Source organism: Molossus molossus, unplaced genomic scaffold, assembly GCF_014108415.1.
Source record: "Molossus molossus isolate mMolMol1 unplaced genomic scaffold, mMolMol1.p scaffold_m16_p_10, whole genome shotgun sequence".
Lineage (NCBI taxonomy): Eukaryota > Metazoa > Chordata > Mammalia > Chiroptera > Molossidae > Molossus > Molossus molossus.
In genome coordinates, this window is record NW_023425345.1 from 25,356,633 (window position 1) to 25,428,721 (window position 72,089).

General features: G+C 40.6%; 2 protein-coding genes across 4 annotated transcripts; one reads left to right on the top strand and one right to left on the bottom strand.

Annotated features, from left to right (window-relative positions):
• The first annotated feature begins 2,229 nt into the window (after positions 1–2,229).
• CREBL2 (cAMP responsive element binding protein like 2) lies at positions 2,230–52,439 on the top strand. Of its 3 annotated transcripts, XM_036251986.1 has the most exons (11): positions 2,381–2,693; positions 15,026–15,223; positions 16,722–16,866; positions 19,894–21,440; positions 24,961–25,210; positions 25,873–25,960; positions 45,825–45,956; positions 46,565–46,705; positions 50,036–50,133; positions 51,726–51,825; positions 52,390–52,439. In XM_036251986.1, the coding sequence occupies exons 1-4, from the start codon at positions 2,679–2,681 to the stop codon at positions 19,896–19,898; spliced, it is 363 nt and encodes a 120-aa protein (XP_036107879.1). In that variant the 5' UTR covers positions 2,381–2,678; the 3' UTR covers positions 19,899–21,440; positions 24,961–25,210; positions 25,873–25,960; positions 45,825–45,956; positions 46,565–46,705; positions 50,036–50,133; positions 51,726–51,825; positions 52,390–52,439. The 3 variants fall into 3 exon arrangements, with proteins under 3 accessions (XP_036107877.1, XP_036107878.1, XP_036107879.1); XM_036251984.1 differs by lacking the exons at positions 2,381–2,693; positions 46,565–46,705; positions 50,036–50,133; positions 51,726–51,825; positions 52,390–52,439 and adding exons at positions 2,230–2,293; positions 46,361–46,534; XM_036251985.1 differs by lacking the exons at positions 2,381–2,693; positions 24,961–25,210; positions 25,873–25,960; ... (3 more) ...; positions 51,726–51,825; positions 52,390–52,439 and adding an exon at positions 2,230–2,293 and having other exon boundaries at positions 19,894–21,956.
• Positions 29,040–46,185, bottom strand: GPR19 (G protein-coupled receptor 19). The gene is made up of 2 exons (XM_036251983.1): positions 46,015–46,185; positions 29,040–30,587 (listed from the first exon to the last, which is right to left on the bottom strand). Exon 2 carries the CDS (start codon positions 30,569–30,571, stop codon positions 29,318–29,320), a length of 1,254 nt encoding a protein of 417 aa, XP_036107876.1. The 5' UTR covers positions 30,572–30,587; positions 46,015–46,185; the 3' UTR covers positions 29,040–29,317.
• Positions 52,440–72,089: the final 19,650 nt, after the last annotated feature.

A 72,089-nucleotide genomic window follows, 5' to 3' on the forward strand; every position in this document is an offset into this window, starting at 1 on the left:
TGCACAATTCTATAATACATCATCTGTATACTGTATTGTGTGTTCACCACCCCAAGTCAAATCTCCTTCCATCACCATTTATCCCCTCTATACCCTCTTCTACCTCCCCCAATACCCTTTTCCTCTGTGTCTATGAGGGTGTTTTGTTTTGTTTTTGCTTAATCCCTTTACCTTTTTCACCCAACCCTCCACCCAACAGCTGTCAGTCTGTTCTCTGTGAGTCTGTTTCTATTTTGTGTGTTAGTTTATTTTGTTCATTAGATTCCACATGCATGTGATTCCACATACGCGTGAAATCATATGGTACTTGTCTCTGACTGGCTTATCTCACTTAGCATAACGCTCTCTAGGTCCATCCATGTGCACTTTTGTCAAAGAAGAAAGAGTGGCAGAGCACTAACCCAGGAGAAAAACAGTTCACCCTGAAGAACAGGGCTTAGCAGTGGAAAAGGCACACCTGAGGAAGCTAGGAGGTGGAAAGGGACTCTTGGAGGTGTTGAACCAAAGGGATATTAGGCCTGGCCTGGTGTGGCTCAGTGGTTGAGTGTCAACCCATGCATGCACCAAGAGGTGGTTTGATGCTCGGTCAGGGCACATGCACAAGTTGTGGGCCTGATCCCCAGAGGGGAGCATGCAAGAGGTGGCCAATCGATATTCTCTCTCATCGATGTTTCTATCTCCCTCTCCCTTCCTTTCTCTAACATCAATAAAAAACAAACAAACTTTTTTTTTTTTTAAACAAAACGCCAAAGGGGTATTATTAGGTGAGAAGAGGAAAAGACCCTGCACTAGCACAGACTTTTGCCCCCCTGCTCCTCAGATAGGATGTGGCTAGGCAACTCTCAGACTGTCAAGTGTGCAGTCTGGGGCTGAGGGCACACCCCTGGCTGGGCCCAATAGCCACAACCCCAGCATGCCAGACCCATTACCAACCTCATGACCTGCCTAGGCTGCATTTACATTTCTTTATAGTGCCTCTGAAGGGTTATATAAATTCTGGGTATAACAGAGACTATTCAACTTGCCTATTACTACTCTTCCTCAATTTGGAGTTGCCAGATAAAATAGAAGACACCCAACTGATTTTCATTTTCAGAGACAGAACAAATACTTTTAAAAATAAGAGCATGTCTCAAATATTGCATGAGATGTACTTATACTACAAGATATTTATCAGAAATTCTACTGTAAGTCAATGTCCTGTATACTTATTGCTGAACCTGGGAACTCCACCTCAACTGAATTTTGAAAGGTCAAAAGGCTCTGCGGAATTACATTAATGAACACACAACCTTTGTCAAGTTCTCAATGGCCTAACATCGGCTAAAACAACAAGCTCACTGACTTTACTAAATCAGGAGGACACAAAGACACTTATTTTTTTAATGGCTTTATTGAGATATAATTCACATACCATCAAATTTACTCATTTAAAATGTACAATTAAGTGAGTTTTAGTATATTCACAGAGCTGTGCAGCCATCACCAAGTCAATTTGAGAACATTTCATCACCTTGAAAAGAAACCCAGTACAGCACCCATTAACGATCATTCCCCATTCCCAACTCCCCTCTGTCCCTGTTGCTCCCCAATCCTTGCCCCTGCCAACCATACATTAACTTTGTTTCTTTAAACTTACCTATTCTGGACATTTCTTTATAAATGGAATCTACAATATGTGGCTTTCCTGTCTGGCTTCTTTCGTTTAGCATGTTTTCCAGGCGTATCCACATTGTAGCATATATCAGTAATTCATTCCTTCTTATGGTCTAATAATATTCCTAATAACATATCACAATTGGCCTATTCATTCATCCATTGAAGGACATTTGGGTTGTTTCCACTTTCTGACTATTATGAATAAAGCTTCTAGGCCAAAACAGCCGTGTGCAAGTTTTCATGTGGACATATGTTCCCATTTCTCGTGGAATTGCTGGCCACATGGTAACTCTATGTCTAACATCAGGAGGAACCGCCAAATTGTTTCCCAAAGCAGCTGCACCTTTCAATAAGAAATCTTCAGAGTATCCTCGGTGTCCCTGAGGAGGGCCTGCTCCCAGGATCCCTACCTCAAGGCTGCCTTCGCGGGGCCCCAGAAGCCCTCCTCCAGGTGCCCAAGCCGCTGGAACCCAGGGGCCAAAACCTCCCAGGGAGGCTCTGTGGGAAACGTAGTCTTGGCCTCTCGCCTGGCCCCGCCCCCGCAGCGCTTGCGGCGAGAGGAGGAAAACAGACGCTTTGCTGGGGCTCTATGGACATTGTAGTTTTCTCCCTAGTCAGCCGCGTACAGACTTCGGTAAGAAAAACTACAGTCCCCAGAGCACCGCGGTGCTACGGGAGCCGAAGAGGCCATACCGCGTGCAGCACTCCCGCCCACCCTCCTGTCCCGGCCGCTTTCCAGGGCGTCCGTAAACACACCCAGACTGTCATGGAGAGGGAGGAGGGGGCGGTGGCGGCGAAGGGAGGCGTTTTGGGCCGCCTCCAGGGTCCGCTCTGCCATTCCTGAACTGGTCCCTCGTCCCCGTGACTGTGGCATCAGGGAAGCGAACTGTTAGGCGAGAGGAGGCAGCCAGAACCATATCCCCTTCTTCCCCCGGGGCGGGGGCCGGGCCGGGCCAGGCCGGCGGAGCCGGGGAGGGCAAGGGGAGGGAGCGCCTGGCCAGGCTGGCCTGCCTGCCGAGATGGATGACAGTAAGGTAAGTCCTGTGGTTTGCACGCGCAGCTGCCGCCTCCGCCGCCTGCTTCTCGCTAAGTGCTGGTCCCGCCGCTGAGCCTCAGCTCTGTAGTCCATGCCAACAGCCAAGAAACACCTGCCTTAGACATCCCCGCGCCTACAGTTATTACCCCAGGGTACCCAGCCAGGAATTCAGGGAACAGCGGGCTGCGTTGTTCCAAAAAGGGCCCTCTCCTCTGGGAAATGTTCAGTCCCAGGGCAAGCCTGTTTGTCAGCTTTTCCAGGTAGTGCCAACCCTAGTCCTTGACTTGCCTACCAAGATAGTGAAGGAATTACTTTGCTTTCCCTTTTTACCTTCCCTTGCTCCCTCCCCGCCTTTCTCTAGTTTGGAGATCTTAACTAGGGCACCCTGAACCAGCCCTGTTTCCCTTGACTGTTCCCCTTTCTTCTCTCCTGCTCCCTTACTCAATGCCCCATTCATATAATCAGTTCACTCCCCCTCTGAGCTATTTTCCTGTGGTTGGTTGGAACACTCTGCTAAGCTCCCGTTGCTATTCGTCCAGAGTCTGGAATCTAACCTCCTCTGGAAAGCCTTCTTAAGAAAAGTGGTGAATTATTTCTTGTTAATCTATCTTAATAACCCATCACCACCACCTCCTTTCTCTATCTAAATCACTTATCCTTATGATTATAAGATAGCAGACAATGTTCACTATTGGTAATTCATATGTATAACCTGTTTTTATGTCAGTCCACATTAGTGTTGTCTAGTTTTATTTCATGAAGATAGGGATGGTCAGCTTATTGACTATCAGACTTCCAGAATTTGCCAATTTTTTGAAGTGGAAATTGTCCTCCCCTATGCTACCCAGAGGTCTTATTTTCCACAATCTCCAGCATGCTGCTGGAGATAGCTATTTTCCTTGTTTGGATGCCCTTTTCCCCCACCACGTAACCAGTAACATTTTGTTGCTGTCCAGTTTTTGTTTCACCTATCATCAGAGAGACTGAAAAGATTTCCAGCTTCTCTGTACTGCTTGTGTTATTCTACATTATCTCCTCTTCCTGTTCCTGCAGAAGGCTCTGAAAAAAGTGATAGACAGAAGGGAAAGCCCAACTCAGTACTCTGGAATTGGGACTCACCTAGAAAACCAGTCTACTTGGGAAGCAGCAAACCCCTCCTAATAGGAAATAGTTCCAAGACACAAAGGGAGAATTCTGAAAGTTTTCTAGAAAAATCAGAAAATAACTTTTTGAAAAAGTTTTTGCTAGCTTGATCTTTCGGTGTTAATTTTGAAATTAAGTCTGATTATTGTATCCATTATATTTCCCAGAAAGTAGTGTTATGGCTGCTTAAGAAAGCCAAAATAACATATTGTTCTTTAATTTTTTAAAATTTGAGACTCTCGCAGAATATTCTTCATAATTTTCAGTTGTTTCCTTTTCACACCTTTGAAACATTTAATAACTTTCTCAAAGTCTTCAATAATTTCAAATAAGTCCAAGAAAAGTACATAAGATTTTGAGTTGTTTTACTTTCCTATAAAATCACATAGTAATTATTTCTAAAACTAGCAAACTATTGGTGGGTATAAAATTATATTGTTTTGCCTAAAAGAGTGAAGTTAAATTTGGGGGGTAGACTATTCATAGCTTACTTCCTATAGGGTCCACAATTACACAAAATAAATTCAGTTTTTAATCTTTATTAATTCATTGTTGTTATGAAAGAATTAGAAATCAGCAGTCTCTTAAATCTTTAATGATTATGGAAAATAAAATCCATTTCAAATGTCTATGGATGAATAGTGCCTCTGTGAATACATTACTTTCACTTTGATTACATGTCATAGTTTTGGGTGAATAATATTTAAAGCCATGTACAGCAAGACTGGGCTGCTTTCAGCAGTCAGGCTGTGTGAAACAGCCCTTAAACTGGGACTCCGCAGCTCCCCGTCCTGCCTTTCTCTGTGCTGCAGTTGTTACAGTCCTGCAAAATTGTATTGTCCTCCTAGTACATACATATAAACTCACAAAACACACTTCTCCCCTCACATTATGTACAGGCGATGGAGTCTCAGGTTCCATTTCCCCCTGTATAAGAGAAGGTGAGAGTTGGGGCTTGGAAGTATGGCCACTGTGCTGGTGAGAGCACAATGGATGACAAACACTGACAGCTAGGCCCGGGCAACAGGAAGAGGATGAAGTGGGCAGGAGCAGCAGTGATAGAGAGGCAGAATTTGAATGAGCAGGTCAAGAAACAAGATGATGATAATGTGAGGACCTCCCTTTAAAAGATTCTGTATCCTTGGTTCTTTTCATCAGTGGCGATGAATGAGTTTGCCAAGAGCTCTCCACACTCTACCATCTAGCTTCCTCGAGTAAGAACAGGACAGACTTGAATGTGGGTGCAGCTTTGCCTCCCTAGTGTCTAGGATTGTGCCGGAAACAGCATAGAGTACTAGTTGTTAATAGGGATCAAATTTAATTGGAACAGTGGCATTATGGAGAATGCCCTGATATACCTGGGCTTTATTAATCACTGTGCTTCACTGAGCCAACTAGCCAGAGTATACAGATGATAGCAAGTGAGAAAAATAAAGCAAGAGCTATATTGGATCTAACAGTAAGGGTTTGGGAAAGTGCTAAGTAGCAGAGTTCAAATACTAACTGAGTAGATCTCTGCTAGGTTAGTTGGGAAAGAACAAATCTTGGCTAAGTTATCGAACCTTTCTGAATTTCCATCCTATCTGTTCAGTACCTTCTTTACAGGCTTTGTTGAAGATTAAAGATAATACATTGAGTAGAGTCTAACACATAGTAGGCATCCAAAAAATGTTATTATTATATTACCTAGCATTTGGTCCTTAGCACAGTGTTCATTTTACCAATTTTTACATGTGTCGTTTGCAGCTCTGTTTACTCCTACACTACCACCCTTTGCTCCTAACTATGCCCCAAAGTGGGACAGTGGCAATGGGATGGGACATCAACTTAAACTGTGCCCTAAACTGTCAGATTATGTGGGAAAGGTAGTCTGCTGAGCCCACCTGCATGTTCACCTCTAGGAAAAAGTGCTTGTTCTTATGAAAGCCTTTTCTCCCTGACCTGCTGCATTCAGTTACAGAGAAAATGGAAATGTGTTATTTTTAGAGGCTTTGATCATAGACAGAAGGATCTTATTTTATATTTGACTTTTATGTTTATTGAATGAATGAATGAGTAAATTGAAATATCCTAGACCAGATGTGTTCCTGCTGCAGACTATAAATTGATAAAAGACCACCATACTTTATTGCCCAGCCTGACAGTTTAGGGCATCAAGTTCCAGTTCAGGGACTGATGAGAGAGTGGCCAGCTGCTGGTCACAATATGTTTCTATGGGCTGCTATTCTCCTTACTTCCTTTCTACTTGCATGACACACAGTTATCTGAAAATGAGGTTTCTTATACCTTCCTTAGGTAAGAAGACAGGTTCTTCTGTTCCATTCAGTTGTTCTGAGTAATGCTGGTTCTCAAAAAATTTTTAGGTTGGCCCAAAAAATCTCTTTGACATTCTCAAACCTATCCTTTGGCCCCTGAAGCCCCTCCTGTTAGCCCCTTAGTCATCCTTTGCTGCAGCTGGAGCTACTCTGCTTGGGCAGTCCCACAAAGCTCAGACATTTTCTGCTTTTTCTGTCCTTCTACTCCATCAATACTTTCCACAAGACTAAGGCAGAAGATCCAGCTCATACACTAAATAAATTTCTGACAGTAGATATTAATATGTTAATGTGCCTTCCTTTCCAATCTAGGTTACATGCACATTTTAACTAGGGTGCCTCTACAGATAGTTTAACCCCAAGGGGTAATTTTAATCCTAGAAAAACCAATTGAAATTGAACTTTAAATAATGTTTTGCTCTTTGTTTTCAGAAAAGTTTGTTAATTCAAACATCTGTTGGACACTTAATATGTATCAGGCATTGTGCTAGATAGTAGAGATACAAAAATAAATAAGAGTTTATAACTATTCTCAGGAGCTTACATTTCAGTGGACTAGGCAGACATATAGGAAAATATTTATAATATAGTGAGGTAAAAATGAGGGCAATAGAAGCAAAGTGGTTTGGGGAACACTAGAATGGATGCCTAGCTGTCTGGGTATGTTGGACATGGGTTCACACAGTAGGAATGAATCTGAAATGAAGAATAGGCGTCCCCTAGAAAATTGGGAAGAGGGAATACCCTGTACTAAACCACATTGCACTGGCAAATAAGTATTTTGTTACAGGCTAGAGCAGGATTGACAAATTTTCTATAAAGGGCCAGACAGTATTTGTTGACCATGTGATCTCTGTTGCAATTACTCTGCCATTGTAGCATGAAAGCAACCATAGTCAGAATGTAATGAGTGGATGTGGCTGTGTTTCAATAAAACTTTATTTACCAGAACTAGCAACAAGCTGGTTTGGGTTTGCCAGCAGGGCTATTGTTCACTGAATCCTGAGCATAAGGCACAAGTAAAGGTGTGGGCAGAGACATGAAAGAAAGATAACCAAGGGCTGGGTCGTGATATACCTGGCAAGTTAAGGTAAGAAATTTGGTTTAGTAGTTTTCAAAGTGTGGAATAAAGAAGACATTGGCTGAATCAGACTCTCTGGGAATTTGAATTTTAATAGGCTCCCAGTTGAGTGGCTCACTGAAGTTTGTGTGAAGTTTCATATGCTTACTGAAGTTTGAAAACAAAGGCCATAGATATTGGGGAGCCATTGAAGGATTTTATCTATCTATCTATCTATCTATCTATCTATCTATCTATCTATCCATCCATCCTCACCCAAGGATATTTCTCCATTTCAGATAGAGTGGGAGGGAGGGAGGCAAGGAGGGAGAGAGAGAAAAAGAAACAGATGTAAGAGACACATTGACTGGCTGCCTCCCTCATGACCCTGACCAGGACCAAGGATGAACCGCAACCGAGGTACAAGCCCTTGACCAGAATCGAACCTGTGACTCATTGGTCCGTAGGCTAATGCTCTAACCACTGAGAAAAACTGGCTAGGGCCCATTGAAGGATTTTAAAGCAGAAGTGACAATATCAGATTTGTGTTTTCAAAGAAAAATCTTAGTAGTTATATGGAAAATGGATTAAGGAGGGTAAAGATGTAGGAACTGGGATAGATGATCCATTTAGGAAAGAACATGGATTTTGGCGTATAACCAAAGTTCAGATCTCATTTATACCACTTTCAAGCTGCAGTATTATGCTTTTAGAGAAATTATTTCATCTCTGCAGAACTGAATTACTTCATCTATAAATAGGGTGTGTTAATAACAGTGTAATGAGTTATTATGAAAATTAAATGTACTATATATATAAACCATATCAGAAGAACTTAGTACATAATGGGTTCTCAGTAAATGCTAGTCTTTTCTGGCTCCTCACTAGCTTGGTTAGACTGCCCAGAAGGAAGGCCTGAACTGAAGACCATATTAGAGCCTATTATAATCAATGGAGGCTGTGGTTGATGGCAGCATGCATAAACTCCTTCAAGGGTGAAGAATGTGGACAGAAGAGAGCTAGAGAGACAGAATCCTGGAAAACTCTAAAATGATCAGAAAAGGCTGAGGAATTAGGGCTCAGCAAAATAAACTGAAAAGGAAAGGTTAGCGATATAGAAGAACCAGAAAAGAAAAGGGGTTGTCTTGCCATCTATCTAAGGGAGAAGAGCATTTTAAGGAGGAGACGTAGTCTACAACATGAGATGCTACATAAAAGTTCAAGTGAAGTAAGTAGTGAGGAAAGTATCCATTGGACTTGGAAAAGAGGAGATTGTTTATGAACCTAGCAAGAGAAGTTTCAGGGGACTGATAGGGCAGAAGCCAAAATGTAGCAGTTGAGAAAGAGATGAGTGGGAAAGAAGCAAAGACAGTTAAGTACAAACCACTCTCACAGAGTCAGTTCTTAACAGTGTCAGGCATTGCTAAATATATGTAGTATTTAGCTTCAAACAATAATAGCTGGAAGGGGCAGAGGCATAGGGATTGGGAGAGGCAGGAGTTAACTCTCCTTTCAGAGATGCGTAGTTCATCTGGTTTATTCTGCTGACTAGAAAAACTGGTAGAAAGGTTAGCAGCAGGAAGATATTAGACTTTCTCTCTTTCTGAAGATCTGATAAACAGGAGAAAAAAAAATCTAACCCGCAGCTGTGAAGGAAGTTATGGCTAACACCAAATGAAAATGCAGCTACTTGTTTTTCTCTTTAAAGTGGTAAAGAGCAGTGGCTGGGACACATTCATATCTATCTTATTTTTCTTTAATCAACTGGAGATAACTTTTTACTTTATGTTTTTAAAAGAAAAGTGAAACAAGCCCTCCTGCTGTTTTCCTTTTTAGCTGTGGCTGATATAAATGCACCAATTCTCTTAGACTTAACAACTTGAAACTTATACGAGTTGTCTTAAGAATTAGAGCATTAGGATGAAAATAAATACAAAAAAGGTGGTAAATAATAAAAGTCCTTAACTGGTTTCTCAGATTTTATATTCCTCATGAAAGAGATTTTTAAGTTGTTGGTAGTGATAGCAATTTAAATCAATTTTAAATTATTGCTAATTTTTCTTTGTATTTATTCATTCAATTATCAGTCTTTTAATAAATGGTAGTTCTGCGCCAAATACAATGGGGTTTACAGAAGTAGTAGAAAACACAGCTTCTGTGCCCGAGGAGCTCACACTATTGGAAGAGATAGAACTTAAATATGTGAGGACACTAAAAAAATTCAGTGTGATATTAACTATATGTTCCAGAAATTTGGAAAAGAAATTAATGAGCAGAGGGTGCTCCAAAGAAAGAGGGCTAGAGCTTGTCCTAACCAAAGACGGAAAAATATTTGCCATTTTGGAAGGTGGGGCGATGGAGAAGGAACATTTAGAGAAATGTTGAGAAATAGGTAGAAATGCATGGTGGGGTGTCTAAAGAGACTGGCATGACTTGATATGGGGGCTGCCTGTTGGGAATAATGAAAGAAGATTGGCTTGGTGAGAGGAAACCTGGGTGTTGCAGGCTGAATAGTGGCCCCTAAAAACATATCCAACATATCCATGTCTTAATCGCTGGAACCTGTGAATATCACTTTATATGGTAAAAGTGAATATTACCTCATATGGCAAAATACTGTGATTACATTAAGGGTTTTGAGAGGAAAAATTTCTTGGGATTATCTGGGTGGGCCCTAAATCCAATGACGTGTCCTCATAAGAGAAGGGCAGAGGGAGAGTTGACAGATTTGACAGGCAGCGGGAGATTTGACAGTGTGACTACAGAGGCAGAAATTGGACTAATGTGGCCACAGATTAAAGAATGCTGACAGCCCCAAAACCTGGACGCAGTGAAGGATGGATTCCCGCCTAGGGCCTCCAGAGGGAGTGCAGCCCTGCCACACTTCTGGCCTCCAGAACAGAAAGTACAAACTTCTGTTGTTTTAAGCCACCAAGTTTGTGGTCATTGTTACAGCAGCCACAGGAAGCTCATATACTGGATATGGTGACCTAGTAAGCAGTCCCGAGCCAAAGGGCCATTAAAGTGCCTCCCTTCTATACTGTTCAGGTATTACTTTTGTTTACAATGAAGAAAAATACACTAAAGTAAAAATATGACAGTAATAAGCTGAAAAGAAAGGGTCATTTGCAAGCTCTTTGCAAGACGGATTAACTAGGGGAGTGAGGGTAGAAAAGGAGAGATGGTAGGGAGACCCATTGGGAACCTATTGTAATAATCTGTGAGTAGGGCCCTGACTAATGTAGGCAGTAGGAATAGAGAGGAGGAACTAAATCAGAGATTTTATAAAGGAATAAATTGGCATGACTTCAGTGTGGTGGGTGTGGAGAGTCACAGTAATAGACAAACATTTCAAGTAAGCTTAAAATGAAAAAGTTTGTTACTTAACCTCACCACTGCCTTCCCAAGTGCCTCGTTCCCCAGTGAGTTGGATTAAATGAATGACTATATAGCATTAATATAGCAGTGCATATAAAACACCTGTCAGTTTTAGGTAGAGCTTTTTCAGGGAATTACAAGTTCAAGTTAAAGAGTATCACCTAGGAACCAGGAGGGGAATAGTCATGCTTGATGACAGTGAGTTACCTTGTGACCGGTTGCTATATTGCAGATCAGGGGACTTGGGTCTAGACCCTTCTCTAACATTGAAAATATCTGGACTAAAATTTTGTTATCTATGAAATAAAGAGGTGAGTATGCATATCTCTCTGTGTGTGTCTACTTCCAGTACTCCTATATATATATATATATATATATATATATATATATATATATAATCCTGCCCTTTATAATGTTACTGTTTATTTCATGTCTGCTGTGTTTCACATATAAATACATGAAAAGTAAGAACCCTGTCTTGTATTAATATTCCTGGAGTTTTACAGTATTTGGGGCATAGTGGGTATTCAATAAATGGTTGTTGAATAAAGGAGTTAACTTTCCCCCTTTACCTGAAAAAAATGAGGATAATAGAGTTTGCCTCAGCTAAAGTGTGAAATAATATGAGAACATGTAAAGTGCCGAACTCAAGGCCTTTCCATTGTGAGTGTTCCCTCCCTGCACACCCTATTTAGCCCTGAATTTAAGTTGTTCGTCGTCCCTAAGGTGATTCAAGAACCTTTGGAATAGGATTTAATCTGGACACTGGAGACTTTCTCATTTTAATAAGCCCCTAAAGAGTATGCAACTACAATCGTGTCTCCTCTTTCTGCGGAAGTTAAACCTGTTGACTGGGAAGCCTGAGCCCTCCACAGTCAGGCCTTTGCAGACTGTTCTTTCTCTATAATGGTTAAACTTAGAATTATCAGGAACTATTTCATAGCTGAATCCAGCAGTATGATCTTAATTCTCAGCCTTTAAACACATAAAATAGAAACATTTAAAAATCATAAAAAATACAGATAAGAAAAAAGAGCTTCCTCATAGAAGAAATAGGAGAAAGTGAGGGGACAATGTGGTTATCACCGAGTTTGTGAAAATTTTATGAAACATAGGTACGAATGATTTTTGACCCAGAGATATTTAAGGAATTTGTGAGGTTGATTTCAGTTTTAGTTTCTGGTTCCTAGTTTCTATTAACTTCCCCTATTCATTCTCCAATCTTTATGGCTTATGAAATATTTAAAGTTTAGTTAACTACTATAATTGGCAACTAGTATAGTAACCTACATTTGTATACCTTTTTCTTTACAAAGTGCTGTCACCCATTATTATGCTTAACATTTACAATAATCCTGGGATGTACTTGACTCTTTTGAAAACTGGTACACTTAACAGATTTTAGCTGGCACCAAAAGCCAAAAATTTGCCATGTTCCTGAGGAAAAGTTGAACTAGAGAGATGGTGTTTTGTGGCTTTAAATGTAATTTTACAGGAGATGGCATAAAATACAGGAACCCTGGATTTACTTCTATGCCTTTCTAATTTAAAAAAGGAATAAAATAGTTCCAATTTAAATATGTTGCCACCATGAAAACTAAACAAAGAGTTATAACTTTTGTCTGATTTTTATGACTGTGCTAGGTTTGTTTAGAAAATCAGTGGAAATCTGTGAAGTACTCTGTGTTCTCTTGTTGGCTTCTCAAAAGCAGCCACTTCTGCATTAATTGAAAAGCAATATAGATAGTGTTGTGTGATGACTCATTTTGCTACATAAAGAATAGAGGTGATTACTGTTTATTTCACTACAGACTTGCGTTTATGCTGTAAATGTATTGCTTTCTAAAAACTGTAGCAAAGCAAGTACACTGTGTTTTAATGTAGGGTGATTGATTTCAAAATATTTTATAAAATTGTGCAATTGATGTGATATAAACATAATTTAAAATTTAGCCCATAGTAATATTTGGATCAACTTAGTCATCCTGGAATTGCTAATCAAATATTTAACTCTGAGGGAAATTTTCCTGAGACATATATTATTATGTTGGAATGAGGACATGATGACGCAGAATAGAAAGGCTTTAAAAGACCAGTGTTTGAAAAGTTGAAACTAATTTGGGAGCAGTTGGCTTTTAAGATGGGAGTGGGAAGGAAAAAATTTTTTCCCTTGGAGTATTCAGTTTCATTTCAGAGCCATCCCATAAAATGCTAGATGTAGTGGTTAGCCATCATGTTATGACACCCTGTCTGGTCAATGTAGCCGATCCACATTTAAAGTGTGGTTTTCTTGACCTAACCATTATACTTAGTAATGATCTGATCTTTATAGGGTACTGGGCATAGTTGGTGTATGATATTATTAATGATTTCAAACAAACAAATCAGAGTTTTTATAGCCAAATGAATATTGATCCTTTGAGTTTTGTTACCTTGGTAGGTTTCTTCATGTATTCTAATGATCTGCCAGTGTTTGATCTGCACCTTCTCTTTTAGAATGGCCTTTAAAGCCTCTGCTATATTTCTTTCACAATATTGAAGCTATAGCATTTTTATTCACTGAGGGTAATTTTCAGAAAGAACTGGATGTCATTCAAAACCTCGTCAAATAAACAAAGTAGATAATCCAGTTGTTTGGGAATTTAAAGAAAAATGTGTTGCTCTAAAATAACGTAGACTGTAAAGGCATATTGTATTGTGGCTTGTCAGAAATTGGCTCCTAAAGTACTTTCCCAAAAAATTTGTTCATTGGAATAAATGCCCCTCCCCCCTTAAAGGTGACTACTTTAAAGAAAAGCTATTTGATCTGTAAGTTCAGGTTCATGAATGTAAAAGTTCATATTTACCTCATAGTTAGTTACATCTTGTATAAGAACTTGGGGAGGTTCCATAGCTAAACAATGAAGAAGATTAAGTTACTTTGCCAGTCACCAAAAAATTGTGCCTATGCAGGTAAATAAATAACAGGAAGAACTCTCCTGAAACAGTCTAGGGTTATAATTATAGGCTTCTAAAGGTAGAATAGCCCTGGCCGATTTGGTTCAGCAGTGAGTGTTGGCCTGCGGTCCACAGAGTCCGGGTTCGGTTCCCGCTAAGGGCATGTACCTTGTTTGCAGTTTGTCCCCGGCCCTGGTTGGGTCATGCGGGTGGCAACCACTCGATGTGTCCCTTTCACATCGATATTTCTCTCTCTCTCCACCCCCCTCCCACTCTATCTGAACAAAAAATGGAAAAATGTACTCGGGGGAGGATAAATAAATAAATAAATATAAATAAAGGCAGAAGAGAAGTATCCCGAAGATTTCAGGGACTTCTGTGTGTTCCTTTGAGCTCAACAAATTTGAAGAGGGAATTTATAACCAAATTACTTAGGATACGTATTTGTTTTTATATATACATAATTTTACATACAAATTTTATAATTTTTCTAATTATAAACATTTAAAAATCATTAAAAAAAAATACAGGTGGCCCTGGTTAGTTTGGTTCAGTGGTTAAAGCGTCGGCCTGCGGTCCAGAGAAACCCGGGTTTGGTTCCTGCTAAGGGCATGTACCTCGGTTGCAGTTTGTCCCTGGCCCTGGTTGGGCCCTGTGAGAGACAGCCACTCGATGTGTCCCTTTCACATTGATGTTTCTCTCTCTCTCTTCCTCTCTCTCCTTCCCACTCTATCTGAACAAAAAATGGAAAAATGTCCTCGGGTGAGGATAAAAAAAAAAATACAGGTGAACTCTGGCCAGTTTGGCTCAGCGGTTAGAGCATTGGCCTGTGGACCAGAGTCACAGGTTCAATTCTGGTCAAGGGCATGTACCTCGGTTGTGGCTCATCCTGGCCCTGGTCATGGTCATGCCAGAGACAGCCAGTCAATGTGTCCCTCTCATGTTGATGTTTCTCTCTCTCTCCCTCCCACTGTATCTGAAGATAAATAGAAAAATATCCTCAGGTGAGGATTTAAAAAAAAAAAAATGCAGGTGAGAAAAAGCTGACTATAATCACACTTATCAGAGAAATCCCCATTGACCTTTTATTAACATCCTTTTCTTCTCTGTTGTTTTATAACATTGAGATCATACTGAATTTACAATTTTGAATATTGATTTTTTTTTCTTATTTCTCAAGTCAATAAAAATTTGGCACTTTTTTAGTTTTTATTATCCAGCTACCTATAGTTTACTGTCAAACTATTTAAAGTTTGTTATTGAAGAAATAACGAAAACGTGTTTCTTCTCTCACATTCGTTGTATCAAAAATACCAGGAAAAAAAAAATGAAGCAAAGCCTCATAAGGCATTTGATGGGATTATGCTTTTTGAGTTCCATAAGCTTCATTAATTTATTATTTGTAAATGTTTTCTTTGCTAATATGCAGCCACAGTCACCTTACTGTGACACAAAACTAAGATAAAAAGACATTATTTCTTCTCTGTCTTGCTGAAGGTGGTTGGAGGCAAAGTAAAGAAGCCCGGCAAACGTGGTCGGAAGCCAGCCAAAATAGACTTGAAGGCAAAACTTGAGAGGAGCCGGCAGAGTGCAAGAGAATGCCGGGCCAGAAAGAAACTGAGATATCAGTATTTGGAAGAGTTGGTATCCAGTCGGGAAAGAGCCATATGTGCCCTCAGAGAGGAACTGGAAATGGTAAGAAAGTTTGTCAGTAGTGAATAGATGAAAAAAATCAACCTAAGCTTCACAGTCAAAGAAATATATATTAAAACATGAAGAAAAAAACCAATTTTCACCTGTCTATCCAGTTGACAAACATGGGTAAGAACATTCATTGGTCAGCCAGGATGTGGGCAAATAAGCATTTTCATACGCTACTGGTAGGAGTGGAATGCATATTATTTCACCGAAGGATTGTTTATGATACAAAAAAAATGGAAAATAATCTAAAAGTACAACAATAGGGGATTGGTTAAATTACACTACACTCATATATTGGACTACTTTGCACGCAATAAAAATCACAATGCACCTATATATTTATTGATGTAGAAAAACATTCACAATATATTGCTAAGTGAAAAAAGCAGTATAGCAATATGTAACAATATAAATAGTATGATACCATTTGTTTAAACATTTATTTATTTGGCATGTTTCATTCTTTCATTTATTCATTCAGATTTTGGGTGGTGGCTGTAGAAATGTAAAAGAGAATAGGTAAAAGAGAATTGAAACCCCATTACTATGAGCTCAAGGGAGGAGGTAACAGGTTGGAGAGGAGAGTGATACTACCATGATCATTACAAAACTAGGACAGGCTACATCCGCTTGTTAGGAGGTAAGAAAATAAGACAGGCATAAAGAGAGTTCAGATGTCCACTATTCATTAGATTTCTTTTTCTTTTTAGTATATTGAATTTGACTTCTATAAATTATTTCTCACCTTTTGCAATGTAAGCTACTTTAGGGCATAATCTTTGGCATAATTAATTTTTGTATACCCCAAAGTTTATGGTACATACTCCGGCAGTCTGGAAGAAAGTAGATATTTATTGATTGTTTATGAAAGAGAGAAAGGAATTACAAAAATGTCTGTTTGAGGAGTAGAAATAATGTGGCCATTAACCAAAAGAGATGAATTCTAATTAGTAGCACACTGTGGGGAGACGTTCTTTTAACCAGAGGGGACTTTTTTTTTTATCCTCACCTGAGGACATTTTTCCGTTTTTTGTTCAGATAGAGTGGGAGGGAGAGAGAGGAAGAGAGAGAGAGAGAAACATCGACATGAAAGGGACACATCGAGTGGCCACCACCCACACGACCCAACCAGGGCCAGGGACAAACTGCAACCGAGGAACATGCCCTTAGTGGGAACCGAACCCGGGTGTCTCTAGACCACAGGCCAATAATCTAACTGCTGAGCCAAACCGGCCAGGGCCAGAGGGGACTTTTTAATCTGAGCAGTACTTCAGTATATCACCAGAAGATTCAATAGCAGTTTTACCCTCTTGTGCAAAATGGCAGGCCTCATCCATGTCCTAAGTTAGAAATAGGAAACAGAGTGGAGGATGGGAGTCCCGGCATCCAGTTGGACCTCCCAACATGGGAGTTCTTGTGTCTAGCATTTCTACCAGTGGTTCCTGAACTCTGACTAGTAAAATTTTACTTAAATATATTTTACATATTTCAGTACAAGCAGTGGTGTATGGCAATGGACCAAGGAAAAATCCCTTCTGAAATAAAGGCCCTACTCACTGGAGAAGAGCAGAACAAATCTCAGCAGAATTCAAGCAGGCACATGAAAGCTGGGAAAACAGACGCTAACAGCAATTCCTGTGAGTACAATAACATGGAGAGTTTATATATATATGTGTAGAGGAGTGTCTTAAGGTAGGATTTCTATTTACCACTTTCTTCTATATGACTTTTTTTCCTCTGTATGTCTTTAAAAATTTTTTTTATTAAGGTAAAATTCACATAACATAAAATTAAACATTCTAAAGTAACAATTCAGAGGCATTTACTACATTTAAAATGTTGTACAACTACCACCTCTATGTAATTGCAAAACATTTCATCACCCCAAAAGAAAACCCTAAACTCATTATAGCAGTTACTCACTATTACCCCCTCTCTCCAGCCCCTGGCAACTGTGAATCTGCTTTGTGTTTCTATGGATTTACCTAATCTGGATATTATATAAATGGATTCTATAGTATGTGACCTTTTTTGTCTGACTTCTTTCACTTAGCATAATGTTTTCAAGGTTTAGTCACATTGTAGCATGTACCAGTACTTCATTACATTTTATGGCTGCATAATATCCCATTGTCTGTGGATACCACAACTTGATTACCTATTCATTGGTTGTTGGATTTTTGTTTCTACCTTTTCTTTTTTGGCTGTTGTGAATAGGGCTGCTATGAACATGCATGTACAAGTGCGTGTTTGAGTAACTTTTCAGTTCTTTAGGGTATATACCTATAAATGGAATTGCTGGGACACATGTTAATTCTATATTTAATTTTTACAGGAACCACAAACATTTCCACAGTGGCTAAAGTATTTTACACTCCCACCAGCTTCCCATTTCTGTACATCTTTTCAACACTTTTTCTTTTCCATTTTTTAAAACAATAGCTTTCCCAGTGGGTGTGAAATGGTGTGGTGTCTGATTGTGGTTTTGATTTGCATTTCCCAAATGACCAGTGATGTTGAGCATCTCTTCATGTGCTTGTTGGCCATGTGTATATCTTCTTTGAAGAAATGTCTGTTTTAAGTCCCTTGCCCATGTTTTAATGGAGTTCTTTTTCATTTTGTTGTTCAGTTGTAAGAGTTCTTTATATATTCTGGATTCTAGACCTTTTTCAAATATATGATTTTTTAGATATTGCTCCCATATTGTAAGTTGTCTTTTCTCTTTCTCGATAGTATCCTTTGGTGTAAAGAAGATTTTAATTTGGAAGAAGTCCAGTTTATCTATTTTTCTTCTGTTGTTCATGCCTTGTATGTCATATCTAAATCCATTGCCAAATCCAGGGTCATGCAGATTTATCCTTATGTTTTTTTCTAAGAGATTTTTAGTCTTAGCTCTTATATTTAGGTCATTGATCCATTTTGAATTAATTTTTCTATATGGTATGAGGTAGGGGTCCAGATTAATTCTTTTGCATGTAAATATCCAGTTGTGCCAGCACCATTTGTTAAGGAGACTATACAGATTTTAGAATGAAGATGTCGCCCTGGCCAGTTTGGCTCAGCGGTTAGAGTGTCCGCCTGCGGTCCAGAGAGACCCGGGTTTGGTTCCCGCTAAGGGCACGTACTTCGGTTGCAGTTTGTCCCCGGCCCTGGTTGGTCGTACGGGTGGCAGCCACTCGATGTGTCCCTTTCACGCCGATGTTTCTCTCTCTCTCTCTTCCTCTCTCTCCCTCCCACTCTATCTGTACAAAAAGATGGAAAAATGTCCTCGGGTGAGGATTAAAAAAAAAAAAATTTTTTTTTGAATGAAGATGTCATGTCATTGATTTCTTCATCGTTATGATTGCTTCGGGAGCACTTGAAATAGTTGTAATAAAATGTTACAAACTTTTAATCTCTTTAAATTCTTTTTCTTTATTGATTTGAGAGAGAGAGGAAGGGAGAGAGAGAGATAGAAACATCAATGAGAGAGAACATCGATTGGCCTCCTCCTGCGTGTCCCCCACTGGGGATTTAGCCCATAACCTGGGCATGTGCCCTGACTGGGGATTGAGCCAGCAACCTCTTGGTTTATAGGTCAGTGCTCAACCACTGAGGCACTCTGGCTGGGCAACTTTGCATCTTTTTTTTTTTTTTTTTTATTAATATTGCTTTCTAAATTCAGCACTACTTTATTTATTTAAAAAAAAATTTTTTTTTTTCTTATCCTCACCCGAGGACATTTTTCCATTTTTTGTTCAGATAGAGTGGGAGGGAGAGAGAGGAAGAGAAAGAGAGAAACATCGACGTGAAGGGGACGCATCGAGTGGCTGCCACCCGCATGACCCAACCAGGGCCAGGGACAAACTGCAACCTATTAAAATACGTGCCCTTGGCGGGAACCAAACCTGGGTCTCTCTGGACCACAGGCCAACGCTCTAACTGCTGAGCCAAACTGGCCAGGGCTATTTAAAAAAATTTTTAATTGATTGATTTCAGAGAGAGGAAGGGAGAGGGAGAGAGAGAAACATCAACAAGAGAGAAACATTGATTGGTTGGCTCCTGTACGCCCCCTACTGGGGATCGAGCCCACAACCTGGGCAAGTGCTCTGACCAGGAATCAAACTGGTGACCTCTTGGTGCATGGGATGACTCTCGATCAAATGAGCCACAGTGTCTGGGTATAAACTTTGCAAATTTTTAAAAAAAATTATAAAACTGAAGGATTGGCTTGTTGATAACTTTTATTAGATGAGGTAACATTTGCTTAATCTAAATTGAGTGAAAAAAATAAAAAGGCAAATCAGCTCAGTTTGCTTTCAGTCTGTATTTTAAAATAGCCTTCTTGTAGATACCAAACTTTAAAAATATTTTTATTAATTTTTTTAGAGGGGGAAGAAGGGAGATAGAAAGAGAGAAACATTGATGCGAGAGACACATTAGTCAGTTGCCTCCCATACATTCCCGACCAGGGATTGAACCCACAACCCAGGCATGTGGCCTGACTGGGAACCGAACCCATGACCTTCCAGTGCATAGGACAACGCTCCAACCAACTGAGCTACATCGGCCAGGGCTAGATACCAAACTTTTAAAAAAATTTTCCATGTATTTTAAGACAGATTAACTAAATTTTATTGACCTTAAAAACATTCTTACATTGGTAACTTTGATTTATTTTTCAGGGTGAAGATCATGTAAAATGATAAGTCAGTGATTGAAGTCAATATCCTGATTCCTATGAAGGAAGAATGGGCAAGATTATACTTTTTGGCTTCATTTACTACCTACTGCTCCATAGTCATCTCTGTAAATCTGCAGTTTCTACCAAATGTGTGATCATAGATCTCAAAGGATTTTGCTTTAACTTTTAACACTTAGAAAATTTACAAACATTCAGACCTGTTCTGGTTGGTATTGCCATCCTTGGCATTTAACATGTCGCAGTGCTTGAAAACACAGGAGTAGAGAACAATGGGTAAAGATTGTATTTTTGCACCTTAACTCCACAATGCTTTATTGGTTAATTTATATTCTTTCCATGTAGTTGTATGTGTATGTGTGTTTAGGTGTCACCTCCTTTCATGTTTTTGATTGCCCTGTAAAGAGAAACCAAATGGGCTGATTACTGACTAAGTTCTTAGCCTTTATGGACCTAATTTTATTTCTTTATATGCACTTGAGTAACGTCTATTTTCTGCATGAACCATGATTTCTCCTGTGAGCCATTCCAGCATAAGCTGTGAATATGTATTAACAAATATATACATTTCTATTTTTATAATCCATAATATGCCTGTTTTAAATAATGTACATGTTAACTACATCCATCAGGAAAGCCCTCAAGACAGTCTCTATTTAAAACTTTTGTCACTGTCTTCTCAAACTTCATAATAATTTGCAAGAACCTAATCCATACTTGGAGAATAATTAGTCAGATTTTATTTTTAAGCAAGAAATAACCTTTTAGGCATTTCAGCCACATACATCGCCTTGATAACCCAGAGTATATATATATGTGTTTCTATTGTATGTCTATATGTGCATGTGGGGAGGGCAGGAATGAATGTTCACACACATTTCCTTGTGTAGTCAACTAACTTGGAAACTTTTTCTAAAGAGAATAGACTAAAATTAGCTGCTGAGATTGAGTTTCTGCCTCAAGAGATCTGGAACAAAATGAGGGACAAATTGCTGGTAGATCTAACAGTTGTAGCCACAACCAAAACACTTAGTTTCTTCTCTGACATGAGTTTCCTATGAATGTGTTCTGAGCCAGGAAGAAACACACTGTAGGTGTGCGTCTGGTTCAGCCCCAGCTATGCCTCCCTCTGGAGTGAAACACTGGAGCTCGAGTACGCACAGCACCCAGCTAGGAGGTGCAGAGGGCGGAGTGTCCTTTCCAGTGCCCATCGCAGTGACATTTACAGTCTTCCTGACCACCAAATGGAGTGATGGTTGAGGAATCCAGCTCATAGTACGATACACTCAAGTAGATCTAGGAATCTTTTGATTTCCCCATTGAGACCCTCTCTCTTCTTTCCCAGAGTTAAATCAGGAGTTGTGTTCCCTGTTGCTGCTAACTTGTCATTGTCCTTGGCTCTAATGAAGCAAATATTTGACTTCCAAACAAAATATGTTTTGTTATGAAGAGGTAGTTGAAGAGGAGGCATCATATTCTACATTGTCTGTGAGGTGGAACAGAGATGGGCCCCATAGTTTCAGATAACAGGTACTTCCCCCACCGCTTCCCTTAGGCTATGCATTTGAATAAAGTGCCTCCCCTTAGCCTGAGTTCCTAAAGATCTCTTGTGCTTAGGTTGCAAACTCAGATCTCTAGTCCTGTGTGACTACTGATATACCACTAGCCCAGACTGTTGGGTCTCTTTGTGTTTTGGTTGGGTGGGGGTTTAAGAGTATTTAATGTCTTTTTAGGATCACAAATATAGATAAAGGATTGTTAATATTCAGTCCTTCAGGATTTAAGTGTTTTAAGTATAGTGTTCAGGTTGTAATGGGTCTGTTTTGCCATCTGGTCTACTCAAATGTATATTTTCTGTTTTGCAAAACAACCCAAGATGTACTCTTTGTTACTTTGTTCAGTACCTTTTAAATTCCCCAGAAGAGTTGTTTTCAAAGCAAACATTCCAAAATGAATGTAGCTCTTCAATGCAATGTCTCCATTGTGCTTGAAGTATTTCTTCTCTGGTTGTAATTTTAAATTACAGGGTCATTTATCTGAGCTATACCCCTGCCCCCCCCCCCCCCCCCCCCCCCCAGTATCTTTATAAGAGCAGTGACTTTGTCCTCAGGTCAGGTAGAAGATGTATAATTTTGGATGAAAGTAATTACAATTTATTTGAGTTTATTCCTAAACCTACCTATTTGGTATTTTGGAGTAGATCAAAACCAAGAGAAGGTTCCCTGATTTTAAAAAGGAATGTTTTGATTGCTTTGGGTATTGTGCTCCCTGCACGCTTTGGCCACTTGAAGCATGTTAATAAATGTCACTGATTAAAACAGCTGGAGCATTTCTTTCCCCATTTCAGTTAGGGAGCAGCACACTGAAATCTAGCATCTCTCACTGATCTGTAAGGACAGGCTGAGAGGGAACAGGAGGGTGAGAAGTCAGTGAGCCCGGTCCCTCTGGATCAGTGAGGTTCTTGCTGAGTCACAAAGCAATATTTTCTTCTTTTTTCCCCAAAGAAAAAGGAAGGTAAAGGGGTTGGGGAGGTGGAGATATGTTTGTAAATTTAGACCAGTCATAATCTATCATTAATTTAGCATAAACCTACCATATATTAGAGTGACTGAATAGAATATGGAATAAGTTTGACCAGGTCAAGTTTTAGAATATGGTTGAAATTCTTAAATTTTTTTCTATTTTATCTAAAATCTTTGCATTGTATTTAAATCAGAATCTATCTTATTACAGTAAATTCATATCATAGTTTACTAGCTAATTGGCAATATTTATCAGCTTCGTCATTTGGCACTTTCTTTTATCATCTTTGAATTATGATAGACATGATTTGGCTTATTACAAAAGTATAGGTTTAAACTGGACTTGCCTTCAGTTAAAATAAAGGGAAACATAAATGCTGCATTTCACAAGAAATCAGTTGCTTATTATCAATTACATATTTAGTTTTAAGGGAAAGAAAGGTTACTGTTAAACCACATGGTATTTTGGGGCATTGAAGGGATTTTTCTTTCTCTGAAGAATATTGTACAATTATATTTTTATGAAAAATAAAATATCTTCACCAGAGATATCTCAAATGGTCTGTTTCACAATACCGGAATATGTCTGTATAAAAGTAAAGTAGTAAAAAGAGTGTGAGATTTAGGTAGAAAACTGGTCTTGGATCCATTTTCTAAGTCACCTTAAATTATTTAATCTTTCAACCTGACTCCTCATCTATAAAAAAAGAGGGACAATAACTTTCATAGAGTAAGTCATTGGTAAGCTAAATATGAATTATGAGACACTGCTTTTTACATAGTCAAGAATTACATTAAGTTTCAAATATTCACATATGCCTGGGTTTGACAAATTGTTAGACTTTAAATCACTAACAATAAACATTTACTTAATGAGCTGGAATCTAAATATGAAGTGTTGCCCTAGCTGGTTTGTCTCTGTGGTTAGAGCGTCAGCCTCCGGACCAAAGGATCTCAGGTTCGATTCCTGGTCAAGGGCATGTACCTGGGTTGCAAGTTTGATCCCTGACCCGTCCGGGTCATGTGGGAGGCAACCAATCGATGTGTCTCTCTCCTATCATTGGTTCTGTCTCTCACTTTCCCTCTCTCTCCACTCTATCTAATTAAAAAAAAAAAAAAAAAATCAATGGAAAATATCCTTGGGTGAGGATTAACAAAAAAATAAAAGTAAGTATGTAATGTTGTAGTTATTATATTTCTGAATATGCCTACTATATCTAGCTATATCATGCCTACTCCTAGAATGGTATATAGTTGGAGGCTCTTTTTAAAGCAATACAGTAGTTCCCCTTTACCCATGTTTTCACTTTCCAAAGTTTCAGTTACCCTCTTGGTTAACCACAGTCAGAAAATATTAAAAGGAAATTTTCAGAAATAAACAATTCACAAGTTTTCAATTGCCCACCAATCTGAGAAGCTTGATAATGTCCACGCCATCCTGCTCCATCTCGCCCCTTAATCACTTAGTGAATTGTCCCTTTACCAGCATTTCCACCTGTATACACTTCCTGCCTGTTAGTTACTTTAGCAGCCATCTAAGCTGTCTGATGGACTGTTATGGTATCGCAGTGCTTGTGTTTGAGTCACCTTATTTTACTTAATATTGACCTCTAGCGCAAGAGTAGTGATACTGGCAATTCAGATACGCCCAAGAGAAGCTGTGAAGTGTCTCTGTTAAGTGAAAGATGAAAGTGCTCCACTTGAAAGAGAAAAATCCATATGCTCAGAAAAAACAAATCTTCTCTCTGTGAAATTGTAAAAAGGGGGGCGGGGGGGAAATCATGCAAGTTTTGCTGTGGCACCTCATGGGTGCATGAGATACCAGGGAAGCAGAATAGAGACCCATTCAAAATCCCCTAAAGGCGTTTTCATCTCTTCTGTCTAGCTGTTGTGGGCGAACAGCTGGAACGGCCTTGTTGACTGCCTGCTAAAAACCAGATTATGTTTTCAAACTTCCAGACCTGTGTCCTAATCCTGAAACTGGGTACACATGGCTCATCACTGCAGAGCCCAGCACCTGTGTGTGGGGGTCATTTTGCTGTGGAACTAAAATCACACTTTCTACAAATTATAGGTGAACCCTAACTGTATAGGGTTGATAGAGAGTTTTTAAAGCAATACATATTTTAAAGAGGCTTCTTTTGAGAAAGAATACAGAGCTTTTGAACAGAAGTGTTAAGTTGAGCAAAAACTTTATAATGGTTCAAATTGTAGGGGCTGAAAAAATTAAAGAAGGTTTGAGTAAATGAAACGGACCGAACATAAATTTAGGTCCAGGAGCATAGGAACATTGACTCTTAGGGAAGGTCTAGATTACACTGCTATGATAGGTCCAGGAATTCTCAAGGTCAAATGATAAGAGGAGCAGAGGCCCTTGTAAGTGTGGGTGAGACTACTGCTCGTTTTGGTGGTCTGATTTTTTTTTTAATGATATCATTCGTATAAAATGGGTTTAAAATAATATTTTGACTAGTGACTTCACATCTGTAAAAGGTATTAATTATTTTGGAATTTCCTCCAATGTTTAGATGCTTCGTGTTTTGAACACACTGATTGATTAGTTCATCTACAGCTGCTCTGGGTGCTCAGCAATTTTCACTGTCTTGTTGCTATGAGACGAGTACTTCTCTGAAATCGCCAATGAGACCGTCGTCCGAAGAGGTGGTGGGCTCTGCCTACTAGCCACAGTGCCATCAAGCGGTCACTCTGCAGAATAGTTTGACAAAGTCGGCTTGCATTTCCACTCATTAGAGCACCGTAAAGCCGGCTCTGTTCCAGGTAAATTAGCAGTTTAACTGAACGGTGGGGAATTGTTTATACTCTTCTGCACACAGTGAGGATTTTTTTCTCCAATAAATGAGTCATGCCACGACAAACAGAATGGCGAAAAGGATATTGGACTGGTAGTAGAAGTCATTTTAGTTTACCCTTAAGTTGACCCCTGTTTGTCTTAATTTCTCTTCTAAACCATGAGGGGCTTGTGCTGGAGTCTCCCAACATCCCTTCTACTAGAAGAATCTTTGATGCTTTCTTGCTTCTTTTACATGTGGTTCTTACAGAGGGGTGGAACCTCCAGCAGATCTTGGTTATGTTGACCTGAATTGGTGAATTTGAGCAGGTAGCAGTAAGGCTGGAGAGGTAAAGGGAAGGACTGTGCCCCCCAGGAGAGGCAAAGGTGCCAACCTGTCTGGCAGGTGACTGCTCCCAAGGCTTAGTGGATAGAATTGTTCTTCCTGAGCAAGAACCCTGGCCCAGGGAGTCGGCTGCAGGCATCCTGGGTAAACCTGTGAGGGAAAGTCTGCAGGCAAGCACATCTGAGCAGGAAGTACAGGCTGGTTACACTAATGCTGTGTGTGTGTGTGTGTGTGTGTGTGTGTGTGTGTGTTGGGGGGGATCAGAGGAGTTTTTATAATCTTTAAAGAATACACTAATGCTTTCAGTGAAGATTAGAAGAAAGGGAGACATTCAAACTCCACCTCAAAGGATGCATCCCTACTCCTTCCTGAGTCTGTGGGAACCTGGATCCAGGTAGGAGAACTGCCTCTACTCTGATCCCTACCCCCGGCCCCCTGTCACTTTCTTGAGCTCCTGTTTGGAGGCCATGTGAATACAGATTCGTGGTGCACATCGTCGTGTGCCTGGTAAGGAGACTGGAGCAGTTTTCTTGTTCTCTGTAAAAGCCTGCCTCCCTGTGACTTAACCCTAGTTCTTGCCAGGTAAGTGGGAGGTCTGCTGAAGATTGTGGTGCTGAGACGTGTGCAGATACTCATCAGTCTGGGCATTACATCTGACTGTCTCCAGTTTCAGGGTCAAGTGAGACAATAGGGTTGTTACATAGTAAACTAAACTAAACTAAAGTATAGTGAATTGCCAATAACCTGAGAGAGTATAGATGAGTTTTCATAGGTTGTGAGATTTGGAGGCTCTCTCAGTTATAATTTGATTAACACTTTAATTTGTCATTATTTGGGAGAGTTTAAAAAAAACTAGTAAGTTCTATAATAAATTTATCCCAATAAGTTCAATTTCCACTTACTGGGATAAACTCATAGAACATTAAAGACAGGATACAGCTTAGTAATCTGGTTTCTTTTTGTTTAAACTGAGACCGAAAGTATACATAAAAATAAATTTAAATGAATTAACTTTAGCTTTTTACAACCTAACTTTAAAAAATAACATTCAATTTAAAAGGGCAGAAAATAGCCCTGGCCAGTTTTGCTCAGTGGTTAGAGTGTGGACCTGCGGTCCAGAGAGACCCGGGTTTGGTTCCCACTAAGGGCATGTACCTCGGTTGCAGTTTGTCCCCGGCCCAGGTTGGTTGTGCAGGTGGCAGCCACTCGATGTGTCCCTTTCACGTGGATGTTTCTCTCTCTCTCTCTCTCTCTCTTTCTCTCTTTCTCTCCCTCCCTCCCACTCTATCTGAACAAAAAATGGAAAAAAATGTCCTCGGGTGAGGATAAAATAAATAAAAGGGCAGAAAATAAAATCACTTTAATTTTTTAAAATAAGTTTGAACCATAAAATTCAAGGGCCAAGGTAGATGAACATTGGGCTTATTTTGTCGTTTTTAGAGTGCCTTTTGCTCATGGGATGAGTACGAATATGAAGAGAAAGAAAAGGAAGAAAAATACAAGCTATTATGTTTATTTTTTGAATGTGTTCAAGGAAGCGCCTCCACTTAAAAACACCAGCTCTGCCCTGGCCAGTTTGGCTCAGCGGTTAGACCGTCATCGGCCTGTGGTCCAGAGAGACCTGGATTCGGTTGCTGCTAAGGGCGTGTACCTCGGTTGCAGTTTGTCCCCGGCCCTGGTTGGTCGTGCGGGTGGCAGCCACTTGATGTGTCCCTTTCACGTCGATGTTTTTCTCTCTTTCTCTCTCTCTCTCTTCCTCCCACTCTATCTGAACAAAAAATGGAAAAATGTCCTCAGGTGAGGACAAAAACAAAAAACAAAAAACAAAAAAACACCAGCTCTGTAGATGTTTTGCAGATGAATTGCTTTATTGTTTTTCCTTGACCCAAATATCAAACCCAGTCTTGTCTTGTTTCCCTGTGTCTGTGAGGTGGGAATACACAGGGTTCTTTCTGTCAGAAGTTTAGCACTAAAGTCCAAGAACCTATCATGGCCAAGGAAAAGGTGAGAACCAGCTCATTAAGTTTCATCTAGATTGTCCTTTTAAGAATGGCCAGGTTTGCCCTGGCCGGTTTGACTGAGTGGTTGGAGCATTGGCCCGCACAGCAAAGGGTCTCGGGTTCATTTCTGGTCAAGGGTACGTACCTAGGTTGCGGTTCATTACCAGCCCTGGTTAGGGTCCTGCGGGAAGCAACCAATCGATGTGTCTCTCTCACATCGATGTTTCTCTCTCTCTTTCTCTCTCTCCATCCCTCCCACTCTATCTGAAGTTAAATGGAACGTATCCTCGGGTGAGGATTAAAAAAAAGAATGGCCAGGTTCTCTTAGACCTTAGACTACCACCAAAGCGGCAGCCAGGAAGCCTGTCGAGGCCTGGATGGGTTTGGCCACTCATGCTCTCTAGAGACACTTCTGTAATGTCAGGGAAAGAGAAGCAGACCTGTAGTTAGAGGGCCTGTGTGTGACTACCAGCTCTGTCCCACTCTGACTTGGACATGTCACATAACTTTGAGTTCCACTGTCCTCAGCAGTAAAGCAGAGATGATAATAAGTATATCACAGCATTCTTGAGAGGACCAAATGAGATAATGCAACTTCGATGATTATTTGCAGCTCTTGGTAACGAGGGTGTGAAAATGCATGCCAGTCTTGTCTGTAAGCCCTTTATTGTTTTAATAAGAACACTTTAAAATTGTGCTGGTCCTAGATTTGAAATAACGGAGACCTGGCAACCAGAGAAGAAAATTCTGAGTTATCACAGCCAAAGAAGAGTTGAGTTTGGCGAGGGAATGATGATGTGTCCTGGAGAGATGTGGGGAGGAGGCACTGGCTGGAGAAATGGCCTCGTGTCTGAGCCTGTGGGAAGAAGAAGAAAGTATTCCTTGCCCTTGCAACCCTAGTGGATAGAGTTTGGGCCAGGCAGCCAAAAGGCAGAGCACAGAGAAATGCCATCTGTCATTTTTACTTTTGGCATTTTCTGGGCTTGCCTAGCAAGGGCACCTGCCCATTTGCTTGAGTTTAACTCAGAGAAGGAAAGTGTCCTAGACACAGCTGAGTTAAGACACAGGTAGGAGAAAAACATCCCATTGACTTGAAATTTTTCAGGGCATCACCAGCTACTTAAGTTAAGGGAAAATGAAAAGAGAGAGATTAGGCAACTCTATAAGCTTTCTTTCCCAAAGAATCCTGATTAAGATTCAATCACAGAAGACTGTCCAGCAGTTCCAGTATATTTCCAGTACTGTATAGGCAGTGCTTTCTGGACCATGATTACTTAGAAGAAGGTAATGTAAAATCATATACAATATTAATACTTCCTAAATGTTTCTTAATGAAAGAAATACACGTCTCTGAAATGTGTGACAGAGAGGATTCCATTTAAAACAGAAGCCCACAGATACAGCATTTCAGTAGGAATGAGAAGAAGGAAACAATAGAACTAGGTTGATTCGTTAATCAAAGACTATGTGTGTGGTTTATGCTTTTTAAACCTAATGGTAAATTAAAAGTAGGAATGCATTATCTTTTTTGTGTATGTAACTAATATAGTAAAAGGAACTCATGGTGAATGCTTCCCCTAAAACAAAAAGCAACTAAAATTAAAACTATAATTGATAAGTGACTACAGTTTACAAAAGAAAACACTTCCCTCAGAAAGTTGATTGAAAAAAATATATAAATAGCTTCTGTTTTTATAGTTAAAGCTTTTTAATCTCTGGTGCATAACAATAATCGAAAGAATTCTGAGATTTTAGACAAAAGTGTTTGGTGGATTTGAGTTAATGGGCCAAGCAAGCTTTTTTTCCTTGGCTTCTCTGTCAAATGAATCATAGACTGAGTCTTTGGTTGTAGTTTTGGCCATGGGAGGGATTTCTGAAATGCCAACATAGTTTTTTTTGGCCATCCTTGAACTGGTTGTGATAGTGTAGGCATTGCTTCGGTAACATTTCATCGAGGACATGCAAAAAGTCTCTTTCATTCCTCTCCTAAAACTGGCATTATAAATTGAATACAGAGTAGGTTTAGAGGCTGAAGAACTAAAGGATATCCATGTGATCGCTGTGAACACAAGGGAACTTTTCTTATAGTCTCGTTCGTGGGGGTGCCACAGCTGAGCCACATGAAAAGGCAGCCAGGAGAGCAAAAACAATAGGTTTAAAATGAGGAACATCTTGACAGTTTTCACTTTTGTCCTTGGGACAATGTTCATTGTCCTCCTCACAGTTCGGCCATCAGTGCCTATTCTCCAAATATATTTTATGACCTTCTGGTAAAATAAGATAATGAGGACAGATGGAATCACAAAGCCCACCAAGAAATGGATGACAGTATAGGCAGTTCCCTCCCAAGAGGAAGGGAGGAAATAGTTACAGTGATGGTCCCAGTTGGAGCCGTAGAAAAAGAACACAGGGGTCACAAAGGCTGCGTCAAAGATCCAGGATGCTGCAATCATTTTCTTGGCTTTTTCTCTGGACACCTTGAAGCTCAGAGGATAGACAATGGTATAGAACCGGTCTATGCAGATGGAGAGGAGAACGTAGATCTGGACGCCTGGGGTGAGATACTGAAAATATCGCACAACCTTGCACATTGCACTGCCCAGTGTCCACCTTCCAGTGGTGAACTGCAGCAGGACGAAAGGCGAGCTGGCGATGCTGACAAGAAGATCAGCACACGCCATGGAGACCACAAAGTAGTTGGTGGTCGACTGAGTCCTCCTACTCCTATGGATGACCAAACAAACCAGGGAATTGCCAAAGACAGAAAACAACCACAGGGTCCCAAAGAGGATGCTGGCTGTGGCCACTTCCCCAGGTTTCAGTCCATATTGCAAGTCTGTTCCGTTGCTCATCCAGCCGTGCTCCTGGTATAATTCCGCCAGATCACGGCTTGGCAGAGTTGTGGCTGTGTCAGGGCAGCTGTGGTTTTGGAGGGGCACCAGAAGTGTCGGAATAACCAAAGGCGGCTTGCTGTTCTCCATCCTGTGAGCAAAAACCATATTCATTTTTTTTCTCTTAGTTCTGGATAAGAAAAGAAGAATGAAGCCTCCTGTTAAAATGGTGGCACAGAGATTAATTCCTAAGGCTAACAATCTTATTTGACACTTAGATTGGTCATCATTTGTCAAGGAGTAGGACTTGTGCTTTGGCAGGAAGACATGACTACTACCCAAATAAGACTCTGGCCTATTTCTCTTTCATTTAGGAGCTGTTTTAGCAGATCCCAGAGCAGGCTCTCTTTGGCCTCACCCTCTCTTGATCCTTAGTCAAATGTGGTAAAACTCATACCAAGTTCCACTCCGAAACATATCCTTGTTCCCTTCCCTCATCGGGGATAACAGAGGGTTAGAGAGCTCACAGTAAGGGTGTTACCTGCAACTGAAGAGCTAGCTGTTGGAATTCTGGGCAAGTGGGAAGTTCCTCAATGTTGTAACACTAAGGTAACGAGGCTGTAAGAGAGGAGAACACAGGCTGATGGAAACACTCATGTCAGCGGTGGAAACAGCTAGCAGGAATCTATAAATACAGACTGGCCAGCTACTGGGAAGGACCCTGTCCTTATTGCAGAATTTCCATTACAGACACATTATGGAAGCCCATGGAGCAACCATAACACTTCTGCGTGAGCCAGAAGAAGCTCCTAATTTAATGACATCTGAAAATAGCCTGCTTTTTCCAAAAGGTGATGTGGCTTACATACTAATAGCCTGCCACCTATCCATGGCATTTGTTGATGCTATTCTCTACTTATTGTTTCATAAAATGACAGTGACTGAAGAAGGAACATACACAATCTCTTCTAAAGAATGTAACTAGGTTACTAGAAACATGATGGCATTCAGATAATTAAAAATAACAAATATAGCCCTGGCCAGTTTGGCTCAGCGGTTAGAGCGTCGGCCTGCGGTCCGGAGAGACCCGGGTTCGGTTCCCGCTAAGGGCACGTACTTCGGTTGCAGTTTGTCCCCGGCCCTGGTTGGTCGTGCGGGTGGCAGCCACTCGATGTGTCCCTTCACATCGATGTTTCTTTCTCTCTCTCCCTCCCACTCTATCTGTACAAAAAATGGAAAAATATCCTCGGGTGAGGATAAGAAAAAAAAAACAAACAAATATAACTGTTACTTAGCAACTTTTTAAAAGCTTATGATCTTTAGATATAAAAGAATATCTTAAAGTTTAGCACTCTTTTTTGTACTATTCAGTGTAAAAAAAAAAAAAAACTACATTTTTAGCATAGCTGGTGTGGCTCAGTGGACTGAGCGGCATCCCATGGACTGAGAGGTCCCAGTTTGATTCCCGGTCTAGGCACATGCCCAGGTTGCAGGCTTGACCCCCAGTAGGGGGCATGCAGGAGCAGCTGATTGATGTTTCTATCTCTCTCTAAAAAAAATCAGTAAAAAGATATATTTTTAAAGTTACCTTTTTTTTTATCCTCACCCGAGGACATTTTTCATTTTCTGTTCAGATAGAGTGGGAGAGAGAGAGAGGAAGAGAGAGAGAGAGAGAAACATGGATGTGAAAGGGACACATCGAGTGGCTGCCACTCACACGACCCAACCAGGGCCGGGGACAAACTGCAACCGAGGTACACGCCCTTAGCAGGAACCGAACCCGGTTCTCTCCAGACTGCAGGCTGATGCTCTAACCTCTGAGCCAAACCAGCCAGGGCTAAAGTTACCTTTTTTAATAAGTAAAATGATTGTGTAATTGTGGACCATTTGTTAAAACTAGGTGACTTTGTTTGCAGCAGGATCATTAATGTTTAATTTGATCTGAACCCATTAAACAGAAAGAGAAAGCATAGGCAGTTGAGTCCATAAGAACAAGAGCAACTCCATCTGGCCTGTGGCACAGGGCAGGGCAGGGCATTCCAGCAACAGGCTAGTGCCCCTCTTTGGGGGGGGGGGGCTCCTGTGACTACACCTCACAAAGAAATGTTTCTCAAGTTCTAGAGGTGGGATTGAAAAACAGTCCTTAATGACCCATTTTTCCTTGAAGGATTTTTGCACTAATTTGTGGTGGGGAGAGGAGTGTTCATATATATTGTCTTCACCAAGAAACCACATTCAACAAAAACCTGGGGCTCAGGGCAATGTACTAAGTGCCAGTTCCATGTTATCTTCAGGCTTTTCTTTGGTCCATGAGGCACCCTACTTAACTTCTCAAAGAGAAATGTAAGATAATTAGACATCTCGACTACGAAAAGACCTTTAAGCACGGCTGGCCAGTTGATAGTCGGTTGTAAGAATAGCAACCATACTTTCCATATAAAAAAATCAGGATACACAGTCTAAAAACAGAACATAAGATCTAAAATTAGCACTGTCCTAGAAAATTTAGAATGCATGACCCTCCTACTTATAAAATGGAAACAATCTTTTAACCTTTCTATGTGTAAAACCTATAAGATGCCAAAAAAAAAAAGAAAAGAAAGAAAGAGAAACAATTTTTAAAATATTTCAAGTTTAAAAATAAAACAGACGAGCAATTTTTCAGACAGAAGGAGCTGTTTCAGACTGTCTGGGGATGCCTGTGGCCTAAATGAAACAGGGATCAGTGGCAAGGGTACTTCTCCATGGTCAATATACTCACTTAAAACTGGTGAACTTCCTTTTGTTTCTCTCAAAGCAAAACTCTGCTGTGAGAGATGAAACTCTAGCTCACCCCTACAACCACAGTTCTTCGAGGCCGTCTTCCACATTTCCTCCAGTGATTCTACACCACCGAGTGTGTCTGCCGATTTTTGCAGCCCCACCACTTGGATGCTCTGAAATGGGACAAGGGTACCTGGGGAGTTCCTGGGTCTAGGTCACCCCTGACGACGGCACGACTTTCCTACTCGACCTAAAATTGCTACAGCTCTGTTTACTCAGTCAAAGAATCAAGAAACTGTGCTGGGTACTAAGGAAACAGAGATAAGCGAGGCCCATAAAAGGGCAAATGTATAAATAAACTGCCTGCCATATTATAACTGAATTCTATAATGGTTATAATTAACTGCTGAAAACAGATGAGGAACTAAGTGCCAGAGAAGAACGGGGCCCCGATTTTGCTTGGGCTAGGACACAGAAAAGGAAAAGCTTCACAAAGGACTTGAGCTCTGAAGTGGGGGCTTCGAGAATCAATAGGACTTCTTCAGGAAGACAAGAGAGTTCAAGAACAAAAAAACAAAAAAGCGATTTCAAGGGAGCGAGAGAGCATGTGGAATGAATTTTGGGGTCATCTTTCCGGGTTGATCTTTTTTGGGCCCTTTTCTCCTTAGAGACATAGTTTCCTGCAGTCTGTACCTCCCAGAGTACATAGTTTCTAAATGCCCTACAATCAAACTGACCTACATTTTCCCCATGGTTACAATGAAAGGCTATATTTTCCGCATTCGTGGGCTGCAATGTGGTCAGACAGTGGATAGCAGTATTCGCCTATCCAGAATGATTGTGGGGGCCTTGTCCATGCAGCACTGTGCTAGATCTTGACTGCAGCATTTTCCATCTCTCCTGCTTTAGACCAACGGTTCTTCAGCTTAGCAACACGTCGAACTTTCCCAGGGAGCTTTAAAAAAATATTGACAACGGGGTCCCACCCCAGGGACTCTAACTTAATTGGTCTGGAGTGCTGCCTGGGCACGGGATGTTTCCGAGTTCCCCAGGTGGTCCTGACATGCAGCCAGGACCCAGAGTCACTGCTTTAGAATTACTTCCATGTTCCTGTCTTCCCCCATGAAACTATGGCTCCTGGAGGAGGGTGTTATTATTTTTCCATGTTCTACAGCCTCCACTGAAGTTCTCTACATTAATAACTGCTTATTAAATATTCACTCAGTCAAATCCCTAAGGACAGAGAACTGAAACACATGACTCCTACCCCAGGCAGCTCTGCAAGAAGTACAGGCAGAGAGATTTTTGGTTCTGGGGAGCTGACACATGGGTGACTAGGAGACAGGGGGGACATAAGAACAAGGCCAATGAAACTGAAGTCACCTGATCGCTACATGGAACAGAACTCTCATTTGAAGGAGAGAGAAGGTAGTTGAAGTGTCCTCAGACAGGCTCCTGCACTCCCTCCTGGAAAAAATAGTCTGCCATGTTACAATTAAATTCCAGGGTCCCAAAGTCAAATTTCAGAAAGGTTTCCCACACTCCATTAACTTGGAAATAAATACATCTTCAAGGAGTGTTTTGGAAATACAAGGACTGCCTAATTAGTCGTTATGTTCAAGTCATCCAGATGCAGGATGTTAGGAGCCACAGGAAAGACTTCTTCACCTCTTTCCTGCTCAGCCTGCCTCTTCCCAGCCAGTGCTGGCACCACCACGTGACACGCTCCACCACGTTAAAGTACATCTCTGCATGTTTTCTAAGAGAGGACTCTATCTATCAGGCTTCAAGAGATGCATTTTATTTTTTTTTTATTTTATTTTTTTTATCCTCACCCGAGGACATTTTTCCATTTTTTGTTCAGGTAGAGTGAGAGGGAGAGAGAGGAACAAAGAGAGAGAGAGAAACATCGATGTGAAGGGACACATCGAGTGGCTGCCACCCGCACGACTGACCAGAGCCGGGGACAAACTGCAACCAAGGTACATGCCCTTAGCGGGAACCGAACCCGGGTCTCTCAGGACCGCAAGCTGGCGCTCCAACCGCTGAGCCAAACCGGCCAGGGCAAGAGATGCATTTTAATATGTAAATGGAGAAACGGTGGATAGGTTGACATGGTATAGAACAGGGCACTGGGTGGACCTCTGTGTGATGGGATCCTAGGGAGCCTGTGAGGGGAATATGCCTATCACTTTATATTGTAATTTGTATTTTGAATGCTTGTCTCCCCCATTAGGTTATAAATTCCTTGAGAACAGAGACTGTGTCTTTATCTGTATATCCCTGGACCTTATATAAATATTAATAAAAGTTTATTGAACAAGTAAATGGATAGATGTGTTAATAAAAATGATACAGTGCTTGAAAATAAGTAAACAAGAGAAGAGCAAATTTTTCTAAAGTCATGCCAAGATATTGTTAGATGGGCTTTTCCAAGGATTAATTATCTAGGAGAATGTGTCTATGCTTGATTTTACTATTGACTGTATGACTAAACTCCAGATATTCTTTTTTTTTATTTTTGGTATGAGCCTCTAGTGGGAACCGCACCCGGGACTCTGGTCCATAGGCCGACGCTCCAACTGCTGAGCCAGAACAGCTAGGGCAAGTCCAGATATTCTGAAGTTACATGTGAACATGCAGATTTCTGCCTAGCAGAAAAAATAACCCTAAGTTATGAATTTATTGTCCTGTAAGACAGTAACCAGTTCTGTCATTATTTAGCAATCTTATGATGACATTCTTAAACACTAAAGCAAAAACACAAAGCCCTATAAATACCTGTTTCTTCAAATGCTCTTGGAATCAGCCTTATTGGCTCCTCTGGTCATAAATTAACAAATCTTTGACATGTTCATTCTATATTTGTATGAGAGTCATGATTTTGACTTTTTGAAAATCATACTTTGATGGGTGGATGAGTGGATAAATGATTGTAAACTAACGAGAGGACCCCGATGAGAAACAGAGGGCACAGGTGACAAACTTTCTTCCCTTTGCAGTTCTGCCGGGGCTCTTCCTGGTTAAGCTTATCAACTGCTGGTGAAGGTTTCCTTCGGACTCAAAAAATCCTAATGAATGGTTTTTCCCTTTCCTGAAATTATAAGGATTCACAGACATTCTCACAATGTAGGAAGACCATTTTTATTTCTGCGATATCTTCAAATATTTAATGTCAAACTAGAATTTGTATAATATTGAATTTTTACATGATTTGGTTGGAGGGGAAAAAACAAACATTTTCTATAGAATGGAAAGTATCTGCTAGACCTAAACAGATACATAAGGCTGTTTACTAATGAGCAATAAGATTAATTACAATGATGACAGTAGTTACAACAGCAATACTACTAAGATTTAATACTTATTTTGTGCTTTTACTATGTATCAGATATTTTTTACCTGTAGCCCTTGGAGGTAGGTAATATTTTTAGCCCTGATTTACAAATGAAAAAAACTGAAGTTCTTCCCAAAGGACATAGAGTTGGAAATTGGTCACCCTAGGATGGTCTCAAGTTCTTCCCCAAGGACATACAGTTAGAATGTGGTCATCCTAGGACTGCCTCACTCCAAAGTCCATGCTCTTAAACACTGTTGGGGCTTCATGCCCAAAGAGGCCAAAAGGGCTGGATCTGAATTCAGAAGGTCAATTCTGCTATATGTGGATAGGTCTTTCTGGACTCCTCAATCAAAGGTAGGAATATAAAGTTACTCCCCAACAGCCTCTTAACTACCCACAGATACATCTGTTCAATAGGGTAGCTCAGAAATATGTAAAATAGTGAACATTTGGGGCAAAAAAATCATTGCTACCATATACTAGATGGAGGCTTAGCATCAAACATGCAGTAGATATGTTGGTCTGCAAATACAGCCTTTCTTCAGAATAAAAAAACATGAGCATTTTAGAAATTCATTATGAAAGATGATTAACTATTGCCTTTTTTTTTTTTTTTATCCTCACCCAAGGACATTTTTTTCCATTTTTTGTTCAGATAGAGTGGGAGGGAGAGAGAGAGAGAGAGAAACATCGATGTGAAAGGGGCACATCGAGTGGCTGCCACCCGCAGGACCAACCAGGGCCGGGGACAAACTGCAACCGAGGCACGCGCCCCTAGCGGGAACCAAACCTGGGTCTCTCTAGACCGCAGGCTGATGCTCTAACCACTGAACCAAACCAACCAGAGCTAACTGTTGCCTTTTAAACAAAGAATGAAAGCAGAACTTTATACTTCAGTCTGAAATGAACTGAGGAAAAAGTTTTATCAATTGCTATTGCCCCAAGTAGGAAATTAAAAAAAATTTTTTAAATAATTTTACTCTAGAAAATACTATAGTGGTAAGATATTTTCCCTTAAACTTTCAGTGTGTGTAGGCTTGACTTGCCTATATATGACAACGAGAACTGCCTGGGCGGTGGTGTGCTGCGCTGGCTCGCACAGGCTCCCCGGAGCCAGTTGTGCACACTCCTTCCCATCTCCAAGTTCAGTGACATTACACTGGTATCCGAACCAGCTATGGTAGGACTAGTCACACCACAGAAATGTACGAACACTACAAATCAGGTTTTTCTTCCTGCAGAGGCCGCTAAACATTCACCAGCCCACCACCTCCAGTAGTGTAGGGTTTACTGGGCACCCTATCTCGAAGCCCTGAACTTACACACATTCCTGAATTTATGCTAAATGGCTAAAGAGGCCACATAGGCTCTTTGGAAGCTTCCTAAGTGGCTATCTTACTCTCTGGCCCGAGCTATGGCTCTGGTGTGGACACTGAGTAAAGTGCTTTATAGAATACACAAGGCTCAGGTAGCCACCAGCATGACTGTGGTGGAGGAACAGGAAAGCCAGAGAGGGTAAGAGATGTTCTCACGGTGGTCCACCCAGATAGGGTCACCAGATGAAATATAGGATGCTCAATTAAATGTGAATTTCACATAAATAACAAAATTTTAGCATAAGGATGTCCAGTGCAATATCTCTTACATGGTGTCCTGTATTTCTATGGTATGTAAACCATAACTCAATAAAGCTATTTTTTTTTTTCTTTATTGATGTTAGAGAGGAAGGGAGAGGGAGAGAGATAGAAACACCAATGAGAGAGAACATTGACTGGCTGCCTCCTGCACGTTCCCCACTGGGGATCAGGCCCACAACCTGGGCATGTGCCCTGACCAGGAATTGAACCAGTGACCTCTTGGTGCATGGGTCGATGCTCAACCATTGAGCCACACTGGCTGGGAAATTTTATTTATCTTTTCAATTATAGTTGACACACAACATTATATTAGTTTTATGTGTGCAACATAATTAGACATTTATATACCTTACAAAGTGATCCCTCTGATAAGTCTAGTACCATCTGGCACCATACACAGTTATTACAGTATTATTGACTATATGGAGACTTGCCATTATTTAAAAGAAATAATGTCAGTAGTAGGCAGAATGGCCCCTAAAAGATGTCCACACCCTATTCCCTAGAACCTGTTAATATGTTATGCTATATAGCAAAAGTGACTGTGCATATATAATTAAGGTTATGGAACTTAAAATGGGAAGATTATCTTGGATTATCCAGGCGGGCCCAAACTAATAAACCCCTTTCTCTGGTTGGTAGCAGAGAGATGTAGCAGAAGTCAGAGACAGATTCCAAGCATGACAAGGAATGGACAGGCTGTTGCTGGTTCTGAGATGCAGGAGCCCACATGCAAGAACCAGGGAGAGGCCTCTAGGAGGTGTAGGTGGCCCCGAACTGATACCATCAAGGAAATGTGCACTTAGTCCTACAACCACGGAGTGCTGCATCCTGCCAACCATTAAAATGAGCTTGGGAGGGGAATCATCCCTGGAGCCTCTTCAAAGGAACACAGACCTGCCAATCCCTCGATTTCAGCCTGTGGGACTAAGCAGAGAAACTAGCCAAGCACACCCAGACTTCGGACCTGCAGTACTGTGACATAATCAGTGACTGTTCTCTTAAGCCACTAAATTTGTTAGAGTGGCAATAGAAACTAATTCAATGTAGCATTTCTTATATAACTGAGCGTGAAGACTAAAATGTACACCAGTCATCCTATCACTTTCCACTACCCCACCAGCATCTAGAACATTAGAAATCCTGAAAGGCTTAAAGAGTGACGTGCTTTCTACTTCACCTTAAAGGTCGTACTGGGGGCCAAGAAACCTGAGTTCTGATTCTAGTTATAAGCACTGAACAGCAATTCAAGAGACCCAGGTCTTTTTCTCATTTCAGTGTAAGAACCTTAAGAAAATTGATTTCTCCGAATCTCCCTTTCCATGAAAGAATGGGTCGGGATGATTTCTAAGGTCATTTTAACTCTAGGAGCTAAAACTGATAGGTTGACATTGTGATGAGCAACACATATTCATTTAACTTATAATCCACCACTTTCACCTAGCGGAGAGCTCTTACTGAGAGGTATTTTGACAGAGAGGGAAGTTGTTTGTGGCTTCTGGGGCCCAGCACTGTGAAGCTTTGATATCCAAGAAGAGTAGGGTGGGTCTCCAAAAGAGACCTAGGAGGTACATTTTACATAGGGGCCAGCCAAGCCCTCCTCAGTAATTATCCTGGATGTGCCAACAATCTCTCATTGAAGATTCTTGCAAGAGGTGGCCTGGTCAAAGACTTGCCACCTGTGTTTGCTTTCCATTTTATCTAACACCTGTGTTTTCAGAGGGGACAGACACTTACTAGAACACCTAGATTGTCCTCTACCAATTCTCCACACCTCTCTTCCCAGTATGGGGTCTTTTGAATTCTGAAGAAAACAATTTGGCCAAGGAATTTACACCTCACCATACCCAACTTGATTCATTACAACAAACATTTTTTGAACACCTGTTGTGTGCTCACTGAGTTAAAGTAGAGGCAAACAATTGCTCTGGAGGTAAATGTTCAGTTTCATTTCCAAGCTCTGGTTTCAGTATTACATCTCTAGTAGTGTGACTTGAATAGGAAAGAGGTGGGGACGCAAAGACCAGACTCCTTACACTCAGAGCAAAGAACTGGACAAGAAATGCAGTGTACAGCTATTTGAAAAGAAGGTGAAAGATTTGTTAAGAACTGAGTATAAGCACTGACCATGGAATTACTAAAAACTCTTACTTTTCAGAAGCATTTACATTGGCCTCACATCAAATTCACATCAACACTCGGCAAATTTTGGTCTGCACCACTGTTCACAATCAGGGTTTTCCAAGAAAGCAACCTTCAAATTCATGGGGCAAAAGTCAGATTTAAATTCACATTAATATATGTTTTTCATGGACAATTATGCACCTATACGTATATCACTGAAAATATGGTTGAATGGATATTTGCATATGTTTCACATGGTTAATAAATAGTTTAGTGGCATATTTTTTAGACATTTTATAGGTTTAAATGCTGCTACTGCTGTCATTTCTCAATGCTTATTTTCATCCTCTCTGCATATCACCTACACCAGTAATTTTTAACCTTTCTTCTTCAGAGACAGACATGACAAATATGTTCATACATGTGACACCCCCCCACACACAGATATATCCAGAATTATCTGCAACTCTAGAAGCTCAACCTATAACTCCAACACTTAATCTTCAACCTAAGAAAGCATATTGAAAGGAAATAGTTATGTAGATATCCTTAAACTTAACATTAATTTTTAAAAACAAATCACTGGCAAACTTTGGTACTTCATTTATTAGCAAGCAACTTTTTGCAACAGGCATCTTTTGTCTGGGACATAGCAATCTATTTTGATACTTTGGTTGATAAGCACCACCCTACAATACCTGTAAGTGTAAACCTAAAATCTGAATTCTTGAAGGCTAAAGGGTGCCTGGTACAGAGAACCAGGAAAAAGTAATAAAAAAGGGAAACATGGTTATTCTCTTCACTGGGCAATGGTGTGATTCTCTAAGCCTGTTATAAAAGTCTACCAAGGAACATTTTTCTGTAACTAACTCCCTTCTATGATCTATAATGTCACTGACATTCTAGGTAAATTTCATAGCCTACACCCAAATTTAAAGGTGTATTTCCTTCTTTAGATGTGGAGAAAAAGAACTCTATGCACATTTTAAATATAAAGATGCTGTACAGTGCAGTGGTTGAGAACATGGGGTCTAGAGCAGTGGGTCACAGGTAACTTTGACTCCCAGAGGACACTGGGCAATGTCTGGACACATTCTTGGTTGTCACAACTTGGGGAGGAAGGTGTTACTGACATCTGGCAGGCAGAGGCCAGGGATGCTGCTAAACAGTCTATAATAAAGAGGACACTCCCCACTCCCAACAAAGAATTATCTAGTCCAAATGCCAGAAGTGTTGAAACTGAGACACCCTGCCCTAGAGCCAGCCTGCTTGGTTTCAAATCACGTGTCACCTATGTAGCTTCTGCAAGTGACTTGACATCTTTGTACTTTAGTATGTTCACCAGTAAAATGAGGATAATACCAGTATGAATATTATTGATTTGTTGTGAGAGTAAAATAAATAACACAAGAAAGGAGCTAAAAGCCACATCTAGAACAAAGCAAGTGCTAAGGAAATGTTTACTTTTGTTATTACATGCGTTGAAAAAAACACCAAAATTTTTTAACAGTGGTTGTTTCTAGGGGGTGAGATCATGATTGGTTTTTATTTTCATTATACTTTTATACTTCTCTACATTTTCCAAATTTTCTGGAACTGTATTTGTATTCATCTAATATCCAAAAACATATATTTTTTATTTATTTATTTTTTTTTGTTATTATTTTTTTAATCCTCACCCGAGGACATTTTTCCATTTCTTGTTCAGATAGAGTGAGAGGGAGAGAGAGGAAGAGGGAGAGAGAGAGAAACATTGGCGTGAAAGGGACACATCGAGTGGCTGCCACCCACATGACCCAACCAGGGCCGGGGACAAACTGTAACCGAGGTACGTGCCCTTAGCGGGAACCGAACCCGGGTCTCTCTGGACTGCAGGCCGATGCTCTAACCGCTGAGCCAAACCGGCCAGGGCCGAAAACATATATTTTTTTAACAGAATGTAGCAGAAAGAACTTTACTTGTAATATAGGGGAAAGAGCACAAAATTAGAAAGACCTGGATCCAGATCCTGGCTCTTTGCTGTGTGACTTTGAGCAGATGAGTTCACCCCTCTGAGCTTCAGTTTCCTGATCAGCAGTTGGGGCTCATAATGCATATCATAGAGTTTCCATCAGGATCAAACACGACAGACATATAGTGCCTAGGAAGGTAATGAAAGCCTCCAGGAGATGAATGCTTCAAAAGTCTAGCCAAGGGAAAGTGACTCTACAAACAGAAAAAGACATTCATAGCGGTAACTCCCCTTTTGCTTTTTAAACCATCCTCTTGAAGAGGCTACCTCTCATCACAACCCATTTTGTGCTTTGGTTCATAGAGGAGAAACCATCTGTTCTGGCCCTTCTTCCTCCCTATGTATATACTTTAGGGAAGAATTCCACTGGCAGGCTTGACTCATTTGGCAGGGTTTACTAGCGGTGGGCAGGTTACTGTGACCAAAAGGCAGGACACAGGCACCACTTTCTCATATGCTTCACCTGTGTTTGTTGTCCCTCTTCTTATTTCCTCTTTCATTCCTAGCCTCCAAGTTGAAACCATACTTGGCAAAGCCTCCCCTCAAGGGGAAGCCTTTCTACTTTCTCTTTCTCTTCTGTCTTCTCTTGTTCAGCTAGTTGAATAGACTGCCCCCTTTTAGATTCACGAGGGATGAGTATGAAGCCGGCTAGGCTTCCAGATGGAAGCCTCTGCGTGCACTAACCCACCTGCTCCTCTGAGAAGTCCTGCATGATGCGGTGGGCATGCAGCACCGGTTCCAGCAGGGCTGTTTCTTTTGCACAGCTCGCTCAGCAGGTAGCAAACACTGGAGGTGAGGAAGATGAGTGAATAGGATTCTCATACCTTATTTACAAACCCTGTTCTTCCTCTCCTCGATGAATTAATGAGATCAAAAAATAACAGAAAAGGTTATATTTGTGTATGTTATCAAGAGGAGTGACTGTTTTAACCCTAATTAGTCTGTTCATTTGAATCCTAAGCAACCTTTCAAATGCTCAGATACAATGTTTTGGACTCTGGTCCTAACTACCACTGTTTGGGAAAGGCAGTGTGGCCCCAACCCACTCTGACACTGAAGATCCCAGGGTTCCCTTGGGGGGAATCCTGTAGTTCTGTGAGTTCTTGGTGCAGCGTTCTGGGCACCAGATCCAGAGCTGGCTAGGACAGGACTGCCTGGGGAAGGAACTGACCTTCTCAAGACATGAACTCTCAGCTCAAAGTGGACTATTACTATGCTGGGAAATGGTGCCAGGAAAAACATCAGAGACTGTTAGCGGTGCTTCCATCTAGATGTAAATAAAGTATCAGAAGACATAGACACAGACAACAGTATGGTGGTTACCAGACGAAAGAGGGGTGGGGTGGGGCGATAGTAAGGGGTAAATGGGGCCAAACATATGGTGACAGAAAATGAGTTACTTTGGGTGGTGGGTATACAATGCAATATACAGATGAAGTATCAAATACATGTACACTTGAAACCTATATAATCTTATTAACCGATGTTACCCCAATACATATAATAAACTATCAGAAGAACTTCATTCTAAAAATAAATAAAATGCCAGGGGGATTGGTAATCCCCAGGAAATAATTTATGGATACATCTTGAACTCTAGTTTGCCATTGTTTCAGGGCCAGTCTGACTAACAAATAAATTTTAGGCATAATTTTGACTGTTGCCAAGTTTTCTCCTACTCTACATTCATCTCCTCACTATCCTTTCTATATACACGTGCAGAACAAAACAGGCATGGGCCCCCGGACTGGCTCCAACAGAATGCTACCAGTCTTGAGTCTTCCCATTCCATTGGCAAATGCATACTGAGAGTTCACCATAAACCATAAATGCTAGCAATCCAAAGATGGAAGGATACAAGTGGCTTCTTACGGGTGACTAGATTGGTGTGAACGTGTTCCTTGTCCCAGGGAACTGTAGATTTCAGCAGGGATAAAAGGTTTAATCTACAGGACTAACTAAAGTTCAATACTGTAGCAGATACAACTACTCTTCAAAGTATTCTTCAATGAAACCCTGAAGGGAAACACCTCATTTAGTGAAGAATTTCACAAATTTTAGACTCCTATACCTTATCTTCCTCTTTGTATCCTTGACCTAGCAAATTCCCACAGCATATAAGAATGAGATCAGTCATCTTTTACTGTCAAGGGCCAGAAGGGAAACTACACGGACCAAAGGAAGAAAATCTTTATATCTCAGAAATTTCCAGAAGTTAAAAACAAAAAACAAAAAAAGCCTTCACCTTTTCCCCTTAAAAACCTAAAATAACTTGAGAGAGAGAGATTGAGATTCCCTTGTTTTAAAGTATAATATTATTTTAAAGCAACATATGTAATCAGTTTGATATCATAGTTTATGTTCATAATTTTAGAAGTTTTTAATCTATTTCTTATTTTGAAAACCAGGTAAGTGTTTTTAAAGAGAACATGCTTAGGGTGGTCTTATTACTAGGTTTTAAGGAAGAAAGAATGTTTCTAGGTTCGATTAAAGAAAAATTAACCATGATGTAATTCTAGATTTCTTTTTTTTCTTTATACATCATTTGGTCACCATAGTAACACAGTGTTTTACTACCAGATATCTATACAGCACAAGGGGAAGAGAACAGTCATTTAGGGGTACAAAATGTGATTATTGGGATAATTCAAGATTAAATATAGATTTCACTGGGGATGTATTTTAGCCAGGCAAGCTAATTCAATCTTCTAGTAGCATCAGCTGAACAAAATTTGTAACCAAATCAACTGTTGACATCATTTGAAATAATACAATCAGAGAAGCAGCATGGTTGAGTGGTTAAGATCATGAACTCTGGGGTCAAGTTTCTTGTGTCCAAATTCTGTTCCTACTATTTATTAGCTGTGTGACCTTGGAAGAGTTCCCTAACCTCTCTGTGCCTTAATTTCTTCATCACTGAAATGTGGGTACTAATAATGGCTCCTTCAGAGGGATATTATAGGGATTACATGACTGATTTTTTATACTTAGACTGATGCCTTACATATAGAAAGAACTTTATAAGTATTTGTAGGGGGAAAAAAAGACAAAATTTAAATCTGTTAGCTTCCTTCTCTATGCTGGGTAGAAATGGTCTAAGATACCAAGATTTGAGTTCATGGCAGATTATTTTAGCCTGTAACTTTGGAAGATTCCTTTGAGAACTTCCTGGGGGCCCTCTTGGTAGCTATTCTATAAGGTTTGAAATTCGGTGGCAGTCTACTGTCCTGAACCAAAGCTGGAAACAGTCACGAGCACTCCTGGTATCAGGAACATCAGAAGGAAGAGAACTGCATAGCACAAAGAAACAGCAGCCTGCCTACTCAGGCTCCCGAGCCACTGCCAGTAACCTCTGGGAACATAAGCACAGAATAAGCAGCTGAAAAGGGATGAAACAGGATTATTTTTTGCAGTGACAATAAAATCTAGCTGGCTTCAGTAATATTTTCCTTCTTTCAAGTGTGCAAAGAAAAAAAAATCATTTTCATCAGTGACTGCTTTATTTTATTAATTATCACTATATAGAAATTCCATCTAATTTTTCTTCAACAGGCACTTACTCTGGTGAGTTATTCATGTTGCAGAACTACCTAGGCATCTTTTCTGGACCTATAACAAAACTAAAGCCCCTAAACAGCCAATAAACCAAGACAAAAATCTCCAAACTGCCTGGAAAAAAAGAAGGTATTATGTTCTCTAAGCTAAATTTTAGCAACAATACTGCAGGATCTCTAGCACATACCTCCATCCAGACTTGATTTTAGAGCCAGTCTCCTTGGGTCTTCTTGGTCAGGAATAGCCCTTGCATAGGAGTTTGGAGAATGCCATAAACCACCAGGAAAGCTTGGAAACACATTCATATCTGTCCTCTGCCTTTCCCTTGGCTCACAGCCCGCTTCCTGGTAGGGAGACAAGATGACGCTGTGCAGGGTTGACTGTCAAACCATCTTCCCGCCCCCAGCCCCACTCTCCTGGTTCCCCTCCCTTCTCCTTTCCAAGGCTCTGGAATGTGTCACATGGGAAATGGATCATGTGGCTCAAGGGGAGAATGTGGCCATCTCTCTCCCTTCCCCCACTTTTCCTTTCAGGAGCAAAGCAGCAGAAATCTCTGACCTGATTGGCTCTCACCAAAAATCTCCATATGAAAAGGGAAGATTCAAGCATCCAAACCTCCAGCCTTCTCCACTTTATTTTTTATTTTTCACCTGAACGTTTTATCCTGGGTATTCAGAGGTACTTGGTAGGGTTGGAAATGATGCTTTCTCCCCAGTTCTTTTCTTTTCTATCATCAGTACCCTAACACGACAAGATGTTCCCTAACCAGCCTCCGGAGCCCCCTTGGCACATCTGGGACAATGGAGTATTCAGCACCACGGACAGCATTACACCCCCTTCAGTGTTATAAAGCCTTTTTTTGTCCACTTAACTCTCAGGTAAATAAAAATATTTTAAAATATTTCTCTGAGGTCTTTTGTCTAAATAGAAATCAGGTCAGCCATATAGTTAGGGGTCCAATTTCCCTGTCTGTCAATTTACTGTTACCTTATACATACAAATGTAATTTGTATGTAACATTAAACCCAAAGGGCATCCCATACCTACCTCCCTGTCCTCATCCCACCACCCATCCCAACCTTTTAAAAATGTTCTATGTTTTGGAGAAATTTCAAATATTTTCAATATGTCCATATTTCTAGGCTCATGGAAAAAACACAGAAACACATAGGATTTCTTGGGTGTGGGTGTCTGCATGTCTTTCGCTCCATCCCTAGGCCTCAGACAGGGTTGAATTAGAGTGGCAGGGAGGGAGCCTGGTAGGAGCTGTTTTGTTCTGGGGTCTATCCTGCTTTGCTGACGTCTCGGTTGCCATGGTGCTAGGTAACTGCTGAAGGGGATGATTTCTTTCAGAACCAGTCTGTCACCATGGGACCCAGCTGGCTACAGAAAGGCAGAGGGAAAGGGGCTGAATTGCTGAGGAGGACTTTCAATTAGCATTTTCAGAGCCAAATTTACTTAATGGGCCCTTTCCTTACTGAATTGTTGCTGACCCTAAACCTTGAAAGGGTTCTAAAAATTAGTATGGACACTGCAGTGGTACTCCTTCCAATCTCCACAGCTTCTTTCCTTAAAAGTCTATTTATGTGCACCTACGCTGGTGTGGTTCAGTTGGTTGGGTGTCGTCCAGTACAGTGAAGGGTTTCGGGCTCAATCCCTGGTAGAGCAGCTGATAGATGTTCTGCTCTCACATCGATGTTTTTCTCTTTCTCTCTCTAAAAATCAATTTAAAATATTTAAAAATACAGTCTTTTTAGGTGAAACTAAATGAAAATGCCACCTTCATAGAATGACCATAGAGTGCCATCACTGAGTGATGGAAAGAACATGAGAAATGTCCTTCTCCTCAGGCTGGGACTTCTGACTTCTGTGAAATCATGCTCCGAAGTCCTACAGCCTTCATTGGGAGATGCTTTAGATCCACACCTGATGCTTGACACTAGGAACAATTTTAAAATGCTTTTCAGTTTTACAAGAGACAAGATAAATATATTTGAATGTGAGTTGCTGAATCATTTTCAATGAAAATAAATTTGATTAATAAGGTTAATTCCTTGGATAACATTTGGAGAACCCCAAATCAGAAATTTAACCAGCTATGTATTTGTCTCATAAAGTTGGCATATTACTGATTATTTTTAAACTCAGAATCCTATGGCAATTCTGATTATTTATGTTTCATGGGAGAAGTTCTGACTCACAATGTACAGGAATGCAAACTGTAAGAAAAGAAGTAGCATAGGGGAGCTGGGGTATGATTTTAAGAAATTGGCCCTGGCCGGTGGTTAGAGTGTTGTCCTGAGCACCAAAGGGTCTTGAGTTCGATTCCCAGTCCAGGGCACGCATGCGGGAAGCAACCAACCCATGTGTCTCTCACATCAATGTCTCCCTCTCTCTCTCTCTCTTGCTCCCCCTCCCTCCCTCCCTTCCATTCTCTCTAAAAATCAATAGGAAAAATATTGTCAGGTGAGGATTAACAACAAAAAATTGGCCCTGGCCAGTTTGGCTCAGCAGTTGGAGCGTGGGCCTGCAGTCCAGAGAGACCCGGGTTCGGTTCCCGCAAAGGGCGCGTACCTCGGTTGCAGTTTGTCCCCAGTCCTGGTTGGTCGTGCGGGTGGCAGCCAGTCGATGTGTCCCTTTCACATCGATGTTTCTCTCTCTCTCTCTCTCTCTCTCTCTCTCTCTCTCTCTCTCTCTCTCTCTCCCCCTCCCTCCCTCCCTCCCTCCCTCCCTCCCACTCTATCTGAGGAAAGAATGGAAAAATGTCCTCAGGTGAGGATTAAAAAAAAAAAAAAAAAATTGAAGTTCTGTCTTTTGGCTAAGATCAAGTGAAGAAATTGAAGTTCCCTCCTGGCTAGATATGCACAGTATAAGACATATTTACTCACCCTGGCCGGTATGCTCAGCAGTTGGAGCATAGGCCCATGGACGAAAGAGTTCCAGGTTCAGTTCCCGCTGGGGGCACGTACCTCTGCTGGAGTTTGTCCCCGGCCCCAGTTGGGGTCATGTGGGTGGCAGCCACTCGATGTGTCTCTCTGACATTGATGTTTCTCTCTTTTCTTCCCTCTCTCCCTCCCGCTCTATCTGAAGATAAATGCAAAAAAAAAAAAAAAATGTCCTCGGGTAAGGATTAAAAAAAAAAAGACATATTTACTCTTTTTATTTTAGGAGAAGAGTCAGGTTAATTCTAGCTTTTGTATATAAGACTCACAGAGAAATTCAACTCGGTTTTTCTAAAACCTGCCACTTTCAGAAAATTCATTTATCAGGAAAGCTGATGTGTGTTTGAAGAAACTGTTAGAAAACCAGCAGGCTGGTGACTGATATCATCTCTTAGTCGATAACAACAAAAACAACAAAAAAGCTTGTATTTATCATGTGGCACATATTTAGGACATTATGTCATTTAATCCTCCTATCAAACCATAAAATGGATGAGTAAACTAAGGCTTAGCGAGGATAAGTAATGTGCCTCAAATGACACAGCCAGTTAGTGTGGGAGCTAGGATTTGAAACTAACCTCGACTCCAGAGCAGGCACCCTACACTATACTCCTCTGCATCATGAATCATAGACTAGACTAAAATAACTTGTCAATTCAATGTGCTGTGTTCCACTGCTATGACCCTTTGACAGAAGAAATGAACAAAATTGCTTTAAATTAGTTGAGGCCAAAAAAAAAAAAAAGGCCAAATTATTCATCCCTTTTAGAGTGATTGCATGTGTACATCATGACTTAATGATGAAATAATTAAAATATTTTTACAAGGAATCAGAATGTTATTAAGAATTACTAGAGAGCATGTTATGTAAATATTAACTCAGTTAAAAATATTAAGTTTGTAATCACCAAACTTATTCCTAGCCACTTGGAAGAAGTTAAAGAGCCAGTTGTTTTCCACCCAAACTCATAAAAATCCTACAATACTTGTGCAGCTGGAGTAGTATTTTAAAAATAATTTGTGTGATTTGTTTTTTCTTTATTGATTTTTAGAGAGGAAGGGAGAGGGAGAGATAGAAACATCGATGAGAGAGAACATCAATTGGTTGCCTCCTGCATGCCCCCCCACTGGGCATTTGGCCCACAACCTGGGCATGTGTCCTGACCAGGAATAAAACCGGTGAACCTCTTGGTGCATGGGTTGATGCTCAACCCCTGGGCCACACCTGCAAGGCAATTTGTGTGATTTTTATTCCCCTCCCTACAGAATCAATTTGCCCTAGGAATAGGAAGCATGGTACCATTTAGAACTTACAAAACAAATGGAAAGAAGGAATACTCAGCTTCTGAAATTCAAAATAGGAGGTATGTATCAAGACAATAGGTTTCAAATCCAGGTTACTGTTTTGAAAGCCATTCTTGAAATTTCTTTATTTCTGGCTTCCCTAGTCATCAACCAAAGGTTGCTCAGAGTGTTCCGTCCTATAGAGCAGGTCTTCAGACTGGGGCAGGCAAACACTTTCCAAGGGGTCCCAGAGCATCCCAACTGTTTTATGGGAACTAATTTCTCAATCTTCAACTTCCACAAGCATGCCTCCTCAAAGTGATCTTCCTGCGAAATGGTGCAATCGAAATGTCATGCTCCTAGGTTCCCACCTAGTAGTTTTTCTTGGATTTTGCCATAGAATGGTGAGCTTTTCATCCACCTTTACCTCAAATCCTACAATGTGCATTGCCTAAATTTAAAAAGCTCCTGGGAACCAAGAAAAGGAACAACAGGAAGTATTGGGGATGTTATTGAGATATTGGTGAATGGTTCCAACAATTGGTAACAAATCCTTGAAAATGACAGGGTCTTTCCAAGTGGTTTAAACAAAAGTAGAAGTAAACCACTGTTCAGTTGTTCACTGAGACATTTATTAAAATAGTCTTTTTAGAAGAAAGCTCTCCTTTACAGAAGTACAGACTGACAAACCTCAGAGGGATGGAGGGTGGGAGGGGTGGGAAGAGATAAATAAACCAAAGAACTTATATGACCAGTTGACACAGACATTAGGTTGGGGAAAGCAGGAGGCCAGTGGGAGTGGGAAGGAGGGGGTCAATGGGGAAGAAAGGGGGACATCTGTAATACTTTCAATAATAAAAATAAATAATAAATAAAATAATGAAATATTTAATAAATTAAATATGTAATTAATAAATAAAATAAATATTTAAAACTGGATTGGGAGCTTTCCCCCTCTGTAACCTAACAGTTGTGGAGTTTCTTTTTCTTTTTTTTCTTTTTTTTATCCTGACCTGAGGACATTTTTCCATTTTTTTGTTCAGACAGAGTGGGAGGGAGAGAGAGGAAGAGAGAGAAACATTGATGTGAAAGGGACACATCGAGTGGCTGCCACCCGCACGACCCAACCAGGGCCGGGGACAAACTGCAACCGAGGTACATGCCCTTAGCAGGAACCGAACCTGGGTCTCGGACCGCGGGCCAACGCTCTAAACGCTAGTCAACCCGGCCTGGGCTTTTTTTTCTTTTATTGATTTTTTTTTTTTTTTTTTAGAGAGAGAGGAAGGGAGAGGAAGAGAGAGATAGAAACATCGATGATAGAGAACGATTGGCCGCCTCCCGCACATCCCCACTGGGGATCTGGCCCACAACCTGGTCATGTACCCTAATTGAACCAGTGACCTCTTGGTGCATGGGTCAATGCTCAACCACTGAGCCACACCGGCCGGGCAGTTGTGGTGGTTTTAAGATATGTCAACAGATTCTTTGATATGTCTCTCTTCAAATGGTGACACCTAATACTACTTCCCTTGAATGTGGGCCAGACTTAGTAATCTGTTTTTGATGAAGAGAATGTGGCAGAAGTGATGCTCTGTAACTTCTGACACTAGATCATAATAAATATTGTTTCTTCCTGGCTCTCTTCCTGTTGGATTACTCATTCTGGAGGAAGCCAGCCACCACCAGTCATAAGGACACTCAAGCCATCTTACGAAGGGGCCCACGTGCGGAACACTAAAGCCTCTCACCAACCAGCACCAACTAGCCACCAGGTGAGTGAGCCGCTGTGGCAGCAGATCTTCCAGCCCTAGTCTAGTGACTGACTACAGTTCCAGAACTGCCCAGCTAAGCTGCTCCCAAATTCTTGACCCACAGAAATGAGGAAATAATGTTTATTATTGTTTTAAGTGACTAAGTTCTGGGGTGTTTTGTTATGCAGTAATAGATAACTAATACACAGGTGAAACTCTAGAAAAAAATAAGAAACTTACTTTTTCTGGGCATATTTGAGCTGTAGTGTAAGTAAGTGTCTCTGCTATATATGTGTGTGTTCCTGATGTGGAAGGTGTGTGGTTTTATTAGGCTAAGACTATTAGGAAGGGCAGAAAAGAATTAGGCACATTACAATGTTGCCTAAGGAAGCCACTTAGGTAGAGGATTTATTATAAACACTCAGAAGAACTGCAGGGAACTCAAGAACAGGAAGTGGCAACCAGACCTTAGGCTGGACTGAAATGGATCAGAAAGCTGTCAGAGCCAAGATAGCCACTGACTCCCTCTCTCTGGGCTTCAAGGCTGATTGTCTCCTATTAACTGTCTTCATTAACTGCATTCAGCTGCTTCTCTTAGACATCAGCTCATTCTGCTTTACATTCCATTACTGGCCCCCAAATGGTGACCTTGGCTCTGAAATTTATATGACCTTACAAGTTCAATGCTTCTATCTAAATGAGCCAGTCTCAACTAAGAAAAGAACAACCACTTGATCCAGCAACCCCACTTCTGGGTCTGTATCCAAAGGAATTGAAATCTATCTCGAGGAGACATCGTATTCCCATGTTCATTGCACCATCATTCAACATAATGGAAACAACCTAAGTTTCTGTCGACGGACAGATGGATAAAGAAAATGTGACACACACACACAATGGAATATTATTCAGATTTAAAGAAGAAGGAAATCCTGCCATTTGTGACAACATGGATGAACCTGGAGGGCATTATACTACGTGAAATAAACCAGACACAGGCAGACAAATACTGCATGATCTCACTTGTGGAATCTAAAAAAGTCAAAGTCATAGTAACAACAAGTAGAATGTTGGTTACCAGTAGCTTGGGGCTTGGTGGGAAATAGGGAGATACTGGTTAAAGGATACAAATTTTCAGTTATAAGTTGAATAAGTTCTGGAGACCTACTGTACAACATGGTGACCATAGTTAATAACAATGTATTGTATATTTAAATTTGCTAAGAGAGTAGATTTTAAGTGTTCTCCCTGCAACACTCAAGAAAATGGTAACTATGTGATATGGATATGTTAATTAGTTGATTGATAATTCACAATTAGGTGATTGATTCACAGTGTATACGTATATTAAAACATGATATTGTACACCTTAAATATATACAATTTTAATTTGTCAATCATACTTCAATAAAGATGGGGGGAAATATGGCCCAGTCTCTCAATGTTCAGATCTAAATTCTTAGGAGGCAGAGTCTATTTGACTCCGCTTACGTCAGATATAGAGTTAGATCCAACAAGCTGTGGGTGCTAAGTTGGAAAAGTTCATGTACTACCCTCTCAGCACTCCCTAACAAACAGGTGAATTTTATAAAAGGAGTGGAAGGAAATGATTGATGGAGGAAATGACTGGCGTGTGTGTGCGTGTGCGCGTGCGTGTGTTTAAAATTCCATTAACTCCACTGGTGAGACTGCCAACAGCCCCACTGGAACCTCTGCAATACCTATGGCCTTCATTTCACCTCTATTTTAATCACCCACCTGAATATGCGGGCCCTTTCCACTGTAGTTTTCCCACAAACACACCATGCTGTTTCATGCCTCACAGCTTAGATCTGACACATGGTTTCCTCTGCCTTGTCCATTTTCTCTGCCCCACTAACCCATTCTTATCCCCACCCCCTCCAAAGTAAATTACATCTTTTTTGCTATAGAACTCCTTTAATTTTCACACATATTGCTTCTGTTATTGCATATATCATATTGCATTGCATTCACAGATTCTTATAGGGAGGAATGTCATCCAGCTCATATTTATACCTCTAAGATCTGAAAAACAAAGTAGGTGTTCCATCACCTTGAACAAGCATGACTTGGGACTAAGTTGAAGCAACTTAGTTTTTATTTTCCACTGTCCCTATGAACACCCTCTCTAGGGGTTTGTTCTTCTCCCAACCTTGAATGGAAACGTGGGCGGTCCCATTCCTTTTTCTGGTTGCTTTTAGTTGAGAGTTGTTAGTAATTAAACTATTCGGTCCTGTATAGTAGTCAAAATCTGCCACCTGAATTGAAGTTAAGTCTTTTCTCCTTCCTCCCAGTTTGTACCTGCTGTAGATAGGGAAGCTTAATTTAGGGAAAGAGTGTGGCCACTTATCTTTCCTTGACTTTTTTGTTGAATATCACTCCAACAACTCCATTCAAACATCCTCTTCTAAACCCTGTCCCCAGTCATCATCATGATCTTTTATGCCCTTGATATGGGTGAGAATTTAAGAGTAGTCTAATCAGTCCTGGCCAGTTTAGCTCAGCAGTTAGAGCGTCGGCCTGCGGACCAGAGAGTCTTGTGTTTGGTTCTCACTAAGGGCACGTACCCCGGTTGCAGTTTGTCCCCAGCTCCTGTTGGGGTCATATGGGTGGCAACCACTAGACGTGTCTCTCTCATGTCAATGTTTCTCTCTCTCTCTTCCTCCATCTCTCCCTCCTGCTCTATCTGAAAATAAAGGCAAAAAATGTACTCTGGTGAGGATTAAAAAAAAAAAAAAAAGAGTAGTCTAATCAGTTCTCACCTTCCTATATTTTGCAAAAGTCCTACAGTGTGGTCTGTCTCTGATATTTCTTATCATAGGATCTCAGGTAGCACTCCTATTTTATAACATACTTTTATAACAGCTTAACTAAAGTGTCACCACTTAGGATTTTTCTATTTCTAACTTTCAACCTACTTCCCTCATCACCTTGATTCTCCTATTCCTCTCCTCATTTCTGCATAATCTGCTATTCACCCACTTCATAACTTGTCATTATTGACCTCCACACAGTCTCTGAATCTCTTGTCTTCTTAACTAGGAGATAATATTTAGCCACTTCACCAATTATCTTGCTAAACAAACTAATGTGCCTGTCAAGAAAAGGGACCTAATTAAAGACAGGTCATCCTATGTGGCAGAAGATTTCCTGGCCATTACTGCCTCATGTGGGTCTTGACAACCAATGATTGAAGTAGTAGAAGGTTTCAACTTCTGAATTACTTTTATTCATAGGAACCAGAAGTGTCCTGCCAGAAAGTGCCTTGTCCTTACAAGCTCAAATTCCACGCCATCCCTCCTATTCCAAATGATTCTCTATTCACTAAAAGGATACAAAAACAGATTTGACCCTCACCTTTCTCATCAGTTAGTATCAATAGCATCACTTGGGTAGTTAGAGCAGATACATCAACCTAACAGGCTATGAGAAGAGGCTTCATTATCAATGACCTGCTGCAAAATGCTTTCCCATGTGTACCACCCCACTGGACAAGAATATCCACATGCATACACCTCAGTGATGCCTTGATGCTCCTCCCCAAACAACAGAGCAGAGCGGGCTGTAAAACTTTACCCCGCCCCTCCACTGCTTTTAGGCCTGCTGAAAGCCCAAGATTCACCTCGTAGTAAAGCAATAAAGACAACTGATAGCCCAAGATTTACCACATGGCAAAGCAATAAAGACAGCTGATAGCCCAAGATTCACCATTACAGCAAAGCAATAAAAACATCATCTATGTTGCCGGTGCTAGGTCAAAGGATAAGTATGGGAGGTTCAAATTCCTAATTTCTACAGCAAATCCTATGTATTCCTGGGACCTATGTTAATGACTTTGTCACTGGTTTTTCCTAAATCAGAATGCTCACCACATTCTTATAGTGGCCTATTTTCTGACTATAGCTCACTATGCCCTACTCATTTGCCTATCTCAAGCTCTAGCCTTTTTTTTCCCTGAAAATTTTCAAATATATAGCTATCTAGATCAGGTGTCTGCAACCACGGGCCTAATTTCTTTCCTCATTCTTCTAATCTAGAGGGAACATTTAAAATAGTGGTTCTCAACCTTAATAGCAAAATGAAGAACTTTAAAAAATACTAATCTCTGGGTTCCACTCTCAGAAATTATTTTTTTAATTGGTTGAGGATGAATCCTGGGCAACAGGATTTTAAAAAGCTCTCCAGGCCCTGGCCTGTTTGGCTCAGTGGTTAGAGTGTTGGCCTGCGGTCCGGAGAGACCTGGGTTCGGTTCCCGCTAAGGGTATGTACTTCGGTTGCAGTTTGTCCCCGGCCCTGGTTGGGTTGTGCGGGTGGCAGCCACTCAATGTGTCCCTTTCACTTCGATGTTTCTCTCTCCCTCTATCTGAACAAAAAAAAAAAAAAAAAGGAAAAATGTCCTCGGGTGAGGATTAAAAAGAAAAATAAAAAAGCTCTCCAGGTGATTCTAATATGCAGACAAGGTCTGGAAACTGTCTTATGGCTATCTAAATACAGATGGACCTCTGCTATATAGAACACCCAATTTGATGGGTAGACAGCATGTATAAATGTGGTGAGAGGCTCAGGGAAGAACTCTCATATGTTGATCATATACTACATACCAAGTTCTATGCTACTAACTCATGTAGTCTTTTTAACAGTACCTCGCTGCATCTTTTCAATCATTCTATGAGGCCGACACTGAGACTTGAGAGAGGTCCCACTGAATGATTGGCAGACCCAAGAATCGAACCCTAGGTCTGATTCCCAATTCCACACACTTCCTGTGATATCATACTGAAATGGTTTGCCTCTTACAGCTGGATGATCCCACTCCCTAAAACAAGAAACCTAGGCTTCAATCCCAGAATCTATCCTATTGCATCCATAGATTTCCCCTGCAATATTTTCCCATGAATTCCACATACACAGCCCAGTTGCTAGGCTCTACTTTAGGTTGCCATAGTGAAATGAAGTGTTCCAGGGAGAACTTGATAAGGGACTACCATGGCTGGGTCTTGAATGATGTATTTCCATTCTGTACCTGCTAGCTTAAATCCTGTGGCTATCATACTTACCTATAAGCCATTTCTTTGCTGGTTTAGTAAAATTATGTACTCCATCAGCATCCTCTGCCTTGTACTCCAGACAGTACACAAAGAATCAAAATATACTGGCTAAACTGTCTAAGACTTTTGCCAATATCAAGATGGACTCTAATACCTAGTGACCTGGGTGGCTGGAGGCTAGAGATACATACTTTTATAATGTGCCAGTGATATATCTAAGTAACTTAGTAGCTACATTCCAACCATTTCATTCCATGAAGTCCACATTTCATTCTGGCTGAGGTATGGGGTTTGTGGAAGGTGGTAGGAACCAAGGGCCTCAGTGGGAGAGAATACTTCAGGTAGTGGGTGGTACTTTTAAGATGTTGCAGGACAAAATCCAGTGCTTGTGCAAGTCTCATGTATCCCGAGAGAGAAAGAGGTCAGATTAATCAGTTCTCTCAAAACAGTTCTCAAATTCCTGACTCCTGCTACCATAACTGTTCTTCCTAATCCCAAGAGCAGAGTTTGCCCAGGACTATGGCTTCTAGAATCCTCCTTGCTCCATTCACTCAGGATTTCTCAATTTTCACCTTACACATCATGCACTAAATGTGTGGCATTTTTGCCTTTCTGTTACAAACATGCATAGGCTTACACTGTTTTAAGGAAACCTCCTCTGTGGTCAACAATTTTATCCTTCTGGTCTCACCTCTTGGTTGTACTGTATAGTTACTGCCTTAATTTACCTTTAAAATGTTCTCATCTCCTTCCCACTGCATTACCTTAGTCCACACTCCCATCCTGTCTTGGTCTAAATTTAAAAAATAAAAATAAAAAAAGTCTTGGCCCTCAGGTGTATTCTTTTGTGGTTTCCAGTTACCCTTTTAAGCACTCATAAAACTCATCCCCTTATTTTAAAAGTTGGTGGCTGTGCCACTCCCACTCCATCTCTGCTCCAGTAACTTCCTGCTCCCACAACAGGGTTCACGGCCAAATGCAGAAACGGAAAGGGACGACCAAACAGGCCTGGGTCTTGTGACTGCAAAATCTCGAGAATGCAGTGTTGTGTGCTTGCATCCGTCGGATCAACGTGACCGACCTGTCTCGAGGCCCAAGTCTGGTTGGCTGCCACGAAGCAGAAAGTTTCGAAATTATTTTCGCGCCACAATTATTAGTCCGGCGCATGCGCAAACGTACACTGGTCGGGGGAAGGCGGGGGTGGGGGTGGAATCCGCTCTTCGCGCAGCAGATATCGCGTTGTTTGGGGAAGCTCGAGAGTAGAAATGTTTTTTGTGGTGTTGTGAGGTTTTTACCTCGGCTCCTAAATGGAGCCGGGATGCACTGGTACTGCAGTCAAAGCATAATAATAAAAAAAAGATCTAGAGTGACGGCGAGAACAAGTGAGGCCGGTGTAACTAGCCGACACGCTAGCGGCAGGTCTGGGGCCGAGGAATTCTACGAAGGACTTCTCTGCGGGGTCCCCGGGGCCGCGCAAGTTCTTCGGAGACAAAGCCAGAAGTATGTAAAAAAAAGAAAGAAAGAAAAAGTCAATCAGGTGATCACCTCGGGGCGCAGTGTTTTGTGTTTGCACTTCTCACTGTACGGAAAATTCCTTTCACTACCAACCAACCCGTTTACCCTCCGCCGCCGTTGCGCCTGCGCAGGAGTTTGTTTACTAACTCGGGAGCCCGCCGGATCCCGCTCTCAGGCTTCGGCGTTCACTGTCTTGATGGGCAACTCATAACGAAAACCATGGTTTCAGCTAGGAACACGGATTGGAGGTTAAGAACAGGACAGTTTCCGTGCAAATCTGAAGCCAGTGAAAATAAAGAACAGTAATGAAAACTCAAACTGTTGCCGTGTCCGACCTGTCGTGCAAGATCTTTAAACGAGCTTAACGAAGAGGATAGCGTCGCTCGAGGCATGCGAAGAAGTGATAAGCAGCAACAGTAAACTAAAAAGCGGAGGCTTGTAGTGTTTAGGGACCTACTTAAAACATAGACTCTGTTATGGTAAAGATGCAAATAAGTCTCAGCCTAAGGCCACACTACACCAGTATCTGCCTGAGTAAGACTGACTCTGGAGGCAAGATCAAAAAGGCAGCCATACAAATTTTGAGACTAAAAAGAACGATGACTCTAGAAGCAATAACGAGAAAAAGCACAAACCAACAAGCAAATTAAAAAAAAAAAAAAAATGGTTTTAAGTTCCCTTCAAAGACAGTTTCAGATGGCTTAGAAGGTTGTGATACCAAATAGGAAGATAAATCGAAACTTTGTGTTATAGATATGACTGGATACATTTGAAAACAAAAAAAGGCAAGCAAGCTGAATTTTAAAAAGTATCTTTATGAAAAAATTTCTAATGACGCATTTTAATGTGCTCAAAAAGAACTTTAAATAACTGGTAGATTCAGCTATACCCAAATCTTTACAAAGTTAAATAAAAGCACAGATATTAACAACTTGGCAATTTTATTGGATTCTGTTTGTCAGGTTTTAAAGGATGAATTTGAATATTAATTTGTAACAGCAGGTGAGATGCTCAGTGAGCATGGCATTAAGTAGAGAAAATGTATAGACTGAGATGGGGCCAAATTTCGAAGCTCTGGATGTTTTCAGCAACATTCACAGAGAGCCTTCATCTCAATAAAATTGCCTCTGGATTTTTATTTTATTTATTAATTTATTTTTGTTATAGATGTCCCCCCCCCCCATTGACTCCCTCATCTCTATCCCCTCCCACTCTGTCCCCAGTTTTGTTTATGTCCATCGGTTATGCATACATGCATATATGTTCTGTGGTTCATCCCTCCCCACCCCCTTCTGAGGAATCTCAGCCTGTACCCTACTTCTATGTCTCTGGGTCTGTTTTGTTCAACAGTTTGTTTAGTTCATTATATTTCAGAAATAAGTGAGATCATGTGATATTTGTCTTTCTCTGCTTGGCTTGTTTCACTTAGGATAATACTTTCCAGGTCCCTCCATGTTGTCTCAAAGGATGAGAGATCTTTCTTTCTTACAGCTGCATAGTACTCCATTGTGTACATGTACCACAGCTTTTTTATCCACTTGTCTACTGATGGGCACTTAGGCTGTTTCCAGATCTTAGCTATTGTATGTAAATAGTGCTGCTATGAACATAGGGGTACATATATTCTTTCTGATTGGTGTTTCAGGCTTCTTAGGGGTATATTCCTAGAAGTGGGATCACTGGGTCAAATGGCAGTTCAATTTTTAAATTTTTTTTGAGGTAACACCATAGTGTTTTCTATAGTGGCCAAGTACTCATAATATTCAATATGATAGTAAAATTTAGTAAATCTAGCAATTTGGATACTTACCTTTTAAGGCAAATTTGTACCCAAATCAGAAGTGACTTTATTCGCTTCATTTTGTAGAGGTACATTCATTTGGTTGAGGTAAGGTGGTAACCAGTTCTAAGCCAGGGTTGAATTGACATTTGCTTCATGATTTGCCTATGGTTCATATAAATTAAGCACCCTTCAGGTGACTTGATTCCCTGTTCACCGCAATGATTAAGACTAACAAAAAATGGCTTACTTTGTCAAGGCAGTCAACAACTATAAAACAACTGAGTTTTTTTTTGTTTGTTTTTTTTTAAACCCTCAACTGAGGACAGACTTACTGATTTTACAGAGAAGGGAAGGGAAAGACAGAAATATCAGTTGCCTTTCCTGCTCCCACCCTGAGGGGATGGAACTCAGACAGTGCTCTGAACCACACTGGCCGGGGCAAAAACTGAGTACTTTTATTGCACATGAGGAGATGACTTGATGAAAATTAAGAATGGGAATTGGATAACGAGTTGATAAAGAACTGAATCCCTTGAGAGGATTGGGATGACTGTGATGAAAATGATAGTGTAAGACTGGTAAGTAGTCACATAAAACATCTTTGTTCACTGAAAAAAAACAAAAACACAGTTGTTTGATGAGTAAAAGAAACACTTCTGGCCCAGCCGGTGTGGCTCAGTGGTTGAGCGTCGACCCATGCACCAAGAGGTCACTGGTTTGATTCCCAGTCAGGGCCCATGCCCAGGTTGTAGGCCCAATCCCCAGTACTGGGCGTGCAGGAGGCGGCCAGTCGATGTTCTCTCTCATCAGTGTTTCTCTCTATCTCTCTCTCTACCTCTCCGTTCCTCTCTATCTAAAATAAAATAAATAAAAAACTCTTAAAAGAAGAAGAAAAAGAGCCCTGGCTGGTTTGGCTCAGTGGTTACAGCGTCGGCCTGCAGTCCAGAGAGACCCCGGTTGGATTCCCGCTAAGGGCAGGTACCTCGGTTGCAGTTTGTCCCCGGCCCTGGTTGGGTCGTGTGGGTGGCAGCCACTCGATGTGTCCCTTTCACGTCGATGTTTCTCTCTCTTATGCTCTGTCTTAACAAAAAATGGAAAAATGTTCTCCGGTGAGGATAAAAAAAAATAGAAACACTTCTGCATTGGTCTCCCATTGTCCATCATACGACTCAGGAAATAATACTTAGCAAAATTTCCACAGTCAGTAGCTGAAAAAATTATCCATACTATTTCTTTAGCAGTTTCTGGACACGCTTTCTCATGATTACCCTGACATTGTAAAGCAGTGAAAACTGCTGCCATTTGTATCAACATATTTATGTCAATCTGGATTCTTGAGTTATTCTGACCCCAAGATAAAAGAAATTGCAGAACAATAAATCTGATATGTATTACCAACTACCTAAAATTCTTTGAGTTAACACAATATAATCTTACTTATTAAGTGAATGATAGAAATCTTTTTTCATGATAGATAACTTTATTTTTAATAGATAATAGATACTTTTAATTTTAAAAAGTATTAAATATATATTAAGTACAAATTTCAGTGTTTGTGCATGAATCCTTAATAATAAGCAAGGGACCTCAAAGAAAGTTTGCTGCTGCTTCTAGCTCTGCACTCTTTTAAGTGTTGGAAGTAATTCCAGCATTCTTGTTATACCTAAAGAAGGAATATTTCAATCAGATGGAAGGCAATCCTCAACACGGGGGTGGGGTGAGGATGAGAGAAAAAAGTGTGAACTCTGGTTGTGAATAGTAAGCAATGCCAGCTGAGGACATCTTCTCTGCTGAAGCCCCTAACCCTCCTCCCAACCAACCCCATGTTTGTATAGCTGGCTGCTTCTAAGGACATCTTCTCTGCTGTAGCCCTGACCCCTCCTCCCATCCACCCCCATGTTTGTACAGCTGGCTTCTTCATTACACTTAAATCTCTGATGAGGAAAGATGCGTGTTCTGTTCTGCCATCCTCAACATGTTAAAATCTTCTGCCATAGTCACAGGATGGCTGCCATAGCTCCAGACATCATGTTCTCATATGAAATGTTCCAAATAGAAAGGAAGAAGAGCTATAGGTGAAGGAAAAAACAAAAATCTTTTTCTTTGTGGCCTCTCTCTTTTTTTTTTATCAGGGCCAAAAGTCATTCCCATATGACACAACAAACTTCCCATTACATCTCATTGCTCAAAACTATATTATTTGGCTACCCCTAGATTCCAGGAAGACTTGAAAATATGCACAGGGAAAACAGATATGTTCTTTAAAATGGTGCTCTAAGAATAACAGGATTTATGGGAAATAATGGGATTTAGGGCACATCATTCAAAACCTATTCAACTTTGTTACTTGAGGACCATAAAAGTTACTGTGCTAGTAAAAAAAATACTAACATAACCTTGGCTGGTTTGGCTCAGCAGTTAGAGCATCAGCCTGCATAGCAAAGAGTTGTGGGTTCAATTCTGGTCAAGGGCAAGTAACTGGATTGCGGGTCAGTGCCTGGCCCTAGTGGGGGTGGTGCAGGAGGTAACCAATAGATGTCTCTCTCACATCGATGTTTCTCTCTCTCTCTCTCTCCCTCCCTCCCTCTCTCTCTCCCTCCCTCCCACTCTAACTGAAGATAAATGCAAGTATCCTCTGGTGAGGATTAAAAACAAAAAACAAAACTAACAGATAAATCTCCTGTGACATTTTTACTCAATAGCACAGGCATCCCTTCAAGCATTTAAATGTGCTAATCCAAATTGAGCTGTGGTGTAAGTATAAAACATACACTGGATTTCAAAAATTTAGTATGGCCCTGGCCAGGTGGCTTAGTTGGTTGGCACGTCATCCCATACACCAAAAAGTTTGCAAATTTGGTTCCCAGTCAGTGCACATACCTCAGCTGTGGAGACAGGGACATGTTCAGGAGGCAACTGATCGATGTTTCTCTCTCTCCCTTCCTCTCTCTCTAAAAATCAATTTTAAAAAAAGAAAGAAAACATATCCTTGGGGGAGGATTTGTTTTTAAAGTATGAAAAAAAAAGAATGTAAAATATCTCAATAGTTTTTATTACATGTTGAAACATTTCATCTGTTTCATTTTTACTTTTATTTTTTAATGTGGCTGCTAGAACATTTTAATTGGATATGTGTTTCACATTTCTATTGGACAGCGCTGCTTTAGAGCTTTTAATCCTGGGACATGTGCCAGGACATATAGATCCTTGAGAGCTAATTAAAAGCAGTTTCATCAAAATGAAACATCTGATCCAGAATTTACCCTTTTTCTATAAATCAGTTTTCCCCCACCACACACTCGAAAATGATTTCACACCTTCATGTAATTACACTGCAGCTTTACCATATAATGTTGTGAAAAACTTCAAGGTTCTTGAAGCCATTAAACAAGACTCTAAAGAATTTTTTTTTTTCCTTAAGTCTTTATATTGCTAAGTTTTTCTGTTTAATTGTGAGAAGGCTTGCCCTGATTGCTCAAGATGTATGTGTGCTGGGAAAAATAATGAATGAACAAATGTAATTTCTGAATTATTTTGACATTATTTCTCCATTTCCAATTACATATGAGCTAATAATGACTTTATCTGGCATACAAAGCTTTTTACTGTGGGAGCGAGGACTGCCAGTAGGCCAAAGGGAGAGAGAATTCCAATCCTATATTTTTTAAAGGTTTGTATATGATTATAGACTATGTTGGACACTGTCAGTGAACAATAATAGGGAATAAGATGCCTCTTCTAGTCACCATGTTAACATGCAGTATGTCTCATTTTATTAACTCAATTACCCCTCTCTTCCAGTTAAAATCTATTGAGCTTTAAAGACCCATTTCAAAAGCAACCTCTTTAGTCATGCCTTTTCTGATCTTTAGGACCTTCACAGCACTTTAATTATACTATCTTTTTATAGCACACATATTTGGCCTTGTATTAATGTTACTGTCTTTTGTTTAATTTTTATAAATAGAATAAAGGTCCCTCCCATTGAGGACAGTGATTGTATTTTTATTCACTTTTCAAAATTCCTCTGGTGACTGGCCTTATGGTTCATACAAATTAGGCACACTAAAGTGTTTGCCATATTTAACTGTGTTGTATCTGTCCTAAAATGATTTAAAGTATAAGTTGGTATTTGCCTCAAATCTCTAGTGATTAAAAAATGTACAACAGAACCATCTATATAGAATAGTATTAGAAAATCAGTCTAAACATGTTAAGAGTATGTACTGGTGGATTTTTAAACAATTATTTTAAGTGACTATGACTAAATATACAGTAAATATAGACCTATAATGAATTGGGATCCATATAGTGATGACTCGTGTTTTCAAATTTTATTTATTTATTTTTCCTTTATTGATTTGAGAGAGAGAAACATTGATAAGAGAACATTGGTTGCCTCCTGCATGCCCCCCACTGGGGATCAGGCCCACAACTTGGGCATGTGTCCTGACCAGGAATCGAACTGATGACCTCTTTGTGCATGGGTCGACGCTCAACCACTGAGCCACACTGGCCGGACTTGACTCGTGTTTTAAAATATTGGTTTTCTGAGTTTCCCTCCTCCCCCCACATTGCTCAGTGCCTTTCCCCTTTCCTCCTCTATTTGAAACTCCTTATGTTTTCTTCTTTGTTTGGTAATTGCTAAAAACAAGAGATCAGTAAGGGATGTCTAACTTTTAAGTCTAAAATATTATAACCACATTTAAAATCCTGGGAAGCCATTATTCATGTTTAGCAATGGTCATGATGAGCTTAGTAATTATTAACCCTGTCCATCTAATTACATCATTCTTTGTCCCAACAATCAAGGCACTCAAAAGTGATGATTTGATTCTGTTCTGCTTTTCCCTGTTGGGTATACAGTATAGTGACACAAATCTCATGCTCACTGATAAACTGGACTTATATAGAAGAGCTCTGTTAGCATGACAGAAGCAAAGGAGAACCTACAATTTAGGCAATTAATATACAGTTTTCCTAAATTTTCTATTGTGTATTTCCATTCTTGTATCATGTTCCTGTGCCTTTCTCACTGAGCTGAGAGGCCTTCAAATACTTATTGGTATGTATTTGACTCCAGCACCAATATATTGCTTGACACATTGTAGGTAATCAATAGATACATGAGTGAGTGAAATATAGCTTGATCAAACAATCACTTGATCAGATAATCACATGTTGCACGTGAGCTTGGTTGGGGTTAAATATGTGCTTATATTGGTTGTGGAGAGTATCTGTTACATCATTTGAACCATTCTCTGATTGAGTGGTGGTTGAGTAAGGTCTTTGGTTATAAGAAATAGTCTCATTTGTTACCTCACATAAAGTGTGAAATGTGTGTGTATGTGTGTTCACGTGTGACAGGAATCTTTATCACACTGCCAAACCCTTAGAACATGGAAAACCATGAACTTTTGATTCCTGTTTACATGTGACCAAATAGGAATCAAAAGTTCATTTGGCATGTTGGGAGTTCTACACACCTTTGCCATGGAAGCCCATGGCCTATCATTTCAGCACATAGAGACTCTGCTGGTCCCTTCATGTCTTTTCTCTGCATCTGTCTATTCTCTTTTCACTATGGCCCTTTGGTTTTTACTGTACTTCCAGTTCTAATTCTTGAGTGAGAATGTAACATTGGATTAGCTAATAACCATCTTCCTTCTTTGGGGCAAAAATCACAGCTCTTGGTCAAGAGTGCATGCCATGTATGATATGGGGGTGGGGTACATTCTCTTTAATATGCAAAAACACTGCTATGAATAATGAAGTCTACATGGGTTTCATGACTGTCATAGCTAGGACTCCTAATAGAATGCAGGGGCAGCTATCTCTTTGATCTTCATAATATCTATTGGTTGCTACCTACTTTGCATTAATTTTGCTTAGAGGATTAAAATTGGCTTCATTGGAGGATACAAAAAAGGTTAAAGACTGTAGATTTATATCTGAAGTCACAGTGAATAATGTTAAGAAGCAGTGTACGTGTTTGTGTGTGGGGGGTATCTTTCTGAAAGAGCTAGGTTTGGTAGAGAAGGATCAGGTTTAGGTTATTTTGACTTTGCACCTACTTTTGAGTGACCATAGACAAGTCACTTTTTATCTTTATTTCTACTTCTTCACTTGTTAAGGGTCATAATACTTTCCTTGACTGCACAATTATTAAAACACTCTAATACATGTTAAATTCAGATTATTATGTGAGTAATGTATAAAAATGATCTGAAATGTTTAATAGGTAGAATTGATGCAGATTTAGAGTTCAATTACATTTGGTGGGAATTAAAACTCTTGTGTATGCATTTAGAAAAGTAGATTATAAATATAGGTGTGGTGTGGAATATTCGCAGGATTAGTGCCGATATTTCTGGCCTTGTGCTGCCCTCCTGTGCTGTGTACAGCGAAGCAGGACAATTCCACTCCTGTGGGGGAAATTCCATCTTCTGTCCTCTGTGGCCACGAGGGCCTAACTATTCTGGATGTTCCTGTTTCTTTAGTAAAGGAAGAGAAGGAAAACTACTCTGGAACATTCTAGGTCAGAAATATAATTCCAAATTAAGGAAAAAGGCACAAAATTGCAAATTGCATTGGAAGCTGGAGATATAAATGGTCCACTGATATCAGAAGACTGTAAACAGATGATTGAGGTTTGGAGAAGAATACCATTATGACAACAATAGCAACGGCTTTTTGTCAAAAATAAATGAAAATGTAAGTTATTGCCCTTTTAATATGCAAGGATTTATAATAAAGTTTTACGCTGTTTATTTGGTAAATAAGACAGTCTATTACAGTGGGAACAGAAGATGCTGATCTATAATGATTTTCAAAGCAAAACAGCCATTTGAAATATAAGACTTACAAGCAAAGCTAATTCTATGTTAATTCTCAGCTCATTCTTCAAGTGATTCCTTTCAAAGAGGTTTGAGGTAATTTATTGATGTGATAGTTTTTAGATATTTATTTTAAAAATAAATTTAATAGTTTCAATTTATTATGTATTATGCAAGTACTAAATTGTATACATTTGTTTAATAAAAGTCAGAATTACTAAGAAAACTTATTGAAGGAAGCAGTATGAAACACAGAATAAAACAAGTAGAGATAATAGTCACCTTTTTTTTTTTAATCCTCACCCGAGGACATTTTTCCATATTTTGTTCAGATAGAGTGGGAGGGAGAGAGAGAGAGAGAGAAACATTGATGTGAAAGGGACACATAGAGTGGCTGCCACCCACACGACCCAACCAGGGCCGGGGACAAACTGCAACCAAGGTACATGCCCTTAGCGGGAACTGAACCCAGGTCTCTCTGGACCACAGGCCGACACTCTAACTGCTGAGCCAAACCTGCCAGGGCGATAGTCACCTTTTTAATGTGCTTACTCTTCCATTAGCTAATGCCCAGACCTCACCCCTAGCTCGCTTCCAGTCTGGTTTCCTGATATAAGAACCTAGATACTCTCTGCTTAGACCAGTTGTCATGTGTGCACATTTTATTCATGTGGGTATACAGCATGCATAAACATGATTCTCTCTTTTAGTCCATCCCAGTCAGGCTTTCATATCCTCCACTCTACCAAAGCTACACTTAAAAAATTTTTTCTTTATTGATTTGAGAGAGAGAGGAAGGGATAAAAACATTGATGAGCAAGAACATCGATTGGCCACCTCCTGCACCCCCGCCCCCTCCCCTCAGGGATCTGACCCACAACGTGGGCATGTGCCCTGACCGGGAATCGAACTGGCGACCTCTTGGTGCATGGGTCGATGCTCAGCTGCTGAGCCACCCCAGCCTGGCTAAAGCTACTCTTATCAAGATCATCAATGACCGCCATGGCAAACCAATGATTAGTTCTCAGTCTTCATCTTACTTAACCCCTCAGCAGCATTTGAACCGTCTGACCTCTCTCTCCTCCTTGAAACACGTTATTTTACTTGGTGTTTGAGTCACCTCTCTCTTGGCTCTCCTCCACTCCACCCATGGTTCCTTCCAGTCTCCTTTGCCTAGATACTTCCCGTCTTCTTGACTTCTGCAAGTGCTAGTACCCTAAGGCTTACTGCTCAGAGTTTTTCACTTCTTATCCAGTCTCATTGCTTTAATATCTTCTAAATGCTGAAATTTTCCAAACTTGTATCTCCAACACAAGCCTCTCCCCACTGAATTTCAGACTCATATGTTTACTCAACATCTCCATTTTGATGTCCATGGATATCTCAAACTTAACACTTTGAAAGTAAAATGTGTTCATCCCTCAGTCGACTCCATTTTAGTAAATAGCCATACTTTTCTTTGGTTGCTTAGGCCAAAAAACCTTGGAGTCATTATAGACTCCTCTCTCTGATACACTCCATTCCCAATCCTTCAGGCAACACTGTTGGCTGTATCTTTAAGAACACATCTATCAATTCTACCCTTCTTTCTACCTAAACTGCTAGCTACCATGCTGGTCTGAGCCAGCATGATCTCTTTTTGGATTACTTCAATGGTCTGCTAACTGGTCTCCCTACTTCTTTCTTGCCTCCTTGAAGCACTTTCCATTCATTAGTCAAAGTGGTCAAAGTTAGCAAAAGTCAGATCAAAATTCTGCTCAAAGATGAGTTACCTTGATCAGAATAAAATTCAAAGTCTTGAGTATGGCTTATAACATTTATATCATTTGGGCCCCTATTTCTTCTCTGATTTCGTCTCCTAACTCCCAGTCCCTACTTATTCTATTTCTGGAACACAGAAAATTACATGGTCAGTGCCCTCATTTCATTCAAGTCTCTACTCAAATGCCCTTTATCAGAGAGTCCTTTCCTGTTAATATAGCATCTGCCTTCATTACCCTCTGTACACTCAACTAGTTTATTTTTCTTTTTGGCACTTATGACAACATGACATACCATGCTTATTTATGCGTATTGTGTGCCTTCCACACTTGAATGTAAGCTCTATTCCATGAAAGCAGGGACTTTGGCTATCTTTGTTTTCTGCTGTGTCCCCAAAGAGTTTGGCATCTGGTAAGGGCTCATTAAAAATTTAATGAATGAAAGAATTAACAAATATTCATGTGAACAATTATTCAGAGAGTGGTCAGGAGCAGAAAATGGGCAGTTTCCAGTTTTTTTTTTTAGGGGTAAGTTTGTGTAAACTGAAGAATGAGATCAGAATCAATGGAGGTTTTCTCCTTCATGTTTTTTTTCAATGTAAAGAATAGAATGTAGTTAAAAATGGTGAATTGGTGAATATGTTTATTGCTCCAAATTCCATAATCTAGTCACAGAATTTGTCCACTTTTGTTTCATGGAAATTAAATCATGTGTATGGTCATGAATCCAGGTTTTGCCACTTAATTTCCTGTTATTTCCTATGAAACCAGAAATACTGGTAAACCTGCATTGACTTACTACATTTTACTTGAAAATGAAGATTTTTTTTTTTTTTTTTTTTTGCCTGGTCGGTGTGGCTCAGTGGTTGAGCATTGACCCATGCACCAGGAGGTCGCCAGTTCAATTCCTGGTCAGGACACATGCCCAGGATGTGGGCGCGATCCCCAGTGGGGGGACATGCAGAAGGCAGCCAATCAATGTTTTCTCTCATCGATGTTTCTATCTCTCTCTTTCTCTCCCCTCCTCTCTCTCTAAAAAACAATAAAGAAAAAAGAAATTTAAAAAGAAAATGAAGAGTTTTCTCTAAGTGAAAATGCCTGATGCACTTTTTTCTTTAAGGTCTGACCCCGGTAGATTCATTTTAAACCGTTCTTGAATCCAGTTTCTTTCAAAGATGCTAGTTTTTTTTCCCAGGAATTTTAATCTCATTTCCCCCAGGACATTCTTTATATGAATAGTAGGTAAATTATGCCAATGAAGCCTCCAAATCATTTGCAAACCCACCAAGTGATTGCATCTTCTCCAGGAATTACCACAGTGCACTCTGGACTCGGCTTCAGAAGAGCGGGCACGCTCCTCGTGGTGCCTTGTCTACTCTCTCTTTGCGGCTTTCGAACACTTAGCCTCTCTCTCTCAGGGCTTCCTATGCGAGAGAGGATAACAGCACTTGTCTCACAACTGTGGTCTTATGGGGATCAAACGTGATGATACCAGGAAAGGTGCTTTCAAATATATAAAGTATTGTGTTCACCAGGGATGTCATGGGTCCCACTCACAGAAACAGAAACCCATAACAAACTGACATGGAGCAAAAGGGGGGAAATTGTTTTATATGCGCAGGGCTGTTCCATAAAACTTAAATGCACAGAGTGGAACCTCCTGAGCTGCAAGATCAAGAAACTGGGGAGTCTTTGGTTGCTAATGGTTATCTGTCTTTCTAAAACCCATGGTTTCTCTTCTCTGCCCCTCTTCTCATGTCTTTTTCTTTCTTCTGATGCTCTGCAGTCTTTATCTGCAATGTCATCACACATAACTGAAGAAATCTTTCTTAAAATGGCTCTTTCAACCCTAAATCTACAGTACCTTATTGATCTCAAATTTACAGTCTGCTAATTCAAGTTTCTGAGACCTGGTTCCAGATTTTCAGGAGACAGAATTTGGTTAGCCAAGTTTAGGCCAGATAAACACCTCTCTCCTCATCTTATCAACTTCAGAAAGGGAATGGAAAGTGTCACATAATCTGCTGTCCCTCAGCAGAAGAGTCTAAGGGAGCAAATTCTGAGAAGGGAGTATGGGACAGTGAAGAAATAATGGGTGGTACACACCTCAAGGGTAACATGAAAACATTGAAAATACCACATGCATTCTTATTCCCTTACTTTTGTAATCTTTAATCTACTCAGCATCTGACCTGGCCATATGATCAGTGGCACATTGTAAACATGATGGGCCTCAGAGAGCCACACCAAGCACAGCATCCTGTCTCCAATATGGTCTCTGCTGTCCTCTTAAGGAACATAACTTCTTAATCTTTCTTTTCTGGGGACCCAATTAATTTCAGTGCACATACTGACTGTATTAAGCCAAATTCTTAATCTTCCCTATTTCCTATCTCACAAACTTTTTTCTCTATATTAATTAGGATTGATTGTAAAATGCTATAACAGATGGACGCAAAATATAATGGTTCAGCAAAACATAAGTTTATTTATTTAGTCAGTCAGTCTATCTATCTATCTAGTTATGTTTTCTGAGAGTATGAACAAAAACCTCCACTGTATAAATGAGAGCTGTACTTGTTCAGCTCCAAAGATAAGGGGCATGTTCTCTCTCCAGACCGAATCTTGGGTGTTCTTATGCAGCTGAGAATCTTTGTGGAGGTGTCGGAGGTCATTCCTCAGGACATGCAGGAGACCCATAGAGAAATTCCAACCCAATTGTAATGAAACAAACTGGCTCATCTCAGGGAGCAGCCATGAGGGTTGGCCACTCAGCACCCGGAGCCCTTCTAGTTGTTCTACATAGCCAGGAGAGAAGCTGAGGCACATAAAAGGGTTCAATGCAGCTCGAGGGATGAGAGCCTTGTGGAGCTGACCCATAAGCAGCCCACTTGGACCCACTCTACATGACATCCCTAGATAATTTGCTCAGACTCTGCAGATATCAAAAATAAACAAAACAACAAAAAACTAACAAACAAGTAAACGGTGCCCGCCCCCCTCCCCCCCCCTTAACATGGGAAGTTGTGACTCGAAGGCCAGGAACTCCCAGACTGCAGCCTTCATTCATTTTTTTTTTTTTTTTATCCTCACCTGAGGACATTTTTCCATTTTTTGTTCAGATAGAGTGGGAGGGAGAGAGAGGAAGAGAGAGAGAGAGAAACATCGACGTATAAGGGACACATCGAGTAGCTGCCACCCGCACGACCAACCAGGGTTGGGGACAAACCACAACCGAGGTACATGCCCTTAGCGGGAACCAAACCCGGGTCTCTCCGGACCACAGGCCAACACTCTAACCGCTGAGCCAAACCGGCCAGGG

Coding starts and splice junctions, on each gene's coding strand:
- GPR19 (XM_036251983.1), bottom strand. CDS start 30,571: ATGAATATGGTTTTTGCTCACAGGATGGAGAACAGCAAGCCGCCTTTG.
- CREBL2 (XM_036251984.1), top strand. CDS start 2,249: ATGGACATTGTAGTTTTCTCCCTAGTCAGCCGCGTACAGACTTCG. Junction 2,294..15,025: donor TCAGCCGCGTACAGACTTCG/GTAAGAAAAACT, acceptor GTCTTGCTGAAG/GTGGTTGGAGGCAAAGTAAA. Junction 15,224..16,721: donor TCAGAGAGGAACTGGAAATG/GTAAGAAAGTTT, acceptor TACATATTTCAG/TACAAGCAGTGGTGTATGGC.